Below are 61,727 nucleotides of genomic sequence, written 5' to 3'. Positions count from 1 at the left end.
AAAAAAAAAAAAAAAAAAAAGGACTTTTCTCCGGCTTTCGATTTGACACAACCTCAATATGGCAGATGAAGCCAGTATGAGGGTAAAGGTGAGTATCACTATTGAAATTCCCGTATAGACATGCATCCGGAAATTAATAGAGCATATGAACATCAATGTTTAGGTCCATGATCTACTAAACTATACCATGTCTCAAATTGATCAACTTGTTAGTTATTAAAAAAACTTATTTAAATTTGCTCCCTAGAATAAAGTGGACAAACCCCTTATGGCACCCTTAAAATAATTTTTTTCTTTTTTTTATATATAAAGAAGAATATAATTATAAATTAGATAAATTAGATAAATAAGGGGTTAATAATTTTTTTAAATAAAATTAGATTTTAAAAACAAAAATTTTTATTTTAAGTTAACTGGTGCCAAGTCTTTTAAGAGACTCAAATAAAGTACATACTTTATCTTAATCAGGATATTAATAAGGAACTAGCAGATCATGTAGCTTTTGGAATAATCCACCAATTTTTAAAAATTAAACAATGTCTAAAGATTTGCATCGAAGCGTCTTTTTTTATAGTGATTTTAATCACTTTCAGATATCATTATACTTGATCCAACTATGCCACGTCACCACTGTGCCGCGACCCCCTTGTGCTGGGTTTATTTAATTTTATACTAAACGCAAAATAGCTATTAAATATTTATGAGATATAATTTTATAAAGTTTAAATTGATTCTTAATTTAAAATAATTATTATTTTAAGTGTTATTTTATTGAAAAAAAAAACTTTCAATATCGAGTCTTATCTACATTGATATGTATTTCGTGAGTAGTGCTGCATTTACTTTAAAACTAAATNGATGAAAATTCGTAGTAAACTACTTTCATGAATATTATATAATTTAATTGATATAGAATAAAGTTCATAAGACATAAGAAATTAAACTTATTTAAATTTTTTTGCTTTTTTAAAGTCGAAAAGTAACTTTAAAATTTGAATCAGCTTTCGACGAAAGCGACGGATACTGAATCGGTAACATTTGAGTCTTAGACTCAAAAATCAATTTTTGTATACAAGTTAAGCTTTTTCAATGTAATTTTTGAAAATGTTCCGGAAATATAAATACATTAAAGCTTACATATCTATGAAAAAAAAAAAAAAAAAATTTAAAATATAGAATATAGAATTTCTTCTTGGTGAAAATGGCTACTGTATTCAAAAATATACTATTTTTGTGTTAAAATTCTGTGTTTTGTATTTTATTTTATTTAAAAATATCTTACAAGGAGAATACACTGACTTTCATGAATATTATATAATTTAATTGACATAGTATAAAGTTCATAAGACATAAAAAGTTAAACATAATAAAATTTTTTTTTGCTTTTTAAAAGTCGAAAAAGTAACTTTAAAATTTGAATTAGCTTAAATTGCCAATTTTATGAATTGGAAAAAGTGAATAAGTAATACTTGTGTCTATCACGGTTAGGGTACCAAGTTCGAATCCGCCTGTGGTAGTGAATATTTTATATATTTTTTAAGTTAGAAAAAGTGTTCAAATCATTTGATTTTTACCTCATTTAGATTTATTAATTTCAATAAATATCAAGAATCTCATCACTGTCTTCTTTCCTCGTGAGAAGATATTTCTTATTCATATTAATATTATTTTACTGTGTCTTTTTTTTGTGGCTGCGATTTATACTTTTCAACCCTCACTTATCCAACTTTTTTATTTATTATTGGCTCACTTAATTATAATAGTAACAATTGCATAATTAGGTATAACTATAAATTAATTCTTTGAGTACATAATCTTCTATATACGTTTATATGCCTCTCTATAATCATTATTTAAAACGCACTTCAATATTTATTGAATTTTCTAAAAGTTTTGCTTTTAGAAAATAAACCAGTTAAATTAATAACTACTATGGCTAGCTCAATTCTACCATAACAGTTCTCGGGTAAATTATCGGAGGATATTATTAGATTTTTTTCAAATTTCGAACGGGTTGCGAAAGCTAACTGTTGGGATGATAATATTAAACTCGATATGTTACTACTTTCTCTAAAAGGCCAGGCACAGACAGAGTTTGAAAATAAAGAGGCAGAAGTGGACGTGCCTACTTGGCAGGCAATGAAAAATGTGCTGATTAGATATTACAATTCAGAAGCCCAGAGAAGAATGAGACTTAAGAAATTGTGAGAGAGGAAAAAAGAGGACCATGAAAGCATTTTAGATTACTTTTCTAATGTCAAAGCCAAATGCAGGAGAGCAAACGAGGATATGTCAGAAAGTGAAATAATAGACACAATTTTAAATGGTTTGCCCGACCAATATTTCGAAAGAGTGGGTTGGATTGACGTTTGTTCATTATCGGTATTAGAAGAAAACATTATAAAAATAGCGAGCTTAGGCATAGACAAGAAAATAGACGATAATAAAAAAATACAATAACAGCTTGACATTTTGACAGAAACCCTTCAGAAGAATCTGAGTATGAATTCGGGTAAAAATGAGTACAGTGGGAATAATAATAGGAATAATTACAGGAATTTTAATAATAATAATAGGAACCTTAATAATAACAGTAGAAATTTCGATAATAATTATAATAATTTTGGCAACAACAATGGCAATAATTTTAACAATAACACTAGATATAATAATAAATATCAAAATTACAATAATTCAAATCGAAATAGGCTAGGTTCACATGGACGCGCGTAACACTGCGAATTGAATTATTGTTATTACGATACGGACCGTTCAGTTGACAGGCGCGTTTACAACGAAACATCGATTCATTGTGCAATTACTTGTTATAAAAATATTTTAATTATGTGTTATTAATTTATTATATTATTTATATATAATTATATTATTAATGTATACCGAAAAATGGAAATCGAAACTGATTTACTCAGTTAATTTTTCGTCATGATCCCTAAGTTTCGGGTATAAGGTAATATAATGATTGGATGGACCCAATATTTTTTTTCTTCTTTTTGTCTTCGTCTTCTCATTCTTCGATATACGATCCACAAACACACAGTATCTAACACGTCCATTTCCGTTGAATGTATAACACAAACTGTATGTAACAAGAATATTTCGAGTTTAACGCACGTATACGCGCGTCCATGTGAACCTAGCCATACAGACGGTCATTTTTACAGTTCTAATAATAATAATAATAATAATGGTAACTACAGAATAAGAAACCTCAGTACCTAAGGTAGATATAGCCTAGCCAGCTATCCCCCGTTGGTCCCTTAGAATACTGTTGACGGGCATTTAGGCTCAACCCCTAAATAGCGACGTAACAAAACCTACACCAAATTAAAGCTAATACAGTGTACTTCAAAATATTAAAGAAAAATTATTTAAAAATTTTATTTCTAAGAGATACCTATAATCATATATATTAGATAATATAAATAACAAAAAACTGATGTTCATTTGTTAATTTTTAAGAAAAAAATGTCGAAATTTACTATTTTTAAAAGTCGTATTGTTTTGGAAGATTTTTCCATTTACGGAGAACGAGGGAATTTTACGCAATTTTTAAGAATAATATCTTCGACTTTATACGAGTTGTAATATTTTGACGATTCGTTGAAAGAAATCGGTCTGAGAAAATTTGGCAATAAACACAAAAAAACACATCATAATAAAATTAATACCTTCTCAGGTTCGCATCGAAGCTAAAAATATTATTCCACCTTTAAACAAAATAAATTGTATCTTTAGAATAATATATTTTTATTCTAATACCCACTTCAACTTTTATTAATTACACTTACAATTAAATTGCTTTTTAATTAAATATGCTAAATAAATTCACTAAAAAAATTAAGTATATTTGGCTAAAAACATAATAAATTTAACTTAATACAACTATTCATTAATATAAAAAAAACATTTTTTTATGGTTATATATGATTTGAGCTTCAGAAAACAATAGTAGGCTATTTTTGAATTTAAATGTAACCTTACCAAAAATTTTTTTATTTGGATATTAATATTTTAGTTAAAGATTTATTAAAATTAAGGTTAATTAATAACATTATTTTTAATTTAGAATACCTTTTTAGATTATTACTTATATATATTTACCATGAGATTTTTAGAAAGAAATATTTTGAAATAATTGTAAGTTGTTTTTTATTAATTTAAATAAGAAAGGTTATAGAATACATTGTTCTTGCTACTGTTAATGTCAGACATTTATTTACATTAATTTAAATAATAAATTAAAAATATGTGAATTGTAAACTTATTATTAGTTTTACAATAAAGTAATAAATTTAATATATGTGATTTTAAATATGTATAATTAAAATTGTTATTATTTTTACATTACAATACTGTGGAAATTTCTGTATAATAGATTAATTTTTTTTTCTAAATCATATTATGATTTAATGAAGAAATTATCTAGTTAGAAATATTAAAATATATAATTATTATGATCTAAAAAATTATACTTAAATTTTTTAATTATATATAATAGTAAACTAATTGCAAATGTATATGTAACTTTTTTTTAAATCATTAATTTTTTTTTTTTTTCATAATACCTTTATATATATATATATTGTTAATTTAATATTTTATTGAAATCAAAACTAAATTTTACTTAATACGAGTTTTTATTAAATGCTGGTGAAATGAAGTATAATAGTTTTATTCCTTTTGGTCGTTGGTTAGAAGTTTTAGCCGCTGCGACGGGCGTTTATATGTCTATGTTTTCCGGTATATTAGAATCAGTGGTACTCTTGTATTACACATGTTACTATAATCCGCGTTTGTATTGGATAAGTCTTCTTTATATTTGTTGGATGTTTTACGATAGAAAATCGTCAACTTCAGAAAAAAGAAGGTAAAAAATTATTTAAATTAAAAAACATTTTTTTAATTTCATACGATTTATCTTTTTTCCTTTTTGGGTAATATTTAATAATGTATTACATTTAAAGGTACTAGGGAGATTTCACTACTGAGACACTAATTTCTTAGTTGTTATAAAAATTCAATAAAAATATATTACCTTCTGAATGATATATAATGGAATAAGGAGCTAATGATGTAATTTGATCAAAATTATACAGAACGTAAATTTTTTAATTGATTTCGAAGTTTTTTTTAAGGTTAGATATTTTTTTATGTATTACCACGCATTCTACGTAATACAGTAATATTCCACTGACCGCACAATATCATTTGATATTTTAGGATATGAAAAATATACTTTTGTGATCCATAAATTTTGTCAGGAGTTGTTAGCACTACCCTAGGGAATATGACAATAAATTGATTGTTTCGATCTTTTGGTCTTAAAGACCGAAATTCAATAAAAAAGAAAAGAAACTTACTTTTACTCCAAAAATAGAAATCAATATTTTGAAACCTTATTTTTGGAATTACAATTTTCATAACTCTGTCAATAATATTAGAAAAAGTTTGAGTGTCACTTAAAAATTGGGATTAATACAGTACTTTTATTTTAAAAATAGGTTTATATGTGTTAGACATTTTCTTGTTTGTAAATGAAAGTTTTACATAACATGAACAATGTCCCAGTTATAAAAACCTCTTTTAATTACACTACAGCCATAGACGTGAATTGGGTAGGCGTAGAGAGGTTTATCCTCCATATTTTGCTATAACCACACAAAATTTAAAAAAATTAGTATTTTTTTTTTTTTCGTATAATTAACCATTCCAAATTTTTTCATATATTTACGCCTTTGACTACAGTATATTGTTATGAGCACTTATTACAATTTTTGTGACTTTTTTCCAAAAGTTAATTTGTCACTTTAGCAATTTTTCACTAACTAATTTTAATGGTACCATATGAAAATTAATTTTTTTAAGTACAAAAAACAAACTTTTCCCGTAAAGTTAACTTGAGATTTTTTGGCATATGTTAGATATTATTTTATTCTACGACCCAAACGAATCATAAAAAATCTCAAAAACTCATTTTTGGTGACAAATTAGCTTTTGAATATACTTAATTAAAAAAAATTATATTATATAAATTGTAACTGTTACAATTTTTATTTATTTATTTTAATAACATTGGGTTTTTATGTTTAAAGTTTTAGCTTTATGAGAAATTTTACTATATGGTATTACTTCAGATGTTATTTTCCTGCTACTTTAGTAAAAACTCATGAAATACCTCCAGACAAAAACTATTTGTTCGTCGTACATCCACATGGTTTACTTGGTTGGGGATATTTTTGTAATTTAATAGTTGGTGCAAGTCCTTTTAAAAAATATTTCCCCGGCATAAAAACGTATCTCCATATATTGAAAATACACTTTTATATTCCATTTCATCGTGAATATGCAATCGCTATTGGTAAACATAATTCACTAAAAATATCCACAATTATGCTTCATTATATATTTTTGAAATCATAAAGGTTTTAGAGATCCTTCTGAAGAAGCTTTAATAAATGTATTGAATGGAGAAACAGGTAATGCGTCCATTTTACTTGTTGGTGGTGTTGAAGAAGCATTTAAATCTTATCCTGGACCTATTCCCATAGTTTTAAAAAAAAGAAAAGGGTTCATTCGGATAGCTCTAAAAACTGGGTTAGTCTATGATTTTATTTGAGTAATAAAAAATAATAGCTTTGCTTTAATCTGTTATGTTAATGATGTTCAGAGCGTCTCTGGTTCCAGTATTTTCATTTGGTGAGAACAACGTTTACAAGAAACAAGTTTTAGAGACAGATTCGATTTTATATAAATTTCTGAAGCTGTTTAGATGGAAAGGCGACAGAATAGTACCTGAAGGACGTCACATTTTTTGTTTTAAATATACTTTAATACCTCGTAGACATCCAATATTTACTGTTGGTACGTTATTCCCATCTTTCTATTATAATATTTTAGTTTGTTCCAATAGATATAAAAGTTTTAAATCATATATAATGCAATTTGGAATTTTATTATAATACATGTTTTGAATTATTTTTTAACCATCTTTTTAAATGAGAAAAATAAATAAATTATCCGTTATACATTTGCAGTGATACCTATAAATAAATTAAAATATCTCAGACTGTGTAACAGGACATTACAAAAACATAGAATGATACAAATCTAGTAAAACACTCATTTTCTCAAAAAACTACTAATAACTTTAAATTGTTGTAAAAATAAAAAAATTTGAGGTTTAATAAACTCTACATTAATATGTAGCTTAATAATTTTATTTCTTCACTTCAGAAATAAAAATTCTGATTTATAATTTTCTTAAATGAAATACCCTATTTATATCTAATATTATGATGTAAAAAACCCATCACAGTGGTGTCGCGGCATAGTAGGTACGATGAAACGAAAAAGTATTTTAGCCATATTTTATTGTAAAGTTTATTGAACCTAATATTTTTTCTTTCTACAAAAATTTAAAACTATTAATAGTTTTTAAAAAAATGAATGTTTTTTCAGATTTGAATTACTCTGTATAGATAACAGTCCTTAAGGCAAAAATATTTCGTAACAATTCCCTATATTATATTTTTGCCAGTATACATGGTGTTCAGTAAGTCAGGAAACGGGTTTCTATTGTTCTCATTGTTTGTAACAATGAGAACAATAGAAACCCGTTTCCTGACTTACTGAACACCCTGTATATTGGATAATGGTCTAACTATGTCACAGGTAATATTTTCATTACTCTCTATTCGATAACTACTTTTGAACCTTCAATTTAAAAGATATAAGGATTTTTAAATCGAAACCGGTAGAAAAGAGCAGTTTAAAAATGCTAAAAGATAAAAAACATATCCGTACTTCACCTACATCCATCAGTTTTAAGTGTCAATAATTTCCGAAATACTGAGTTAAAAGATGTTTTCGACCATTAAATTTTGTTGAATCATTTTCTTATTTTTTAGCCACTTTTTTCACTAACACTTGTTTCCACTTAAAAAAAATTTTAAATTATACAATTTTAAAGAGATAATAGTAGGGATAGAAATATTTGTTTGTGTTAATTAAAGTGTAAAAGATTCCTCTAAATACTTAATAGAAAATAATATTTTTAATGATATTACCTGATAGTTAGTAGATTAGCCAATACAAACTTTTCCTTGCGAACAAAAATATATCAGACTAATTCGTGACTCATTAGTGGTTTGTACAATATATTTAGAGAATAATAAAATTTATAAATTTATAAAAATATAAACGAATAATATCTAGATTTATAAGTTAGTATTTTAAAAGTTGGGATTAGGTCGATACCATTAAAAGTGCTTATAAACATCGAAAACGTTAATCTGTTTCATAATATAGTGTAACTTGTTATTTTAGTGGGTAAACCGATTAATTTACCGAAAATTCAGAATCCTTCAGAAGAAGATATCAAAAAATATCATGAAATTTATACTCAGGAGCTAATTAAGCTGTTTGAAGAAAATAAACATAAGTACACTAAAAATCCTGAAGATTTATATCTTATGTTAGAATGAAAATAAAAATCAATTTATATTAATCATGAGTTTTGATTAACCATGCATGTTTACTTAGTAGGAATTTTAAAATAAATTCTATGTAAAGCTATTTCACCAAAAAATATTATGACCATTTATAAAAGTTCCTTATAGTCATCTCGAGGTTGGTATATTTTAATTGTTCAAAACTAAATTTCAAAATATCGTCTTTTTTTGTTTTTAATTTTTCTAAAATAACAGTATCTTTTATTCCATTTAAGTAATTTGTTTTAATTATATTTTACCAAGACTTTTGGAATTTATTGAAAAAAGGAACATCTGGTTCAGATGACGTATTAAATTTTACTTTAAAAACACTTTCAATATAATTTCATAATGTGATGTCTGCATGGTCAGTATAAAATATCACGCCCTAACATTTGCATGGAATTTATTTTAAAATTCCTGACCCAATCCATCATGCTCGTTGGATGGCCAAGGCCATTTATTGTTTGAAAATTTTTTTGTTCTGGGCCAATTTGAATTGTCAATCAAAGAGTTAAATATTCGTTCATTATGTATTTTTATTACAAGTTTATATATTAAACAATGGTTTAGTGCACCAATGCTGCATTAGCACCAAATTTATATTTACAATTTATTAAAAATATAATTGATTATGAACCAATAGATAAAGATATTTCTAAAGTAGTTTTAAAAAAAAATTTCGGGTCACTTATGGTAATTAGTATCCGAATCGGCAGCATTGGCTTTTTTTGATGATGATTTATGTGAAGATACTAATATTAAAATAGTAAACTCATTAAATAATCGGGAAGAAGATCTATGTACAAACAAACGTATAGTAGTAGGAGTAAATGAAATATATGATTTTAAAAATAAAAGTGTAGATGATTTTATTTCAACCGAGTCAAAAAAGTTGTTTGAAAGATATGACATTGAAGCAGATTTTTTAAATATCAATCCTTTGTTGTGGAAAGACAACAGTCGATATATCGGAGGAAAAATAATAGTTAATATTTTAAAAGTTATAAATGATTTGGCAGAGAGGGGCGTGAAACTCATAGAAGAGTATAATAATATTTTAACAAAAGTCGAAGCACAAAAATAATACCTATTACAGATTGTTACAGAATACTGGCTTTGTTTTCCTAATTGCAATAAATGCACATTATGCCAAGAATTTTAAAAAAGATAAAATATTTAAAATATGTAGTAAATTTTTTAGTACGTTTTTTCTTTGTAAATAGTTTCTGGTTGTATATAAATTTGTAAGTGAACATTATTTTAGCTTCAATGTGAAACTGAGACGGTATTAATTTTACTTTGATGTATTTTTTTTAATTAAAATTAAAAAAAATTGTAGGTTTTGAATAGTAAATAATAGAAAAAATGCCGAATTAAAAATGTATAGAAAATTCAATTTAAAACAACGGTTAAATGAATTTTTTTTATGTTTTTATAATGAACGATTTATAAATTAATAGTTTTAACGGTAAGAATAAAACATATACGTTTTTATTTTTTTAGGGCTAAATAAGAACTTTTCGAACATTTTTGTATATATACTTTTTATAGAAAAATTGTATACCTACAAAAAGGGTCGAATAAACTTTTTCGCAAAAGCTAAAGTTTTTGAGATAGACATACAAAACTAAAAAATCACCCTTGGGGGGTTATTTTTAACCCCCTTGGGGCACGTCTTAAAGTTGACCAATCGTCTCCAAATTTCGTACAATTTATTATAAAATGTATTCGAATAATTCTAGGGGGTGGCACTAACATATATTAAAAAAAAAATACCTCTCATGTAGCTAAGGGTCACCCTAATATTTATATATGACTAAATGATTATGAATACTCGACTGCTACTGGACCAATTTTTCTTAATAATGTACCACAAGATCGCATTACTATATTTCAAAAAACCTGTGTCTTCAGATGTGTGCCAATAAATATACTAATGGTGATAAAAAATATATATTCAAAACTATCACAGTGTTTATCATTATATTTATTCTGTTATAGATTGAATATTTTATCTAAAACGAAAATTTTACTAGAATTTAAAATATGTCATTATTTATTTATAATTATGTCATTTTTTGGCGTAACTGTTAAAAAAAAAATAATAATAATTACAAAAATGTATAAGTAAAAAATACGACAAAAATACAATGTTCGTAAAAATAACAAAATAATAAATCAATAATTATGATGACAAAAATATAAATGTAACATAAAAAACACGACTGAAATATGTGCAATTTTTAAAAACTGCATAAAGATACTGAATTATATTTAATCCACATAAAAAAATCAAACATTTTTTGCTTAATATGGTTTTGAGACTAATTTTTGAAGTCTCCCTCAGTGGCATAAGCAAATTTTTTCCAAGAAGAACGTCACATCCCATATATATATATGTTGGAAATAGATAACCAAAATGTCACTTATATTAGATATAAAATTTATCATATATTTATGTATTAAATATAATTATATAGAAGAAGAAGGAAAGATGATATGAGACATTATCATAATAATTATTTTTTTATAATAACTTATTCAATTAAAATTAAGAGTATTTCATATTTTTACGATATTAACAATAAATCACACTGTGATGGTATCACGTTACCATTATTATGAGAATTATTTTAATAAAATACAGACAGCACATCCGCTTCCTGAGACTGATGAATTAACAAATAATATTTATTGCCAAATTGGCAATAGTTCTAATTATTATAAAAACCCAAAAGACCTGACCATCGTGGTCAGTCGACTCTAGTGCCTTGTGTCATTTATCAGCCTCAGTACTCGGTTGTTGCTGTCCGGCTTACTGCTTAAAGTAAAGTCTTTGTTCATTCCTTTTTAATCCTATCTACTCTCTTCCACAACATTTCAGAGTACTTGTGTCTTGCACTTCGTCTGCACCTCATACCTAGGTGTTACCCTTATTCCCTTCCTATAACAACAGCCTTTCGACACCCACAGCTAACCCGGAGTATCAGGCGAGCGCGGTGACAGCTGTACGACAACACGCACGTGAATACCTAGACAGCAGGCACCACATCCTCATCTTCATCTTCGTACACATTACATTTACTCCCGTTTCAATTTTCTGTGTTACGACAACACTAAGAGTGGACAATGATTTTTCGTTGTTTATAAATATGTAATTAGACCTATTAAAAAATATTTAATAATAAAAGATTCATAAATAAAATAGAAATATAAAACTCATTGGTTATAAAAATTAAATGAACTTATATAAAAAAAAAATTCAACACTTTACTTTTATTTAAGTAGAACATTTAATATTTTACTGAAACAATTATATATTTTATAATTATTTATAAAGAAAAAATTACTAAACATTGTTACTTAAAAAGAAAAGTTATAAAAATAAAAAATAAATCATAAAATTAACGTGTCAAAAAAAAAAGTAGAATGAGGAATTATAATTTTCTGCCTTTAATCGCTGGGCTGTGTGTCAAAACCAATCTTTAGCATATCTTTGAAAGTATATCTCACTGCCATTAAAAAATTTTAAAGATACGCCTAGTAATTTGATACGAAAAAATAAAAAGTAATAATTAAAATCAATTAATTATTTTTGATAATTTAGAATATTTTCGGACAATCCATCTATGATTTTTACGAGTGCCGGTCCAAGTGTATTTTTATTTTGTTTTATTTGTTAATATATTAGAGAAATCACATTTGCCAATATTTTATATGTCTGATCTAACAATTTTAAATACATAATTATTCTAGAAAATATGCAAAATATTAACTAGAAAATATTATAGGTAAGTTACACTATTAAAAATTAATAGTTAAGACAAGTATAGATGATATCTGACAGTGATTAAAGTCACTATCATTAGAAACGTTTCAAAGCAAATCTGTAGATAATGTTTGATTTTGAGGATTATTCCAAAAAAAAAACTCCTATTTCCTTATTTATATCCCGATTACAAGTTTTATGTTATATATGTATAAATATATGAACAAATATATAATAAAACTAAAATTATTTATTATTAAATGCTTAATAAATTTGTTCAACTTCGACGGCTATTTGTACATAGAAGAAAGGATTTAGGAACAAATTTATAGTACGTAATATAAACTTTAATTTGCTATATGTATAAAGAACGTTGTATTTTCATATATAACGTTTTTAAAAGTTGAAAAAATTATATTTTTTATACGTATGTTTCAAGTTATGAACGCTCTCTGTATAATAGGAAATTGTCCAATTTAAATAAAAAGTATGTCAAATGAAAGAATTATATATATAATGTATTTAGAAAAAAAAAAATGTGTGTTTATACATACATTTTTTAAAAAATTATAACAATTTATAGTTGAAAATATAAAATCGGAAATTTTAACACAAAAATAACATGTTATATATGGGGTAAGGGAAGGCGTGGTCTCGTGATGGTGGTGGTAAGGAGTGTTAAGGTCATTAAAATGGCGGGGGTTTAAACTATGGAGATATAGTGCGCATGGGCACTATAAATCCATGACAGGGGTGGGGGAGGTAGTTCAATAAAAATTACTATTCTCCTTCTAGGGTGCCACCTACTGGAGGATAGGGTAAACTAAAAGCCTCTGTTAACTGATAACGTTAATTAATAAACGTACCTTTAATATTGAACGTACGCATTACGTTGAATACTTCACGTTATATAGGGCCCGCCCCCACCACTGTTGGGTAAAGTGTGGCATTCGTGTATGACCAGTTCGAACTAGTGATGGGAATTTCGGGTCAATCGAACGATCCGGATCGTTTGGATCGGATCGTTCAAATGACCCGTTCATATAACTCGTTCTTTCGTTCATTTCTTACGATCGGTCACGGTTCTTATCAATTACTCCTTACTATGGTTTTCCTGAACGAGTCGTTCAAATTCGCATTTTCACCATGTAACATTACCGTGATATCAGAATTTTTTCTGATAATACACTTGTATAATCGGGTTATATATTATTTTTTCAAATACAAATTACTTGAAATAACATAATATGCTGTTATACACGAATATTTTTGTATAGAATAAAAACAAATAATTTATACTAGCGGATGAGTTGCGGTACATAAATCCATAGAATTTGTTTCTATAATAAGCGAAATCATTTAAATTATTTGTTTTCATAAAAGGAGTTTTATAGAGAAATTAATTCACCTAAATCAGATATTACAATTTACAGCAGCTATGACCAGATTATAAAAGAGTGAGGTGGTTTAATACCTCTCACAACAATTATATTAGTCTAATAGTCAATTTTTGTCCTAGTTGCTAAATTCACTAATTCATAGACCTATTTTCGCTTATAAATAATTATATGAATGTAATATTTATGAAATAAATAGCTATATATTGATAATCAAAATTGTTCTTCAAATGAACAATATAGTAGGATACTTGAAATAATCTAACTGTATTAAACCTGCATGATTATGTTAGTAGAAACATGTCACAACTTTGAAAATTTAGTCTGCAGACCTACAATAAAAATGTTTTTATCACAAACCAAATAGTGTTGCTTTTAAACTCTCATTGGCAATAAGTATTTTTTTATTTAATTTTTTAAGAAAACATTATAAGTATATACTTTTAAAGAATATATTCTTCGTTTTTTTTTAAATTTTTATATTATAAGAATATAAGGTTAGGCATAGGTTTTAACCGAAGTGCAAGTAAACGTTCAGTAAATGAACGAATCATGAAACAGTGTGTCCGATATATTGCGTGAAACGAACGAACGAATGAACGAATGAACGTATGAATGAATGAACGTATGAACGAATGAACGATATCTATTTTTTTTGCAATCCGGATCAACTCGTTCACTGATATGACCCGTTCAAAAAGACCCGTTCGTTTGTGAACGACCCATCACTAGTTCGAACGTGTTCGTATCCTTTTTTGTACGTTTACAGTACAGTCGTTTTGTGCCTCTAAGATTTGATAGTCGTTACTCAACAAATACATAGTGTTTTTTCTTGTCTCGTATACACAGCAAATGCCTCCATGTGTTTGTGTTATTGATCGGCCATAGCTCACCATATCTTTATTGTTTTGCTCATTCGGTTGCGTCTTTGCTGAACTTGTAAACTCCGGACGTATGAGGATATTTGTGTACATGCTTTGTACCTTTATATCCGTGTGAAACGACCTTTCTCGCATATTACGGACTAGTGGCATTGTTCATGTCGTCATTATTTCAACGTTCACATAGTCCACACTCATCGCCATTAATCATCATCTTAAATTATACAATTAAGTTTTTAATTGTTTGTTTTATTTATTTCATATATTTTCTATTTTGTTCATAGCCGCTTTGTCGTTCATTCTAGTATGTAAGTTATCCCCCCCCTTTCCCTTTATTTTTTAAGAATTTTATTTTCAGAACAGTAAATATACATTCATATTTTGTATATACATAAACAAGTGTACCTATTTTCTAAACCCCTCATATTTTCCGTATTTTGTTTTTTACAAATAAACAACACCACCGCACAGTTACAGACAATCCCCTTTCAATATTAAGGGGCTTCTTGTTACAACCACACTTGTCCTTGACTATTCCTTTAAAATATTTACTTAATATTATCGCTACAGGGTTCTCCTCCTCTTTCAACATATCCTAAAGAAGGAGGGGTAATGAAACTTAACATAAACGAACTTGTAATAGATGGGGATGAAACCCGACGTAAACTAACTTGCCGCACTTCTATAGATTGTATACAATAAATCATTTTCTAAAAATTTTATCATCGACTACCAGACGATAAAGTAAGCGTATTTTCAATATCAAAGGTATTACTTAGTAATTAGAAATGATTATTATGATTTTTATTTAAGTGATCTATTACGGTAAAAATGTAAAAAAAAATCGAACTTTTCTGATAAATTTACTGTAAATAGTTATTATAAAATTTGCTGACTGCATATTAATCTTACACAATTTATATTTTTTTTATTTAATAATGTCAATTTTAAACTTGCAAGTTGAGCTAAAAGTTATGTTAATAAATTAATTTTTTTTTTTTTTATTAGAAACTTTTACTTTAAAGGACGAAATAAAGTAGGTTAAAAATTATTACTTTTAACATATTAAAAATGAAAATCAATAGTAATTTGAAAACAATTCAATATAACAATTATATAATATAAAATTTTATATTAAATATTTAAATCTAAGAATTACTAATCTGGATATAATTAAGGAAATAGTTGATGTTGCTTTTGGAATAATCCACCAATTTCTCTAAATGAAACATTATCTACAGATTTGCATCGAAGCGTTTCTTATGATAGTGATTTTAATCACTTTCAGATTAAATCTATACTGGACCCAACTATGCCACGTCCCCACTGTGCCACGATCGCACTGTGCTGGGTTTTTATTATTATTTTTTTTTTATTATTAATAGACGATCAAATAATCAAAAGTATTGTATTTTGTAAGAATTTATACATTGATTGTATCACTCACAAATTCGTTTGAAGTAAATAGTAAGTAAATAAAACTGATGAGGACGAAATTAAATGTATACTTGGCTTACTCATTCTATCAGTAGTAAATAGGTCAGGTCATAAAAATTTAAAAGATCTTTGGAGAACAAATGGTTTAGGAATAGATATTTTTTATTCAATAATGACGTTGAAACGATTTTTTTACTAATTACGTTGTATTCGTTTTGACGATTACAGAAATAAAGAAATTGATAACTTCGCAGTTTTTAGAGATATTTTTGAACTTTTTTGGCTAATTGTGAAAACAATTACACTGTATACGAATATACTACAATCGATGAACAGCTTGATGCATTCAGGGGTAGATGTCCATTTCGTATTTATAAAGGTTCAATTAAATGTGTTTAAATAATTAAACAGTGTTACCTCAATTATATTTTCAATATTTATTGACACTGAAACTATCCGTATCAAAATTGGCTCCCCAAAGTAGTATTTGAGGGGACTATTTTAGGATTTATTTCATTTGAAATGTTCGACAATGTGGATTTTTCAGGGGGTGTAGTTGTATTTTTTTTTTTCCAGAGAGTGCTCTCTTGAACTTAGTTCAATAGTGTGTGCAACTCCTTGGCATTGTTGCACACCGATCTCTTTTCCCCGAGAAAGTATATGCCGCGTCATTGGATTAGCTATCAGCTCTTTGTCAGTCGCAGACATTACTTCCTCGAGGTTGAGGTAGGGAAAATCCGTTAACGGTAAGGCAGCCCTTATATGCCGCAATGTTTGGTGACTGGTGAAAATTTTTTTCCGCGTTCGATAGAAGATGTGCTTTATAGTAGACGGTGCTCGACTGGATTAGCATGGGGGTGGTATACAGAGGTCATCCAACTTTCTGCTCCCCACGTGTTAAGGGCGTCGATCATTTCGTTTAAAAACAAGTTGGAGACCATTATCGCTGAGACATACTCATGGGTACCTAAAACGGGAGAAAAACTCGCGTTCTAACGTTTCAGTTACAGTTTTAATTGTTGGCGCACTTATAAGATAAGCTTCGACCCAACGGCTAAAACAGTCAGTAGCAACCAGTAGATATGTATTACCCCTACTTATTCTTAAATAGGGGCCCATTAAATCTATACTGATTACCTCTCACGGAATGCGTTACGGAATACTGTCGGACAATGCGTCTTCGGGACGCACATTCAGTGTTTTAGTACACGCACAAATATGACATGATTTCACGTACATACGGATCGTGTGCTTTAACCCCAGCTAATAAAACCGTTGTTTAATCGCCCTGTATGTTTCTTTCCAACCAGAGTGACAAGGAAGAGGGGTGTCATGATATTCCCATATCACGCGGTCTGCTTTAATGGGGGATATCACTACTAGCATGTCATTCTCTATACGTTTTCTAATCAACCCGTTAAGTAAAACGAATTCATTTTTCTTAATGTCGGCCTGTCTAGTATTACACCCTGGGTAATCTGAAGACAATTGTTCGATCAGTACTGTTAATTTAGAGTCCGCTGATTGCCATTCTTTTATTTCAGTCTCCGTAAACGGTAAGCTGTTTGGCTTATCTACTGCTTGGGTAGTAAAAGCTGAACAATCGAGGCGCTTTGATGGATTTCATCAAAAGTGTCTTCATTTACGGTAGGACCGGCGGCGGGGTGGCGTGACAACATGTTAAGTGAGCAGGAATATGTGTAGTGGTAAAATCTAAATTACCTAAATAGAGTGACCATCGGGTCAAATTAGAATTGTTGTCCTTGGCTTTGTGTAGCCAGGCAAGGGCTGAATTGTCTGTGAGCAATTCAAAGGGGTGGTATTCTAGATAAGGACAGAATTCGTCTGTCGCCTATATAATAGCGAGACACTCCATCTCCACCACTGCGTAGCGCTTTTGCGTCTCTGATAACTTTTTGCTAGCGTAAGCGATTATTCAACGAAGGTTGATCGCCCTTTTGAAATCACTCCGACACCTATCTCGCTAGCACCAGTTTGGAGGCAAAAAGGTTTTGAGTAGTCAAGAGGAGATAGTTTTGGCGAGTTGCACAGGGAAGTTTTTACTTTTTCGAAAAAAATCTATGCGGCTGTCGACCAAGACCATTTATTTCCTTGTTTTAGTAAATCATTTAAGGGGGATACGGTGTCAGCGTAGAGGTTGGTTGAGAACGAAAAGCACATTCGCGAATTAACTTGCTCTTCGTCATGTCAAAACTAGTTTTGCTGGTCATGTTAAGAGCGTAATTTAGTCGTACGAGTATATATATAGTTAGAACTAACTGAATATTTTTATTGTCGTTAATAAAATTTATTTTCTTCTAAGTTATAACGTCTATCGACAATATTATATTTCACTCAGATAAAATATTACTAAAATAGAGGGTTTTGGTTTACAGGAACAAACACATTATTTTATAAATATATTATTTACAAAAAAAATATTTAATTCTTAAGACTAAATTAAGAGAAATAATACATTAAACACATATTCCAGCTATTATCGTAATTCAAATGTGAAAGGTTACAAATATAAAAAAAAATCGAATTAATTGGCCGCAACGAAAAATTTGTAACTTTCATGGCGCATCGAAAAATTACAAGAAAAGGGTTCCCAACCTACTGGGCGAGACAGTGTATTGTCACACAGTAGGATTTAAAAAAAATTAACTTTTGTATATTAAAACAATTAAACAAAAATATAAAATTAATAAACATTAAAGTTGATGTCCGTTGAGTCGTTGATAGTAGATGTACACCAAAACCTCGTGACAGTTCTCACATAACCATATTGATCAGGAATGACCTTATACAAGGCCGTTGCCCGTACCTTATAAACTAGGGGAGTTGATTTTTGAAAGGAAAAAAAAATACACGAGTCTATTGAAGATGGAACACGTAAAAAAAAGAAAAATATGATGGTTCAGTTAAATTAAGGGGAATTTATTAAGAAAAAAAAAACAAAAAAATTAAGTTAACACGAGGCAAAAAACCGAACGGTCAAAAAACCTCGTCTACAATTAACGGGGATAAAGAGAGAAAAAGAAACAGGTATTAATAAAAAAAATAGTTGCACCTACACTTTTATTATTAGAGAATACGATGAACGTCTTCGGGTACCCATCGGCTATTAATCGCGGCATTGCCGCTAAGCACGGCGGGTATACGTCCCCAGTAAGCGACTGGTTTTAGGCAGTTAGACTTAGCTTGCAAGACGTTGGGACACCTCGGAATAAAATGCACTACGTCACCACATTGTACTAATAACCTATTCATCACCCAATATTGGATATTTTCCGACCAAACAGAAATTACACGGTATTAATAAATTAATAATCTCTAGTATTTACTTTAATGCAATCTATATGATGAGGTTGATAATTTCAATTTATGTGTTTTTCCCTAACTATTTTTTTCAATTTTAGTTTTATCGCTTTTAAATAGTTTTACTACATTTGAAATTCGTAAAAATTATTTTTTTTTTTTAATTATAAGAAAGGTGGATTGTTAAAGTACATTTTCTAATTGAAATATTGATGATTATTGATGAATACTAATTGATATCTGTAAATTAATTACCATTAATTAAATAAATAGTATTATTTAATTGTAATATTGAAATTAATATTAAACATAATAAAATCGTATTTTTATCGTTCAAAAAAAGAAAAAACTGTTATTTTTTGTTTCTTATATCATTCAAAATTTAAAGTTAATTCCTCTTGGTTTTTGGTGTATTTGTGTTTATGCTGTTCAAATAATTTGGTGAGTTCCTCTTTATATATTTTGTGATACTTATCTGTTTCTTCATTAGATGGATTTTCAATTTTTGGTAAATCAATTGGTTTTCCCACTGAAAATTAAAAAAATATTTAGTTTTATAATGAATAATCTAAAATAATCTAAAATTAGTTATTATCTTAACAATTTTAAACAAATTTGCCTTTAAGTCGAAAGCAATTTTTTCGTTAATCCACAGTTGTAGAAAAAGAAAACTATAGTATAATTTATATGATAATTGAAAAAATATGTTTTATTGGCTAAGTTCTAAACTTATTATCATATTTATAGAAATGGGGCACAATGAAATATTAAATCTTCAAAGTAATTTATTTCAAATAGTTTTTAAAACATCTAAATAATTTTTTTTTAACTAATGAAAATTGCAAAAATTGTTATTTTTTAATTTTTAGCTTTGGTGTGAAACTAAAAATGTATTATTTATAATACCAAATTCGTTTAATAAATTCGTTTGGGTCGAATTTTGCATTGTCAGATCATTAAATGACTTATATATTGACACCACAACAAAACAATGTAATATAGAAAGAAAATTATTAACGCAAAAGTTATCATTAGCTTCATATAATTTAACAGAATTCGCTTATGCCATGTATGAAACTCATGGTTGTATGACAATTTCTAATGGAGAAATATTCTACCGGATGAAATACAAACCAGTATTAGTTGAAATGGCTAAACTAGACACTTGTTTTAATGAATTAACAATGATTTATCAGAATCAAACTTTCTATATGGCATTAAAATCACACATTTTACAAAAATAATGAACTGAAATTACATGCAACAATAGATTACCTTCAGCATACTATTTCGATGAAGACTGGTTTTGGCCTAAATTCTCACTTAATTGACGTAAAAACACCTCAAATGTTCAAACCAGAAATAAAGTTCACATGGAATTACAAATCACTAGAATACCTCATGTCAGCCGGTATTTACAATAAAGATGTAATGCGAGCATTACAAAAATATCTAATGTTTGCTCAAGAAATTACAGCCATCCAAAGCAACATTGTGCGTCAAACATGCGGTTATGAAGTAACCAACCAATTAGATCTTCACACACTTATACTAGTATATCCTACACTTATAAGTACAATTATAGAAGATAAGTTATACAAAATGTGGTTTTGGCTTACATATTTTGATTCATTAATGTCCGGAATATTGGTCATTATATTCATAATCAAAATTTGTACACTTATTATAAACTCTTGCATGTACATTCATTTATTGTATAACACTCTATCCAATCTTCTCGCTTTTTGCTCTTCTGCTATACTTTAAATTTCTTTTTCTTACTTTCTATTATTTTTTGATCGTCCTCATCCCACCTTCAGGTTTCCTTGTTTCCTGGCATTCTACTCCTACTATCATCAACAATCTTCTTTGCAGTAGTCTTTACACAACTAACAAATCTACTTCACATATCATTTAAGTCACCCTCGACATTCTACACCGTCCTCTCTTTTACTGTCTTTACAAACTCTTTTTCATTTTCCCCTTTCAATTTTTACCACCGGATCTTCGATTTTTCCCTCCTGTTTCTTCTATTTTTGTAAATTCTCTTTCCAGTACACCACAACTCCATTACCATCAGTCCATTTTGTGTAGTTACACCTCGTCTGGTATAACTTTACAATGTTTTACTCGCTTAACTCTCTCTCTCTCTTCCACATAAAATAATCAATCTGTGATCTATTTTTCTCACTTTTATAAGTTATATAATGTTCTTCCATCTTCATAAAATAAGTAATAACCACAGCAAGGTCATACGATACTGCGAAATCCAGGATTCTTTCTTCAGCCTCATTCTTCCCATTAAAACCATACCCTCTATGTACTCTTTCATATCCTCTTGTCTCATTACCTACTTGTATTGTATAGGCACTTATTACATTCAGCACTTTTTCCTAGAATATCAATTTCACGAATTTTTTCTCATTTTCTCATCCATTATTATCCTTGCACCATTCTTTGTACTAGACTTCCATGAGTATATTATTTTATAATCCTCATTTTATTTCCCTTGATTTCTTTCAGTTCCACTTAGTTTCCTGTACACAACAAATGTTAACTTTTCTCCTCTTCAATACTTCTACTGATTCTCTACTCCTACCAGTTAATGTTCCAACATTCCTAGTACTTATTCTTTGTAACTATCTTTCTCTCTTATACACAAGTCCAGCCTAGAGTTAAGTGGTGATGTCCTTACACCATTCATACGACAAGCGTTGGGTAGACCTGTACACATGACCGGTGAAACATCTACCGCATAAGTTGTCCAACTGGTATTAAAGACTTCTTTTTATAGGTTTTCTCCATTTTTAACTACTTTATTCCTTCTCACATTGTTGTCCCCGCGTATATACGAGATGAAACAATTTGCCTAAGTTTTGTTCAGGACACCTCATACTATTTGACAAAAATTTTAATAAGACAATCTTTTCACACTAAATATGATATGTGTATAGAATTTTTCATGAAAATTGTTAATGTTCTAATGATCAGCTTTAATTAAAATAAAAACACAAACTATACATATTACTTATACTAATTAGAAAATTAGAATTTATTTATCATGAGTCCAGATTTATATTATACCAAGTATAAGGTCTATTATATTTACAAACTTGGTATTAATACCACGATAAGAAATTTGATAAAGCAATTATTACTAATCACTCTCATTCAAATGCGTAAGTAATTTTTCAAGGAAAAAATTACACACCTCCAAATTATAGTAACCATGAAAAGATGTTGTTTTCTTTTATTCTTTTCTCAACACGTATTTCAATTTTTAATATCTTAAATAATGCATGATAATTCAAATTTTCACAAACTTTAAAATTCTACAGAATATATACTACTGAATATTAATAAGATATTTTTTTACAAACGTTTTTCTTAAAATCTACTCTATAAAATAGATTTTTTTTTATATTTTATTTAAAATTTAAATATAATTTATATTTTTAATAAAATATCAAAAAATAAATTATTTAGATATTTAGTCTAATTATAGACCTAACTTATATCTATTATTAACTATTACAAAAAAATCAGCTTAAAATATTAACTGGATCAAAAGTTATTTAAGTTGTCAGTAAGTGCTGGTCATTTGTACATAATGTAAAGTACAATTAAAAACAATAAACTAATAAAGTTTTCTAAAAGCGCTGACAACAATACCCCTAGATTGGGGGCACTATTTTATTCTATAAAAGCACTGAAATCCTTTCAGAAGCCAGTTCGTCTCTGTCGAATTTCAATCTGGAACTACTTTCAGTCTATTTTGAACTAATTTGTTTATATATACAAAAATAATTCGTTTTATTTTATTATTTTAATTTTATGATAAGAAAAAAATTAGAATAAAGGCTTTATCTTATTGAAACATTTGTGAACAATTTAATTATACATTGAAAAGTTTGTCAAATTGTCTCTGATTTACAATTTATTGATGCAAAATTTTAAGTAATTACATTTATACTATCCCAATTATTAAGAATAAATAATCTGAGTGAAGAACGATAAAGCAATAGATCAATTCTATTTTTAGTAATTTTACTAATTTGTTCGTATTTTATACATATATACATTACAGGGTCTCGTGGGTCGTATTACCGCCTCGTTGCCTAAGTGTCCTATTAAAGGTGCTTACTAATTAATTAGTGTTTATTCCTCAACAAAAAATGTTATATCTACTTGTCTTTATTGTTCTAAACCCTAGGACTCATCAACTCCGATAGAACCTCGTTGTTTATGAATTAACCAAATCCCCAAATATCCATATATTGGTCAACACATACTCAATATAGTAGCTTAATTTTGAGTTACTACAAAATACTAAGCGTTGGTCATTGAGTTATTTCTATGGCATGCTTGACCAAGCCAATGTTAATTATTCTATATTCTTTGAAAGCTAATAATGTTTTGACAAAAAGGAACGAATTTATTTTCGATTTAGTTAGGGCATTAATAGGCGATCATTTGCGAAGTCGATTAACTACATTAGGTATACATACCAGTGTGAAAAAGGTAATTAAAGAATTTTTGATGAATAAACATCTTAAAAATACAAAATCCCAAAATAAACTATTGAACAACAAATTAGTTAATAGAGCACGCTGCTCATATTGTCCACGTAATTCAGAATAAAAAACATGGTTAAATTTAAAAAATGTCAACAACCAACGTGCGAAGATCATACAGCAAAAAAACTGCGTTGATTATAATAATTAAATGACAAGACTTTTGAACTTCTTAATTTGTATACTGTTTGATCAGTGACATACTTATATTGTAATACTATAAATTTGGTGATAACAAATCCTGTTATTGCATATCTTTGTTATACTTATCCCTTCTTCTTCTATTGGAATAAATACTCATTGTTGTAAAAAATTGTATACTACCATCTATTAACTTTATTCGTTTATATTTTCTTTAATATTGATCCTATATTGCGTCTTTTACCATTATTTTAAAATAAAACTTAAATTGTAGACATCATCTGAGTTTTTCCCGAAATTCACGAATTTAAAATTGCAAAACAATTATATTTTTTGAAAGAATATTCAATGAAACAATTTTTATTATTCAGTACAGGTATTATACTTTAACGTTTGGAGGAATTAGTTTTTAATTTAACCTTTGCATTGTAGTAATGATCCAAAGAAAAAAATCGGTTCTATGAGAGCTGAGAAAAAGTGCTAACAGACACAAAAAAAAACACATCATAGTAAAACCAATACCTTCTCAGCTTCGCATCAAAGCTAAAAATCATAAATAAGTATTAACACATATAAAAATAAAGGTTATTGGGTTTTCTTATTAGTAGAATGTCATATCGTCTAAGTTTAGACTCTAAACAACGAACCCGAATTTTGAGTCCTTCTAATGTGTTAGGCTACGCTGTAATGTGAGTTATTGTGCTGACGCGGGTCATCCTAACGTAATGCATAACGGCAGTCCTAGGATTGTCCACAACCATGCCGGTCGCGGAAAAAAAATTACATGTCGTATCATCAAGATGTGTAATTAATATGTCAAAAATTAATTATATAATTACTGTAGAATTTTATTTACCCAAATGTTTCAATTCAAATATTATTAATTTTCAATATTTTTTGAGACAATGATAATTTACCTAAATTCAAGTATGTAGAAGACGGGATTAATTATTATAATTTATATTGAATTTATATAATACGATTTTATCTACATTTTTTCCTTTAACATTAATAATAAATATTTTTACAACAAGTGTGGGTTTTGTTGAATTTTCAGGGCGATATTTAGTTTTCTTCTTACTTTAGAAATATTTAAAAGCAGTAATACACATTGTTTTTATGAATTTTCAATAGGGCTAATTCCTTATTACCGTATAAAAATAACACAAATTTAAAAAGTACCAGAAGTGTAATGAAGTATAAACTCAATTAATTAAAAAATATTAGAATACATTTCAAAGAAGGTTACAGATTTTAAAAGTCTGGTTAGCTGTATTATTCAATACATCAAATTAAAGTTAAGAATAACATCTACATTTCTAAAATGTATCATCTCTCAATGGCTAACATGTCTTTGATAATCTATATTTTTCCAAAACTTTTTTTGACGTGAAAAAATAAGTACTTATACGTAAAGTGTTCCCGCTTATCTTCGGCAAATTGTTATCTTTGTTAAAATTAAACAAATATTTTATTTTTATTTTTATCCTTAAAGGGACGAAAACAAATTTCTTTCTTTCTATACATTGTAATTTTTTGAACCTTTTACTTTTTTCTTTACAAAAATTTAAAATTCTCAATGGTTTCTGAGAAAATGAGTTTCTTATTAGATTTTAATCATACTATGAATAAATATTTATAAAAATTATTTCATAACATACCAACTGATATAATTGGATGTCTATGTGGCATGAAACTTAATCTGATACCAAAAAGTGAACGTCCTTGTGGTATAACTCTGTCGCCTTTCCATCCGATCAGTTTCAGAAATTTATATAAAAATGAATCGGTCTCTAAAACTTGTTTCTTGTAAACATTGTTCTCACCAAATGAAAACACTGGAACTAGAGATGCTCTGTATTTAATAAAATAAATACATTTTATCAAATTTAAAAATTATGTAGAATTTAAAATGATTGTAAAATCATAGGTTAGAGTAATAAAAAATAACAAATATGAGTATGTATATATTAATTTTAGAGAATTTTTACATTTTGGTTGGGATAAAACTATATTATTGTTTGGTATGCCTTAGCCATAAACTCACCCAGTTTTTAAAGCTATTCGAACAAATCCTTTCCTATTATTTATAACTATGGTTATAGGTCCAGGATAAGATTTGAATGCTTCAACAACTCCTCCTACTAGTAAAACTGATGCGTTACCTTTTTTTCCATTTAGAATTTTGGATATAGTTCGTTCGGAGGAATCTCGCAATCCTTAACGTACAAAATAAGGAGATCAAGTTAGATATTATTTGTTATTATAAACTTACTTACCATGACTCATTAAAACTTCTCGATGGAAAGGAATACAAAAATGCACTCCTAATACATGTAAGTAAGTATTTATACCTGGAAATATCTTACGAAAAGGTCCCACACAAGTTATTAAATTAGAAAATTGCCCCCAACCAAGTAAACCATGAGGATGTACTACAAATAAATATGTCTTGTCAGCTGGCAAGTCGTAAGTTTTAACTAACATCATTGGAAAGTAATCTTTAAAATGTTTCCATATTAAGCAATATCGAACAAAGTTAAATCTGTGAAAAAGTACAATTATAAGTGGAATTGATTTTTACCAAACGTACATCTAAGATGGTTATTCTGTAGTGTGGCTGAGGCATGCGACATTCCCTATTGAAAAATGTCAAGTTCCAATCGATATTTTTTTTGTTTTTAAAAGTGAAGTGGTGATTATAAAATGAAAATTATAAATATTAAAATCTTAAAAACTATGATTACAGGTTTATATTTTATAACTCCTAACGTATACGTATGAACAAAACACTTCAAACAATATCTAAAATAAATAAATATAACACAACATTCAAACCAACAACAAATATTTCAATTAGTTTGGGACTTATGAGCATTATAATAGGTCGATAAGAAGAGGAACGTGGCAGAGTTATGTGTAATGATAAAAATAACATAACCCGCTCCTCAAACGATACTAAAATATTTTAGCAACTTTTGAAATACTGGTTCAAAATAATTATATAAAATAATTAACTTTCATCAGAAGCAAAAATATTTAACCTATATCGTGCCTAGAGGCATAAAGCTTATGAGTCATAGTATGAAAATATGGGAAAAGGTAATAGATAAGTGAGTAAGAAATGAGACATCGGTATTTAAAAACCAGTTTGGATTTATGCATGGTAAGTCAACAATGGAGCCAGTATTTTGTGTGAGACAACTAATAAAATACATTAGGGATATGAAGAAAAAGCTGTGTATGGTATTTATTGATTGGTAGAAAGTGTATGATAGAGTACCGAGAGAGGTTTTAAGGTGGGCATTAATGAGAAAAGTAGTCCCTAAAAAGTACATTAATATAATAGAAGATATGTAAGATGGCACTTGTACCAGGGTAAAAAGCGAAGGAGGAATATCAGAAGGTTTTCGGGTAAGAGTAGGAGTGCACCAAAGTTCTGCTTTAAGCCCTTACTTATTTTCTATAGTGAGGAATGAAATTACTAGAGAAATGATAAACTGGTTTTCCTCGTACCTTAATGATAGAAAACAAATAGTTAAAATAGAAGAATCATCGTCCTCTATTATTCTTGCAACATCTGGAGTTCCACAAGGTGGGCATTTATCTCCTCTTCTATTTATAATTTTTATTAATAATCTTTGTAACGTATTTAATCATTGTAAGTATTTATTATTTGCAGATGACTTAAATATATATGCTCAAATTCAATCACTAAGTGATTATTATAAATTACAATCTGAATTAGATAAATTTTATGAATGGTCAATAAAAAATAAATTACAGATAAATGTTAATAAATGCTAACAAATAACATTCACAAGATCTAAATCTTTTATTCATAACCCATATGTAATTGATGGTTGCTATCTTAGTGTAGTTAACCATGTGAAAGACTTAGGTGTTTTCTTATCTAGCGACTTATCAATCTCAAAACACATTACATATATTTGTAATAAAGCATCTAAGACAATAGGATTTTTAAAACGTAATTGCAGTGAATTTCAAAATATAACAAGTTTGAAAACCTTATATATTTCACTAGTACGGTCTATTTTGGAATATGGGTCTATTATATGATCACCATATGTGCAGAATGATATAAATAAGATTGAGTCCATTAAGCATCGTTTTTTAAACTTAATCTCTTATAAAATTAAAAATAATGAAATTAAACATAAAAAGTTACTTGAAAATCTAAAAATGCATCCTCTTTTGTGTAGAAGAAATTGTCTAGATTTTATATGGATTTATAATCTACTAAATAATCAAATCAATTGTCCAGAAATTTTAAATTTAATACCGATAAACATTCCTCAAGTATCTTTCCGTTTCTCATACACAAAATTATAGTAGAAACGCTCTGGTAAATTGAATGTTGAATTTATGTAATAAAATAAATAATTTTGATTTTTATCACGATTCTTCAACATCATTATAGTCTATTTGTTCTAAAAGTTTTAATTCAACAATACCATAATTACATACACTTTTTTAGCCAACTTGTTGGCTAAAAATTGTAACTTATTTTATTGTAAATTGTAACTTATTTAGTATTATTGAATTTTTATAATCATTTAATTATTAAGTTAATTTCACTATGTACTATTTTATATTGTATTTGTTTTTTGTCTATGTTATTATCTGTACTATTTGCCTCACAGGCGTAACCATCCATTATGATGAAATAAATAAATAAATACATGGTGAGGTGCCCTGGTGCATGTTGTTTGCTGACGATATAGTATTAATAGGAGAAAATTAATCAAAGGCTAGAATTGTGGAGATCATGAGAACATGAGGTTGGTGAAATGAGGAGATCAGTGATAATAGGCGAGGACGTCATTGGAGAGGTGGAAAGTTTTAAGTATTTAGGGTCAGTTGTGCAAAAGAGCGGTGGTATTGACGAGGATGTAAAACACATGATTAAGTGCAGGTGGTTGAAGTGGAGAGAAGCGTCTGGCGTCTTATGCGATAAAAGAATTCCAATGAGGCTCTACGGCAAATTCTACAAGACTGTAGACTGTAAACTAGTCTGCAATTAATATTACAATCANCGATGCCAACTATGACATATGGTTCAGAGTGTTGGACGGTTGATAAGAAAGTAGAGCAGAGATGAGAATGCTTAGATGGATGTGTGGAGTAACTAGAAAAGATAGAATGAAGAACGAGCATATAAGAAAGAGTATAGGTGTAGAGTTAATCGTAGATAAGATGAGAGAATATAGACTTTGATGGTTTGGTTATGTTACGAGGAGAGAAGTTTCACGGTTCATAACGCGTTGTTACGAACACCGTTGCAAAAGATTAAGGGGGCTTTTACTAGGAGACAGTTATCTTGATCACGTTTGATAACACGATGGTTATTGATCACCGTTGAAGATTAAACTAACTTTTTAAGTAAAGAATTTTAATACATACAATTTTGATCACGAATGGTTATGCGTTGTTACAAACACCGTTGAAAATCCTATATATTAAATATTAAGATATAAGGAGAGAAATAAAGAAACTTACTTGGTGAAGCGGTGTATGCACGTAAACTAGTCTGCAATTAATATTACAATCACTAGCATTACATAAAGCTACACTACAGCTACAAAAAGTTAATTTTTGTAAAAAAGTAATAATTTTGAAACCCTTCCTGTGGGCTGGTAAAGGGTCAAATGTTCACAAAAATAAAAAAATGATAGGTAAATACTTTATGTAACTAAAAAAATATATATAATATATATAATTATTCGGTTATTTTTAAAAAAGTTATGGCAATTTTAAGTAAAAAAAATTGAAAAAATGTCGAAAATTAGCGATTTTTAAATTTATAATTTTTTGGGGGATTTGCCCTGTTTACGGGAAACGAGGGAGTTTTTTTTCAAATTTTGAGGGCATTGTCTTCAACTAGATACAATTTATAATTTTTTGACATATTTTTCATCAAAATCGGTCCAGCGAGAGCTGAGATTGAGTGTATACAGACACAAAAAAAAAAAATAAATAAAAAAAAAAACACATTAAAGTAAAATTAATACCTTCTCAGCTTCACATCGAAGCTAAAAATTAAGTCGATAATATTATAAGAGATGAACCTAAATAAAATGTACACCACTGATAACCTCAAAAGTAAGGAACAAATGCATTTTACCACCCCATCGAGTTTTTTCATTTTTTTTTTTTTTAACGTGTATTTTTCAATGCTTTTTTCAGAAGTGTTTGAAAAAATTGTCGGAAAAAATTGGTTCAAAAGTTATAGCTTTTTAAAGTTGAAACGTCAAAAACTAAAAATAGCTCAAAAATTGTTTTTTTTTTTGTTAATTTTTGGGATTTTTTCTCATTATACTATTGTGAAACTATAATGACGTAATTATTACATAATATCCTCATTCTAAAAATCCTAAAACCAAAATTATCTTTAAAAATAAGGATTTTCCAAATTTTTTTTTCAAAACTACGCACATCAAATTTACGCAATACGAAATAAAAATAACAAGAAACTCAATTAATTCAATTTGAGCAAAAAAAAAAAAAAAGACCACGATGTGGTGTTTTACATAGAATTGTTAATTCAATAAAATAAAAGTTTTTACTGTTTATTATGTACACCAATTAACACTTGTTGTAAACAAAAAAAAAATACTATTACATTAGATATTGTTGATATTAGTTAAGTTGTTGAGGTATCAAAATATACTTACTAATATCTTAATGTTATAATGTTGAGTTATACAAACCCATTTAAATATAAGTTGTGGTCACCTACGCCTGCCGGCTCCGGTGACCGATTCGAGCCCCTTCGGGACTCTCATGGGATGGGGGCTCACGCCCCCAAACCCCCAGAGGATAGAAGTCAAGCCCAAACCCAACCTATTTAAACCCATTCGACTGAAATTCTCAGTGACCCAACAAGTATAAAACCTTGATGTTAAAATGGTGATATAATATTGAAAAAATAGATAAAAAAAAATTAAATTTATTTACTTCAACACTACCTTAACACGTTTAATGTACTCATAAATACTCTTAAATTTACTATTCCTCGGTAACTACATCATCGAGAATACTTTTTATAGTTAATTAATGAAAATTATCAAAAAAAAACAGCAGTATATAACAAAATTTGTATATGATTATTGAAATCTTTGAAAGCTCATAACTTTTAAACTAGACTTCGCCGACAAAAAATTTTTATATATTCTTAGTCGGTATAAAAAACTAAATTGATTAAAAAAAAAAAAATTGAAAAATCTCGATGGGGTGGTAAAATGCATTTAAGCCAAAAGTAAATAGTACTTTAATAAGCCAAAAAAAATTCCTTAGAGTTATAATTATTTTAGAAAAAAAATTAGTAATCAAAGATAAATCAATCACTCCGTGTTATTATAATTATGGTTATAACAAACTATAAAAACAACGAATTAAAAAAAGTATAATAAAATAATTAGATATGATTACCTCAACTTTTCAGGACACGTATATTTGTTTTCATACAGAATCCATCCAATGTACAATGGACTAACCCAGAAAAATTGTGGCGCATAATAGCAAGTAAAAAATACTACGAGTGCAGTTTCTAAAAATCCACAAAATAGAAATAAGTATACAGCTATTGCTGCTGATATGTTTTCGATTCCTCGTTTGAAAATTGAAGTTAGAAATAATGAATTCATTCTGTTAAAAAATGTATATTATTTTTAATAATGATAAAATATAAATAATCAATTTATTATCTATACACTACTAAAACACTTTATTTATAATATTACATTAATGTATACTGTACTATTTTAAAAGTGATACTTTAAAACTTCAAAACATGTACATTAATTTGAACAAACTAAATAAATTTTAATTGTTCATGTGACTTTCCGTACTCAATATTAAATAACTATAGTATGTTTTTAAATAAATAATTAAGTATTATGACACTATGAGTAGACTAAAGAATAAAAATTTAATCATATATTCACTCAGTATAAATAATCAATTTCCATGTTTTATATCTTTCAGTACTTGTTTATTTTTTAATTGAAATTGTAATAAATGAATGTTAATAAATAAATAAATGTTCAATGAATATATTACACAAATAATCAGCATGAAGTATTTATAATTTTCAATATTTATGACACTGTCACGTAGATTAATAACAATGATCAACAAACACTTGGTTGTCGGTTATTTAACCAATTTTGAATCTGGCCTTAGATTTTTCACACTAGCTGTAGTTTGTGAGATAGTTACTAATTTTTTAAAAATATTTTAAGGATATTGTAAAAAACTTAAAGTTAATAATACCTAAAATATATGGCGCTGACTAGGTATATTGGCACTGACAATAATAGAATTAAAATGAAAGGATTTTGGGGTATGCGTACGTACAGAAATACGTCTGATTATGTCAGTATAGGATAATAGAGCAACGTAAAGGTTACTATTTGGCTTTTACATAATTTATATAGGAGTTATGTAAGTAAGGAAACGAGTTGCTATTGTTCTCATTGTTTGTAACAATTACCTGTTTCCTTGCATACTGAACATTGTGTATACACGAATATGTATATATCGTATTGAATATAACTTTTTTTATACAACTATTTATTTATTTTAAACAACTATTTAGTCACTTAATTTCTGACAACCTGCCTTACTTGAATCGTTTATTAAGCCGGTCCCATACGGCTCGTGTACTTGGCGAGCATTGTAATTGTGAATGCTCATTGAGTAATTTTACTTGACGATTAGTCGTTTCCATATGAATCATGTATTCACCGATTATTTGGTAATCGTGTGTACTTTCCATTAAAATATACCTAACTTCTTAAGTTACGGGTTATTCAGAAAAGAACAATAAAATGGACAGAACTTATTAATTCAACATGATATTGACGACGAGAAGACTGTGGTAAGTACCACAATTACGGTAATGTATGTTGCATACAATATAAGAATTAAACATTTTTGATGGATTTGAATTTGGAGTTGGTTGATTTGTATATAAATTTTCTGATCAAAACGAAGAGAACGATGCTGGTAATTTGCATAAAGATGATGGCGATACAATCGAATACAATCGAGACAAAGCATTATTAAAATTAAAAGGTAACATGTTATGAACTGATGGATAGATTTGTCGAATCTGTATCGGTGATAAATATGCTTATATAGTTCGGTATAATGTTCCACATTTTGAAAAATAAATTAGTCGATATCATGCATTAATATTACGCGAATAGAATTATCGTAACTCATACTATCCTTAACTTTATGTGATAAAGATCTATAAGTCGCCATAAGAGATCCTTTTTTTTTTTTTTGATATCAGATACAAAACACTCGACGCTCATTTGTTCTCTAATTCTATTTATATAAAAAATTACGAAGAACTTTTTTTTACAATATTTTTTTTCCAATATTTTTTTTCCGATCAAACGTCTAACGATTTGGATGTTAAGTAAAAATTCACCATTGATTTGGTTTTATTATAACGGTGGCATTGTAACCGGTATTATTGATGCTACATCGTGGCTGCAATAATCTGTTATGATAGCTTATAAATTATTTATTATATGGTAGTTACCAAGAAAAATTTTCTACATAAGCGTATCGTTAATAATATATATTTTATACTTTTTTTTGCGACAGTAAAGAAATATAATGACTTCTATATCAAAACAGTAAAATATTAATAGAAAATATGACATTAAATTGCTTAATTTTAACATGCTTTAAAAGACAAACGGTTGATTGAAAAAAAATTTATAGCAACAAATTTGTTTGTAATTTTTTTTCCATGAAATATTATTAAGATAAAAATGAGGGCTCGCATTTAAAAAAATCATAAATAAAGATTTTTATTTCTGAAGGGACGAAAAATAATGATTAAACTACATATTATTGTAGATATTTTAAACCTGATATTGTTTCTCTTTAAACAATTTTTAATTCTCAATAGTTTCTGAGAAAATGAGTGTCATACCAGATTTCGAACATATATATATATACTTTAATAAAAGATTATTACAGTCAAATTCAATACATTAAATATAAATTGGTTATATATATATAACATGCTGTTTTTATGTTAAATTTTTCGATTTTATATTTTCATCTTTAAATTGCTTTAATTTTTTGAAAAATGAATGGATCAACACAAAATTTTGTTTCTAAATACCTTTTCATTTGACATACCTTTTTTATAAATTGGGCAATTTCCCTTTATATAGGGAGCGTTAAAAACTTGAAACATACGTATAAAAATTAGAATTTTTTCAAATTAACTTTTGAAAATGGTTCCGAAATATCGCGTTCTTTAAACACATGTTAAATTAAAGCATATTATTACTTTTATATTATATTATTAATTATTACTTTTTATTTTATTATATCAAATTGCTAGGTGCAACCTTAATAACTTTTAATAGCAGTGAGATAGACTTTGAAAGATATGCCAAAGATTGGTTTCGACACACAGCCCAGCGATCAAATGAGGAAAAATTATAATTCCTCATTCTACTTTTTTTTGACACGTCAATTTTATGATTTATTTAAAGCAATCAATTAATTTTATGTTTTTATTTTTATAACTTTTCATTATAAGTATAAATATTTAGTAATTTTTTCTTTATAAGCAATTATAATATATATAATTATTTCAGTAAAATATTAAATGTTCTACTTAAATAATAGTGTAGTTCTTTAATTTTTTTTTTTTTAAGTTCACTTGATTTTTATAACCAATGAGTTTTATATTTCTATTTTATTTATTAATCTTTTAATATTAAAAACTTTTTAATAGGTCTAATTACATATTTATAAACAATGAAAAATCATTGTCCACTCTTAGTATGATATATTGTTAATATTGTAAAAACAAAGGAATAACCCTTAATTTTAATTGAATTAGTTATTATAAAAAAATTATTATAATGGTAGTCATATCATCTTTCCTTCTTCTTCTATATAAGTTTATTTAATAAATATGCTACATTTTTAATTGGTCATATCACAGAAACTTATTCGGTGATATGTGTAAGAAGTATTATGCATTCTTTTACTCTCACTCTCAACGTAACGTAACATAGAGCTCATTTATAATCATCTTATACCAAAATTACACAGGATGGAATATTAACGGTTTCCAGTGATCTCTGCGTTAGGTTGGGTTGGGTAGGATAAATTTACAACTTCACGTTTCTCATAGTAATGTTTATATTACTTCTCTAAGTTTTTCATATTGGGAATATTTGTATCTAATATGAGTGACATTATCTATTTCCAACATTGGTTGTAAGGCTTTCCTTAAAAAAAATTTGCATATGCCACTGAGGAAGACCTCAAATATTAACCTCAAAACCTTATTAAGCAAAAAATGTTAGATTTTTTCACGTGAATAAAAAATAATTCAGTATCTTTATGCAATTTTTAAAATTTACGTACATTTTAGTCATGTTATTTTATGTTGTCATTTATATTTTTGTCATCATAATAATTTATTATTGTATTATTAGGACTATTCTATTTTTGTTACGTGTTTTACTTATTCAGTTTTGTAATTATTATTATTATTTTTATTATTTGTTTATCTGTTAAACAAAAAAATGAGTATTCATAAACATTTAGTTATATATAAAAAAAAAGTAAAGAAATAATAAATCGAAAGTTTTATTTACAAATTTCTTTTTGTAATCTTGAAATACAATACTTTTTTTTTTTTTATAAATTTAACATTTGTTATATACGTTAATGTGTATGTATTAATTAACTAAATTGTTCTACGAAGATTAATAATGAATACAATCATAATGATTATTGATAACAGTTTCATTTATGATATGTTTTACGTAAAATATAAAAATATCGGTTACACATTTTCTAATCTAGTGTTAGTTTTATTTAACAGAGTAAACATGTGTGATTAATTAAACTCGTGATTATTATGAATTGAATTTTATTTTCATTCTAACATGAGATATAAATCTTCAGGATTTTTAGTGTACTTATGTTTATTTTCTTCAAACAGCTTAATTAGTTCCTGAATATAAATTTCATGATATTTTTCTATATCTTCTTCTGAAGGATTCTGAATTTTCGGTAAATTAATCGGTTTACCAACTAAAAATAACAAATTACATTATATAATGAAACAAATTAACACTTCTGACGTTTGCTTTTTAACTTTTTATAATATCGACTCAATTTCAAATTTTATAATACTAACTTATATATCTTGATAATATTCGTTTATATTTTTATAAAAATCTGTACATTTATTCATTTTATTATTCGATAAATGTATTATTTGTACAAACCACTAATGAGTCACAAAGTAGTCTGATATATTTTTGTTCCCAAGTTTGTATTGGATAATCCTTCAACTATCAGGTGATATCTTTAAAAGTATAAAATAAAACTATTTTTTTCTATTAAGTATTTAGAGGAATCTTTTACACAAAAAAATATTTCTACCGCACTATTATCTCTTCAAAATTGTATAATTTTTAATTTTTTATAAGTGGAAATAAGTGTTAGTGAAAAAAGTGGTTAAAAAATAAGAAAATGATTCAACAAAAAACTAATGGTCGAAACATCTTTTAACTCAGTATTTCGGAAGTTATTGACACTTAAAACTAATGGATGTAGGTGAAGTACATATTATATTCATATATAAAACACTCATTTTTTTTTTAAATATTGGTAGTTTTATATTTTTGTAAAAAGAAAAAATATTAGGTTCAATAAACTTTACAATAATATATGGTTAAAATACTTTTTTCATTTCACAGTGTATAAAGAAACATCAAATTTAATTTTCTTAACTTGCAACCACTATTGTAATATAATATTACAATAAAACAAAATTACAAACAATTTTATTTATCTAATAGACCAGCACTAATCTGATACAAGCATTTTAATACTTAGTATAGGTAATTGTAACAACATAGTTGTTTCTCATTTTTAGCATCGATGCAAAGTTAAGAATTAATTTTACTATGATGTGTTTCTTTTTTTTTTTTGTGTCTATTACCACATTTTCTCAGCTATCACCGAACGGATTTCTTTCAACGATACGTCAAAAGATCACAAATCGTATCTAGTCGAAGACTTTACCCTCAAAATTTTAAAAATTTCCATCGTTCCTCTTAAATGGGGGAAATCTCCAAAAAAATTACAAATTTAAAAATCGCTAAATTTTGAAATTTTTTCAATTTTTTTACTAAAAACTGCCATAACTTTTTCAAAAATGAACATATCAATATAATTTTTTTTTTATAGATGTTTGATGTCTTTATATATCATTTGATATATTTTTTTTGTAAATGTGACCCTTTATCTGCCCACAGGAGAGGATTTAAAAAGACAACTTTTTCACAAAAAATTAACTTTTTCAACTAAACTTTTGAAAAATGTTCCGGAAGGTATGACAGTTTTATATATATCTTAAATTAAAGTTAATGTAATATACTTAAATTTGAAAAAAAAAAATTTGATTTCTGGGTTTGTCTTCATGGTGAAAATGGCTACCGAATGTTATTTTTGTTTGAAAATTCTGGATTTTATTTTTTACATTTTTAACTTTATAATACTATAACTTATTGAAAAGTGTATAGATCAACACAATTTTTTTATGGGAAATAATATTTTTTAATAATCCCTCTTTCATTTGACATACTTTATCTTAATCAGGATATTAATAAGGAACTAGGAGATCATGTAGCTTTTGGAATAATCCATTAATTTTTTAAAATTAAACACCGTCTAAAGATTTGCATCGAAGCGTTTTTTTTTATAGTGATTTGAATCACAGTCAGATATCATTATACTTGATCCAACTATGTCATGTCACCACTGTGCCGCGACACCCCTGTGCTGGTTTTTTTTTTAAAAATTTATTTTTTTGTTTATGTCTGTGATTTGTGACTCAGCTCTCACCGAACCGATTTCTTTCAACAGTACGTCAAAAGAACATAAATCAATTCTAGTCAAAGACAGTACCCTCATAAAATGAAAAAATTTCCTTCATTTTCTGTAAATGTGGGAAATCACCAAAAAAATTACAAATTTAAAAACCACTATTTTTCGACAATTTTTCAATTTTTTTCTCTTAAAACTGCTATAACTCTTTGAAAAATGCTACCTTGCATACCATTTAGCTACCTATTATTGTAGAGTTTACTGAACCTCAAACTTTTTTATTTTGACAAAGATTAAAAGTTATTAGTAGTGTTTTGAGAAAATGAGTGTCTTGCTAGACTAAAATCACTCTGTATTACTGTCAATATCCAGCTACACAACCTGAGCTATTTGAGTTTATTTATAGGTATCACTGCAAATGTATAATGGATAATCAATTAATTCTTCTCTTTTAAAAAGAGAGTTAAAAAACAATACAAAACATGTATAATAATAAAATTCTAAATTGCATTATATGTAATTTAAAATTTGTATGTCTATTGGAACATAATAAAATAAGATAATAGAAGGATGGGAAAAACGTACCGACAGTAAATATTGGATGTCTACGAGGTATTAAAGTATATTTAAAACAAAAAATGTGACGTCCTTCAGGTACTATTCTGTCGCCTTTCCATCTAAACAGCTTCAGAAATTTATATAAAATCGAATCTGTCTCTAAAACTTGTTTCTTGTAAACGTTGTTCTCACCAAATGAAAATACTGGAACCAGAGACGCTCTGAACATCATTAACATAACAGATTAAAGCAAAGCTATTATTTTTTATTACTCAAATAAAATCATAGACTAACCCAGTTTTTAGAGCTATCCGAATGAACCCTTTTCTTTTTTTTAAAACTATGGGAATAGGTCCAGGATAAGATTTAAATGCTTCTTCAACACCACCAACAAGTAAAATGGATGCATTACCTGTTTCTTCGCTCAATACATTTATTAAAGCTTCTTCGGAAGAATCTCTAATACCTTTACGATTTAAAAAATATATAATCAAGCCTGATTGTGGATATTTTTAGTTTAATTATGTTTACCAATAGCAATTGCAATATCACGATGAAATGGAATATAAAAGTGTATTTTCAATATATGGAGATACGTTTTTATGCCGGGGAAATATTTTTTAAAAGGACTTGCACCAACTATTAAATTACAAAAATATCCCCAACCAAGTAAACCATGTGGATGTACGACGAACAAATAGTTTTTGTCTGGAGGTATTTCATGAGTTTTTACTAAAGTAGCAGGAAAATAACATCTGAAGTAATACCATATAGTAAAATTTCTCATAAAGCTAAAACTTTAAACATAAAAACCCAATGTTATTAAAATAAATAAATAAAAATTGTAACAGTTACAATTTATATAATATAATTTTTTTAAATTAAGTATATTCAAAAGCTAATTTGTCACCAAAAATGGTTTTTAGAAATTTTTTATGATTAAAGTAGAAGAGGATATAATCTGTTATGTGCCAAAAAATTTCGAGTTAACATTACGGGGAGAGTTTGCTTTTTGTACTACAATTTTGATTTCCTGAAAAATTACTAATATGACAAATTAACTCTTGGAAAATAGTCACAGAAATTGTAATATGTGCTTATAACAACATAATGTTTAGGATGGCTAAATATATTTTTTCTTTTACCCTAAATTTTTTTCGTATAAAAATATATACAATTTTTTATAATTTTCTGGGGTCTAAGGCAAATTATGGAGGATAAAGTCCTCCCAATTCACATCTATGGCTGTAATATTATTAAAAGAGTTTTTATAGCATGTTATGTAAAACTTTTATTGGCAAATAAGAAAATATCTAGCATATATAAACCTAATTTTGAGATAGAAACTATTTTATTAACCCCTATTTTTAAGTGACAATCAAACTTTTTCTTATATTTTTGACAGAGTTATGAACATTTTAATTCCAAAATATTGATTTCTATTTTTGGAGTAAAAACAAGTTTCTCATTTTTTTTTTTTGAATTTCTATTTGTAAGACCAGAAGATCAAAACAATTAAATTTATTGTCATATTTCCGAGGGTAGCGTTAACAACTCCTGACAAAATTTATGGATCACAAATGTATAGTTTTTCGATCCTGCAATATTAAATGATATTGTGCGGTCGGTGAAATATTATTGTTTTACGTAGAATGAATGGTAATACATATAACAATTTTTAACCATTTATGTTTTTTACATATAATTTTTTCAAGAATTATTTTATAAATAATATTGTACATTTTTGAAGCGATTCAATAGTAATCAGTGAAAATTTGATTCCAACTTCATTATATTTTTGACCTTTTCCTTACTGTCTGGGTGACTACATTTATTTAAAAAATCAAACTACAACTAGCTATTTATGTTGAGGAAAAATAATATTTTTGTTAAAAATTCTTTGAATAATACAGAGTGGCCCAGCACTCACTGACAAGTTAAATAACTTTTGATCCAGTTAATATTTTTAGCTGATTTTTTTTTTAAATAATAGTTATACGTTAGGTCTATAGTATAGACCTAACGTATAACTATTATTACCTAACGTATAACAAGCCTTGATGCTTGTTTGAAGTTGAAAACTACAGATTACTCATCAGAATTGAATAAGCTGTCTGGAGAAATTCAGTGTCAAAAATCCCACTAATATTAAATAGATACGTTATTTTGTGTTTTATTGTGTTTAATTAAATAATATTATATTTGTATAAACAATAATAATAATAATAATGAATTAATGAAATAAAGTTTTTCTATATTTTCTAAATTTAAGACGTATTATTATGTTTTTATTGCCTACTAAAAAAAGGTTGTTCACACCTGTGCGGCTCCTTGGAATGGCTCTTTCCTACGAAAAGGTTCCCGACCCCTGGTCTATAGCTATATCTCAATAATAATTTTTTTACATTTTATTAAAAATATTAATTATTTTTAAATTTTAAATAAAATGAAAAAAAAAATCTAAGATAGCTATTTTGTAGAGTAGAATTTAAGAAAAAATTTTAGTAGAAAAATATCTTATTAATATTCAGTAGTAAATATTCTGTAACATTTTAAATTTTGTAAAAATTCAAATTTTTCTGTATTTATTCTACGCCGTAGAATCTACGGTATCAAACGCTGGCTATGTTTTATAAAAAAAGACAGAAGTAAACACAATCTTTTCACACTAAATATGATAATAAAATGATAAATAAAACTACTTATTCTAACTAAAATTAGAATTTATTTATGATGAGTCAACATTTTTATTATACTAAGTATAAGGTCTATTATATTTACAAACTTGGCATTAATACCATGATAAGAAATTTGATAAGGCAATTATTACTTATCACTCTCATTCAAAAGTATAAGTCGTTTTCATGGAAAAAGTTACACCCCTCCAAATTATAGTAATCATGAAAAGATAGTGTTTTCTTCTGTCATTTTCTCAATACGTATTTCAATGTTTAATACCGTAAAATAATACATGAAAATTCAAATTTTCACAAACTTTAAAATGCTATAGAGTATTTACTACTGAATATTAATAAGATATATTTTACTAAAATTTTTCTTTAATTCTACCTACAAAATAGCAATCTTAGATTTTTTTTTTACATTTTATTTAAAATTTAAAAATAAATAATATTTTTAATAAAATGTAAAAAAATTATTATTGAGTTATAGCTATAGGCCTAACGTATAACTATTATTTAAAAAAAATATCAGCTAAAAAAATTTACTGGATCAAAAGTTATTTAACTTGTCAGTGAGTGTTGGGCCACCTGTATAGTGCTCTATAATACGTATGAAATTAAAAAAATGTTTTTTAATTTAAATAATTTTTTACCTTCTTTTTTCTGAAGTTGATGATTTTCTATCGTAAAACATCCAACAAATATAAAGAAGACTTATCCAATACAAACGCGGATTATAGTAACATGTGTAATACAAAAGTATCACTGATTCTAATATACCGAAAAACATAAACAAATAAACGCATGTCGCGGCGACTAAAACTTCTAACCAACGACCAAAAGGAATAAAACTATTACATTTCATTTCACCAGCATTTAATAAAACTCGTATTAAGTAAAATTTAGTTTTGACTTCAATAAAATATTAAATTAACAATATATATATAAAGGCATTATGAAAATTTAAGTATAATTTTTTAGATCATAATAATTATATATTTTAATATTTCTAACTAGATTATTTCTTCATTAAATCATTCATTCTTAAATCATAATATGATTTAGAAAAAAAATTGTTCTATTATACAGAAATTTCCACAATATAGCCAACAACATAGGAAGGTTATTATATCTTATAATATTGTAATGTAAAAATAATAACAATTTTAATTATACATATTCTAATTCACATATATTAAATTTATTACTTTATTGTATAACTAATTATAATAAGTAAATAATAAGTGTAATTATACATATTCCAATTCACATATTTTTAATTTATTATTTTAATTAATGTAAATAAATATCTGACATAAACAATAGCGAGAACAATGTATTGTATAACCTTTATTATTTAAATTATTATAAAAGAACTTATAATGATTTCAAAATATTTCTTTCTAAAAATTGTAAATAATAATCTACAAAGTTATACTAGATTAAAAATAATGTTATTAATTAACATAATTAAAAATATTAATATCTAAATAACAGCAATGATATTTGGCAAGGTATATATTTGAATTGAAAAAAAACGTACTATTATTTTCTCAAGCTCAAATCATATTGTACCATATAAAAAAAATAGTATTTTATATTAATGAATAATTGCATTAAGTTACTTTTTTCATGCTTAAAGCCAAATATACTTAAATTTTTTAGTGAATTTATTTAACATATTTAATTGAAAAGCAATCTTATTGTAAGTATAATTAATATAGATTGAGGTGTATATTAGAATAAAAAAAAATTCATTATGAAGATACAATTTATTTTGTTCAAAAGTGGAATAACATTTTTAGCTTCGATATTAAGCTGAGAAGATATTAATTTTACTATGACGTGTTTTTTTTTTTGTGTTTGTTGCGAATTTTTCTCAACTCTCATCGGTTTGATTTCTTTCAACAATACGTCAAAATATTACAAATCGTATCTAGTCGAAGACATTATCTTCAAAAATTGAGAAAAATTCCTTCGTTTCCCTTAAATAAGGTAAATCTCCCAAAAAATTACAATTTTTCAAATCGGTAAATTTCGACATTTTTTTCTTAAAGCTGCCATCATTTTTTTTTTTTAATGAACAAATAAATATAATTTATTTGTTTATAGATACCATTTGGTAGGTAAATATTTATATTATTAAATAGGTATGATTTTTGGCTTTTTGGTAACTCCTAAAAATTAAGTTTTTAAAGAATTTTTCTTTTACTATTTTAAAGCATGCTGTATTAACTTTAATTGGATGTAGGTTTAAAGAAGACAATTTTTTCGAAACATTTTAAACATGACATACTTACAGGTTGCTATATGATATACGGCGATACATGTTTATGGTAGTTTGACTGACCGACATTGTGACCCAAACGACACAGTAAAATGTTCAGTAAATGCGGCGTACGGCCAACGACGACCCGTACCGTTTGAATCGACGTTTTTAGACGTCTTATCTGGAAAGTTCGCCCCGACAAAACGGCAACGCGCAATTTAACTATCTGTATTTTCTGGTGTTATTATTTTGTGTTATTTATTTTTAACATTTAAGCATACTCACGTGTTATTTACAACTTAATAAACGGCTCACATCAATTATTGAACTTTAAATAGTCTGTATCATCTACAATGTAGATTCTACATCGTTGTGTTTTGATACACCACCATTTCCCTCTATATATTGTATTAAAAAATTGAAAATAAAAAATGTTGATATGATTTTAAAGCGTTTCAATACTTAGGTTAAATTTGTATTTACTAAAAAAGTATGTTGTCGGAAATTTAAATGTCTTAAGTATTGTAAACAAAAATTTCATAATGATCCATCTAGTTTTCAAAAAGTTATTTCAATATAACATGAAATATTAATAAAAAAACACTTTTAATTCGTCCAGAAATTAGGAACAATTAAGAAAAACGAGATTAGTTTAACCGTCATCATGTATATTGAATTATTCATTTATTTCACTTTATTTTTGTTTCTACTATGTTTATAGACTAATATTTATTTGCACTTGGAGAGTTTAATACTTACATGTCTAGGATAATAATGTCTTATGGTATAATTGATTTTATATAACCAGTACTACGCTAATAAGAGTTAACTAATGATCAATTGCCATAAGCGTAGATTGGTCAATTTTGAAAAATAAAATGAATAAAATAAAATTTTAAATTATATTATCTAAAATAAAATTTTTCCACTCCATAAAATAATTTGTACATAACAATGCATACATAATGTTTAATTTTGCTAAATTTCTGAGTAGACTAAGCCCCTTACTCATCACTCTTATTAAACAAAAATTTAACAATAAATATGTAGATTACACAGATTGTTTCCAGATTTGTAATACAATAAATTTACATTTATAAATCGTACAAATAAATGTCAGCTTACAGTGTTAGCTTTTCTTTTAGTAGGCACTATTCCCGTGTTTCTCTAATCCAGTGTTTATTAAAATCAACCATAGCTTTACAATAACTTCATGTGCGCTTTCTATCTGATAATTTTTCTATCCGCCATTTATCATTTAGATTATTTTTAACACATACCATACTTAAAATATTGTTGCAATTGATTTTTTTGTTTTGTGAAATAAATTTGATTTTTGGCATATATCACAATATAAATATAGAACCTCTAACTGAAAATATAAATACTAAAGAGATAATTTTGTCAATAAGTGAACTTATCTGTACATAGTTTACTATAAAAAATATACTTCTTGAGAGTAAAATTTGGGTTAGAACACTTGTTAAATTTTTTTTTTGGTAATATTTCCCAATAAAACTAGAGCAATATTGTTTTAAAATATATTTTTTGAGTGTTCCGATTCAGTTTTTATAAATTCATATTATAAGTCATCCTATTAAACATATTTCTGCTGGATAAACTAATTTTTTTAGCTTTAACACAAAGTATTAAAGATATTGACTTTACTAAGATGTATTAATTTTTATAATGAAAACTAAGTAAGCCAGGGCTAAATTAAAGAAGGGCAAAAAAGTCTCCAAAAAAAGTTAATTTTTGAAATGTTTTATTTTTATGTAAACAATCATTAAAATTGAAAAAAATTATACAATTTCTTAGACACTATACACGAGGTATTTCATCTAGTCCTACTATAAAAAATATTACAGTTTTTCTCCCTCGTGAAGATGAAAAAATTAAACTCGTACATACGATATTTTATATTATAGCCATATAATAACATTTGAATTAGATCAATAAAATGTATGTGTAGTTTTTGTGGTAACATCAATAATAATTTGAATTTTAAAAAATGCAGCAGACACCGTAAATTCCATTTTACAACCTCATCGGTATATATTTTTTAAATTTTATATGGGTTAATACTACGAATTAGGATATTTATTTAAGATCCTATTTAAGAATAGTAATTTTTACTATTTAAATTTTTCCTAAAGTCGGACTTAACGAAGTCTGCGGGAGTGACAATCCCGCGGTAACTTAGTTATGTTAGGCTAAATAGGACCAAAGATTTGTAAAAAAGGTAAATAGTTACAATGAGATTTTAAAAAGAGAGAACAGTTTCTTAAAATGAAGATGGAAAGTTAATAACTTCAGAAAAGGAAATAGCTGAAAGATGAAAAAAATATTTTGAATAACTGCTAAACTGCAAGGAAACATCTGACAAATTACCCTTTAATATAGTGAAAATACTCCAGAATGTCTAAACAGGACATTGGAAGACATAAAAGCGCAGTTACAGAGATTAAAAAATCATAAATCCCCACGAGGATGGTGTACAAATAAAACTTTAAAAAAAAGAAAGGGAAGAGGTTATACAATAGATTTAGTAAGTGATTGGCAAGATATGGACAACAGAGAAACTTCTAGATTATTGGAAAGTGACAGTGTGTATGTCCAATACACAAAAAGGGTGACAAACAAGATTGCAATAACTACCGTAATATATCCTTGTTAAATGTAGCGTACAGAGTTATTTCAAACTGTGTCCTAGATCGGAAAAAAGAAAAGGCAGAGCAAAATTACGACATTTTAAAATTGGTAGATCTGCAATAGACAAAATGTTCATAGTTAGATAACTGTTTCAAAAATCAGGGATATTTGATAGAGAAGTACATACAGATTTTGTGGACTTCAGGAAAGCATACGATAGTATTTATAGGGATAGACTACTGAATATTATAAAGGAATTTCATTTTTCACATAAACTGGTTAATCTAATATTAATTAGTATTATGGAAACTTCGGTGAGAGTAAATGTGGGAAATACAATAGCTGACCTGATTACAGTAAACTCAGGATTAAGACAAGACGATTCATTATCACCAAATCAGTTTAATATGGTGTTGGGAAAGGTGATTAGAGAGATGAATATTGGACCTCAAGAAAATATAAGATTGCAAGATACAGCGATTGGTGTATGAGCTTATACAGATAATAAAATTTTGATAGAAAATTGTCCAATTTATTTTGAAGAAATATAAAATGTATTATAGTGCCTGATACGCACTATTATGATTTTAAAGCTCGATTACGGATAGCTGTTTTTTCTGAGCAAGATATCAACAGAGCTATTAGAATTGTCTGCCTTGTTTGGCGTTTGTCTAACCATTAATCTCTAGTCATTAAAAGTTGAAAAAATTCTCTTAATTTTCATAAAATTTTCAATTGAAAGATATAAATTCCAAACATGTAAGTCAAGTTAAAATAATGTTTAAAAGTTTTTCTTTTTAATAATATTTTTTCATTTGTTAATACTCGCTTTCTAATTAGTAATAATCTCAAAAATGAGGTAGTAAAAAAAATTTAATTTCAGACTTGAAATTCAATTGAAAAATTTGGTATAGTAAAGTATATATAATAATTATACTAGGTCTATGATCGTTAAAAAATATTTCATTTTAGTGAAATGGTTTTACTGTGTAATTCAATATAAAAAAATATCATATTTTTGAAATATTTGTTTAAATTCCTTGAATTAAAGGATTTTTTGCAATATTTGGTGGTTATAAGTTCAACATGATTAAAATCGTGTTCTTCTGACGTATTGGTCATTAAAATTGGTCAAGTGAGAGCTGAAAACAATGAATAACAGACACAAAATAACATAATAGTACAATTAATACTTTCTCAGCTTCACATCGAAGCTAAAAAATAAGATTTACAATTAAGCGATTAATAAGAGCGCTAATATATATTCAATACAAAACATTTTAAAAATTAATTTAGGTGTTTTAGAAAAATAGTGTCAGGAAAAGAAAATTTAACTGAAAACTACAGAAAGAAATGGAATCTGTATCAGTTCTTTGGCTTGGACACATTATACAGAGGGAATAAGATGATATAAGTAAAGTGGTTATGAATTGGAAACCTATAAGAATAAAATCTCATGGACTTTTTAAGAAAAGATGACTGAATGTTGTGGATAGTCATCTTGGAAAAATGGGAGTAAGAGATTGGAATTCATTCGTTTAGGACTATGAGAATTGGAGGCTAATTTCGCAATAACCTTGGATATTGTTATAGCGGCAAAAACTCTTAGAGAGTATTAAGAGCTAACAAAGAAAAATAATTCAGGTGTTTTATTGGTAACTTCAGTCTGATTCATTGTATTTCTTGAAATTTTAGTCTAATATTAAGTTCATTTCTTCAGGATATGTTGAATATTTGGCTTTATGTTTTTCAAATACATTTATCAATTCCGCTACATATAATTTGTGATATTTTTCAATGTCATAATTTGTTGGATTGGTTATTTTCGGAACATCAATTGGCTTACCAACTAAAAAAACAAATTCTATATTAAAATAAGAAGTAATTTATTCTTTATTATATATAAAATTAATATTGACATAAAATGTTTCACAAATATCTTTAAATATTCAACTTACAAGGGGAGGTCACGGTGATGGGGTCACTGGTTTTCATAAAATTTATATAGATTTAATCTAAGCAAGATATAAGCGCGTCTACTAAACCCTTTTTTTTTTTTATGTGTGAAGTATTGATTTGGCTGACTTATTTGCTCACAAAAAAATGTGATTATTATTATTGTAGATTTCAACGCAAAAATTGGTATACATATCAACTATTGGAAATAATAGACTGCATAGAAAGTTCAATGAAAATGAAAATAAATTGATTAAGTTTTTAGCAGCAAGAAACATTGTTAAATGCAATACGATATTTTCAGACAATAACATTCATAAACAAACTTGAATATCACCTTATGGGAGGATAAATCACTAAATAGATTACATAATAGTAGACTGTCGAATAAGATAAAGTGTAAAAAATGTTTGAAGTATAAAGGATTATAGTATGATTTCTGATATTCTTGCTAAAGACAAAGATGAAACTTATGATTTCAATAAGATAGGAAAATAAACAGAATGTCAAGAAAAAATTAACAGAGAAAGTCAACTATTGAAAGAAAATCAATCTAAGGTTATCAGGAAAAATTTTATGTATATATTTCGAATTTTTAATATGAAACAAATATAGACTCGTTATGGGAGAAAGTAGAAAATGACCGTATAAGAAGTACTGGAACATGAACTGCAGAGAAGGAAAAATCCTGTTTTTATAATTAGCATAAAAGGACATGAAAATACAGGATAAATAAAGGTTAAAAATGTTATAGGATCTAAGGAAAAAAATAAAGAAATATTAACCATAAAACAATGAATTGTTAAAACCAATAGCTATATGAATAAACAAAATAGCATAGTAAAAGAAAAAATACGTCAATAAGAAAATAGTACAAAAAATAATTTTGCTATTGCATACATCATATAAGGTATTATCAAATATTCTACTTCTTAGAATGAAACTTGATTTACACAAAAGTTATTAGAGATTAATAGCCAGGATTTATGACACAGAAGTCAACTTAGATACACTTGATTAAGCAAATAAATGAAAAAAATCACAAATATTTAAAGGGTATAAAAAATCTCCTTTTTATAAATTTTAGCGTCGATTACAATTCATTGAATAGAGTAAATTATGGAGCACAATTTGTTAATGATACTTACCTGAAAATCTTCTAAGCCTAATCCATGAATGTTTATAGGAATCAAAGTGAAAGGTGAAGTTTGAAGATGCAGTAGTGAAAGATTTCGAAGTAATGACGGAGCTAAGGCAGATGATGCTTTGTCCCCGCTTTATCTATTATAGTTTTGATATCAGTTATAAGAAAAGCCTAATAACACTTAGTGGCGTTAAAGCTGGTGAACTATAGGTAGTAGATGCATATGCAGATGGCTTATTTATAATGGCAAAAAATTTAGTTAATATAAAAAGTACTACAAAAACCTTAATGGAAAATAGAAAGAAAATTGGTTTGATAATAAACAAGAATAAAACAAAATAAATTATCGTAATTAGGAAATAGCATAGAGGGATATCTGGATATTTTGACCTAGGAGTGAACATCAACAAGGACGCAATTACCACGAAGAATTTCGGCATACATAAAGACAAGTAGCCCGGACTGGTTGACTAGCTACCTAGCATGAAGTTGAAGGTAATCGATGCTACCTGTTAAGCAAAATAGCGCATTTTTAATTGCATTAATTCACAAGAATCAAGTCAATGAAAAAGAACACATAATAATAACTTTTTTTCTAATTTCATTTTGTAAAAATTATTTTCCTAAAATAAAGTTCCTTAGTTTAGTTTTGGTTATTTACAATAGGTATGTTTGTTTTTGTTGTACAAAATAAATATAGTTTAAAAAAACTATATTTATTTTTTACTTTTTAGTTTTTTATGACATTGCTGTCACAGTCACGGAGTGTTTATTGACAATTATGACTATTAATAAGTATAATTTCTATATTGCCAGTTAGTGTGTTTATAAACTCATAACAATGTGTCTTATTACCATTGATAATAAAGGCCATATACCTGTGAATATCATCATAAAAACCAATTAGCTACTTGTATTTGTAATCCCTTATATTTTACATGTATATTAATTTTAAAAAATTTGAATCTTTAATTGTTTATATATATATATATATATTTTAATTATATATATATATATTATATACAGAGTGATTTTTTTATCATAACCCACTCAATTACTTGCAGAATAATAATAATTTAAACATTTTTTTTTTTCATTATCTTTAGTTACACATTATTCTTGAATTTTTAACTATGTAATACTTTTTAAGTTCATCCCTTATGCCTTGGAGGGGGGTCAACTTTGTTTTTTTAAATGGTAACACATATTTTTAATTTAATAAAATGTTTGAGTTTTTAATTTAATAGTAAATGGCATTTGAATTTTTAATATAACTTTATTAGCTTATTAGATATAAACATTTAAAGTTTCAAAATTTTGAGTTAATATACATGTATAATACACATGGGATTGTAAATACAGGTAGCTAATTGGATTTTTATGACATTGCTGTCTCAGTCACGGATTGTTTATTATCAATTATGATTATCAATAGATATACTTTCTGTATTGTCAGTTAGTGTATTTATAAACTCATAACAATGTGCCTTACTACAATTGATAATAACAATGCTGTGTACCTGCTAATATCGATGTTATAAAAAACCAATTAGCTACCTGTATTTGTAATCCCTTGTGTATTATACCTGTATATTAATTCAAAAATTTGAAACTTTAAATGATTATATCTAATAAACGAATTAAGTTATATTAAAAATTCAAATGCCATTTACTATTAAATTAAAAACTCAAACATTTTATTAAATTAAAAATATGTGTTACCATTTAAAAAAACAAAGTTTACCCCCCTCCAAGGCATAAGGGATGAACTTAAAAAGTATTACATAGTTAAAAATTCAAGAATAATGTGTAACTAAAGATAATAAAAAAAATAAATGTTTAAATTATTATTATTCTGCAAGTAATTGAGTGGGTTATGATAAAAAAATCACCCTGTATATATATAATTAATGACAAGCACGCGTGTATGGGTACGAAAACCAAAAATAAAATTATACAGGAAAGTATTGTTGTCGGTGAGTGGTGAGTGATGAGCGGGGTGGGATGAAGTCTTATGACCATAGACGACGGGATACGCGACAATAATAACACGTTGTATGTGGAGTGTTTTAAACAAACAACAAACAACAAGCATACATGTGAAACTAATATAAGCGTGTTAATAAATTTTGTCTTCAATAGAAAATGTATAAATGACACAAAAGTAATGATTGAAGGTCAATACGAATAAGATTTAGAGTAATTCTAAATAAAAATTAACTGCATGAGTCCGCCTGTACGCTGCTGTGATAGTCATAATTCATGTAACTGGAAATAAGTGATTAAGTATTGGTATCATCGACCCACGGGATGCCATAACCGTATTTTAACCTATATTTCCATATTCTAGTAGGCGTTGTCGGTGCACTGCAGTGATCGATACACGTCTAAGGTACTCGTGCGAGGTAAGTACCCTAGTGTTAAGTGTTGTCGGTACTTTAAGGATACAATGACGATTTGAGGGCTATCGCGCAATATTCACAGATTAAGCTACATGACATAACGCATATAGAATTACTTGTTTAACTAGCTTAGGTAGTTTATGCAGTTAGGTTATAACGAAATCTGATATATTTTACTCGAGGTAGAGCATCACATTCTGTTTATGATATTTTAAGATTACAGTACATTTACGAGTTTAATAAGGAAATATAACTTAGATTAACAGCGATAAACAGTTTTTTTTTGGATTGGTTCTGTTACGGATAGATTACTCGTCCTTCACCTAGTTCCTCTATTTAAAACAGATATATTATCTTGGAAGAAAGAAATAACATTATACAAAGTGCTATGAGTTCGGTAGCACTACATACTTGAGAAGATTGGACAACAACAAAAAACAGATAAAAATAAACTAGGTACTTATGATCAAAAGGTTCTTATTAGGATATTTGGTTCTATAAGTAATGCTCAAGAGAAATTAGAATTAAGAACAAACCATGAAATAGAAGAACTTTAAGGTGAAACAAATAGGGATATAAACCAAACACAATAAGATCAAGAAAAAGGCCTAGACAGTAATGGAAGAGAAGAATCATCAAGACGATTTGAATTTGAGATTACTTGCACTGCTTAATTTAACACACACTTACCAACTGTAACAATTGGGCATCTACGTGGCATCAGACCAAATGAATATTGTAGAAGACCTCGACCATTTGGTATAGATCTATCGTTCTTCCATTTTAATAGTCGTAAAATTTTATACCATATTGAATTCGTTGGAACATCATACTTATGATACGTATTGTTTTCTCCAAAAGAAAATACTGGTACAATTGATGCTCTACACAAAAAAAATTGTTTTTGATCCATTAAAACTAACATAGAGACGTATTTTCAAAAAAAAAAAAATCGAGGAATTTGAGAATTATCCTGCCTTATTATTCACCATTAACAAAAGGAGATCATGATGGTGGTATCACCGATTTTAATAAATGTAATATGAATCAAATTTACATTGAATACATTTAAATACTCATTATGAATTTTTTGTCAAAACAGAGAAAAATAACTGAAAATTTTAACTAGCTTAAATAACTCATTTTTATCTTGCCAAAGGTGCAACGAACTATTGACGGGTTGGTAACGCGTATGTCTTATTAGGTTTGATTTCCATTGGATAGGTTAAACTTTTTGCACTTTTTTCTTAATTTTTTTAAAAGAATTTAATATTATTATTAATATAAATACACTTTTTATAAAAATTAGTATTTCATGATTTTTTCAAAACAATTTATAACGAATATTAGTTTTTGTATATATTTTTTAGTGGTTGATTAATTATGCAAACGAAAAATTGGTGAAATCGAATATTCTTTAAAGAAATATGGGTAATCGAACTCAGTATCTTAAGCGCCTGAGGAATACGCGTTACTGATCCATCAATAGGTCACTACGCTAGAAAACGAAAAATGGGTTATTTAAGCTAGTTTAAAATATCAAAGTAGTTTTTTTCTGTTTTGAGGAATTGGCATAAATTTAAAATAAGTGTAACTTTATATTTACTGTATATTAGATTCATATAACTTTTATAAAAATGATGATCTCACCAATGCTACCTCACTTTGTAAACGTATGTAAGATTTCCATTTTTATAGGAAATAAAATTTGTACACTTTTACCCGGTTTTTAACGCTACTCGAACAAATCCTTTTCTTTTATTAACTACCAGATGTACGGGCCCTGGAAATGATTGAAAAGCTTCACTAACTCCACCGACCATTAATACTGCTACATTTCCTTTCTTTCCATCTAATATATTTATAAGGCTTTCTTCAGTAGGTTCTCTAAAACCTTTAATGAAAGTAGCATAAAATTGTACTTCACACAATAAAATTAAAGAAAAATCATGTTACCCATGCTTATGTAGAGTTCACGATGGAAAGGCATATAGAAATGCACATTTAGAATCATCATAAATGTTTGTAGTCCCGGAAAAAATTTTCGAAAAGGACTTGCATTAGTCAGAATATTGTTGAAAGCTCCAATGCAGAATGTACCATGAGGGTGTGTAGCAAATATATACGACTTATTAGCAGGGAGATCATGAGTTTTTACTAACTGTATTTTAAAATACCTTCTTACTAATACCCACAATGTCCAATTACGGATGTTTCTTATTCTGTAATAATAACTGAAACCAAAATAGAAATTTTATTACATTTTTGATGTACTATATCCAACGCTTTTACATTAAATATGAAAAACTGTTTTTTTTACATTGTTAAGAATAATCAGTTTTTGAGATTTATATATGTTTATAAAATAAAATTTTAAAATAATTAATTTATAATGTCCTATCTCAGATGTATGCGGGGACAACAGTTGAGAATGCCTGACCCAAATATTTGGGATTAAGGCGAGGAAGAAGAAGAATGTGTAAATTGAAAAAATATTTTGTTTTATTTTATAAATTTCATCAAAATATTCAGTATTTTTTCCGATATCTGAAGAATATTAATTTGATTAATGAGACCCAAGCCGTACAATTATATGCTAGTAAAACGGTTTTTTTCAATTGATATAATACTAGATTAATAAGTCAATTTAGTCACTTTTAGCATTAGGGAAACGATGTGTCGACCAGCCGCTGTCTATTTTTGAATGAGTAATCAAAATGGGAATTATAACGTTAGAAATAATAGGACAGACTCTTTAATCATTTATACTTAGGGAAAACATATAGGTGGTAATATATAACTTGTGCAATGCGAGTGACCTATCGTTTTACTAATAGTCGTTGTCGGTTCAGTGACTCATTTATACTTAGAAAAGTAGCTAGGATATAATGGTATCCATATTATTTCCTACATAAATCAATGAAAATCAATCAATCAAATGGTATTAGCTTACAAATTTTATATCAACATTTTTGAATGTTACAAATTTTTTCATCTTAGGCGTGTTTAAGCCATTTTCATAGATTATGCTTAAATGATTCAACGGAAGGTTGGAAGGAGATGCTATAGTCCTTTATCCCTTTTCATTCTTTCCCTCCCACTAAAAAAAAATATATTCATTGTTATGTAATTTTTTTTTTAAGAAAGGAGAGTACATTTTCTCCTTCTAACCATCTCGTCAATTTTTACTTAATTTTAATGATTTTGGAAATTTCGCAGTTAATACCAGAAAGAATGGGAAAACCTTTTATAGTCTAGCGCTATATATATAATTATTGCTATCTTTATTCTTCCATCAGGTACTAAATTTATTCTGATTAGATAATTCTTGACTACTAATTTACAATTAAATTTAGTATTTTTTACAACCATAGATCAATGGAAAAATGTATAATTTGTTACAAATATAAATTAGATAGTGTATAAATTATTTTTAATAAAATCATTTGAAAATCATAAATTATGGACATTTTATAGAATGTTTAACAAGTGTCTATTTAAAAAATATTCCTTGAATAAATATATAAAGCGTTAAAAATTGTATAATTTCCTGTAATAGGAAACTATTTATAATTTCTCTAATTTTTATTGTCGCTTTTATCTTAATTACATAGATTTTTTATTAAATAGATCACCTAGTGATTCATCGTGGAATAGATAAAATACCATTTAAGTGAGTTGCTAGTTTCTACTATTTCATATTAAAATGACATTACAATACAACTTAAAGAAAATATTGACAACCAAATACATTGTTAAATATTATTTATTCGTATAAAATATTGAAAAAACAAAATAACACATTATATAAATAATAATGCATCTAACATCGTATATATTAGTAAATTTATATAATCAGGTTTTTATTTTAAGTTTAACATTATTTAAATATTATTAGTAGCATGCTTATCTAGAATAAAATTATCAATAAAAGTGCAACTATATAAATTGATCTCATAACTAATTAATTAATTCTTGAACTTATTTTCAATAATAAACTCTTATTTCATAATTAAGAAAATAACTCGTTGTTAAGTACTTTTGAACCAGTATTTCAGAAGTTGTTAACAATTTAAAGTAATGATAAGGCGCGGGTGCTAATATTTTTATCACAAATTATTTTCCTGTCGGACTTTTTCTCCTATCTAGGTATATAAATGTCAATATCTTCCGAAATGCTAATCCAAAATTTGTGTGTTTGACCAGTCATTTTTTTAATTATATCATTATTTATTTAATTAGCTAGTTAATTATGTATCTTACCACGAGGAAAAATAAAGATTACACTCTTATAAGCTATAAAAATAAACATAAAAAATACTTTATGACTGATAATTTCTAAAAATAACGTGTGTCTATAAGAAATAAATAAAAAATTATAAATACTATTGTAATTTTTTTTTATTAATAAATCATGATAAAATAATTACTTTGTAACCATATCTGATTGTTATAAATTCAATACTAAAATCAGAAAATTTTCAACTTTCCAAACAACGTTATGGAATTTGAACTTTAAATAAAACTTATAAATCTATTTTTCACATAGTTTTTAACAGAACCTTTGAATTAAAACAGTCGGGAAATATAATTATATTAATAAAAAACATTTTCTTTCTTTCTTTCTTTATAATTATTAATTTTTGGATTTATTCATTCATATTTAAAGCTTTAATATGTACCTAAAATTTTATCAATAACTCCTACTTTCTACTTTCTACTTTTCCTCATACGATCATAATAAATTATTACACTATCTATATCCATGAATATAGTGTACTATATTATAGATAAACTTAATTGTCTATTTTCCATTGAAAATGTAAAACATTCAATACACAAAGAAAATATAGATTATAGTGCATTAGCCTAGGTTATTTATTACCTACAATTTGATCATAGAATTTAAGTTTATAATCGTAATATAAGTTTGTATACGCTTGTATTATCATTGCTTGCGTATGTGCTTATCATTCAAGCGTTAATGTCGATTTACTTAATGTTACTAGGTTTCATATCATGTGAAAAGGATATAATATATCATATATATATGACCATATAAAATTACATTTTTAATTGGTAAGTATTAAATAATACATACTCCAGTATATGCTAAAATACATATTGACGTTATTAAATAGTAACATTGATCCCAAAATACGTATTCCAGATTTCTTTAATGGTTTTTGCATTAAATATTTTTAATTACTTTTATTTAAAAATTAATATTTTTAATATAATTTTAACTTTAAATAATATTAACCAAAAAAGATCAATTTTTGTTATATTTAAAAATTCACAGTTATTTTTTACTATGTTTGTTAAATATTTATTTGAAAAATAAAATTAGTAAAAAAAAAAATTTCAATATTGTTACTCTTATGACATAAGTTAAGACAGCTGTCTTAACTTATGTTTGTATTAACTATTTTTATAATAAATTGTCAACAAAATATTGATATATTTAATTGTATTACCTAGGATTTCCTGAAGAAGCAATATTTCTATCAATTATCATCCAGGAAATATAAGCTAATCCAAACCACCAAAATCGAGTACACAGTATAATATATACTAAAATAATAGTTCCTGATATGCCAGTGAACAAGAACAAAGAAGTCATAATAGCTACTGAAAGGGTTTCGAGTCTTCGACTTAGTGGTATGCATAAAGGAGCAAATTCAATATCTTTTACTCCCATTTTGAAAGTAGGTTATTGGCGAAGAACTGTATACATAAACATAATAAAAATAAAAATTTAATACATTAAATTTCAAAGTATCAGAAACTTACCCTAATAATTTTTGTTCTATACTAAAAATGTAAACAATAAGCAAATATCAATAAATTATTTTGTTATTAATTTTTTATTATTTCATTCATTACTTTTTTCTGTATAATTAAATACTTCCTATATAGATACTTCAATTACCACATTGTTTAATTAAATATGAAATAGCTATAACTATAGATCATTACCAGTTATTGGTATAACAGTTGTTATAAACTGGTATCTATTAAAGAGTTTGCGCGAACTAGGTAATACTGTACTAATAAAAGCGTAAGTTTATTGTTTAAAGGTGGGAGTCATCAATTTATAGTCCCTACCTAACTTACCGTCACAAAATTAGACTTACTTAATTGCCCTTTAAATTATTAACTCATTTAATAATTTTGTGTTAATCTAATTACAAAAATGAAAAATATTTTACAAAATGATAACATCTTGATATTTTTTTAATGAATAAAATTACTTATTTATTATTAATTATACATAACTTAATTTTTCGTTAAATATGGTTGTATAATTTTTTGTATATAATCTGAGTAACATTTTTTAAGCCTTAAAAATAATAATAATAATAATAGTTTTAGAATATAGTTTATACAATTTTTCATATTTCTAGATTTATAGACTTCTAAGTCATAATTAATTTATTTTAAATTAAATGATTTTGGATTTCGTTTAAGTAGTAGAATAAATAAAAAATTTTTACTACCTCTTCCAAAACACATTTTTGCCATATATTTATTTTCATAAAAGTAGTTCTATATCCCATATCCCTCCATAAGAACGCCCATTACTTGAAGGTTACAGGGAAAAAATAAAATAATCGATCTTTTTTTAATATAAAAGTCATGTTTTTAGTTTAAAACATATTTTTTAAACATTATAAAAATTTTAATTAAGGTATAATGGTTAAGTTTGATACAGAAAAAACAAAGATACAATTTTATTTGTAGACTTTTAAACATTCTTTTTTCAAAAATCGAAAAATTGATTTTTTTGGCTTTTTTGTTTACGTATTACAAGTTTAACACTTGAATCAATTAAATATCCATATGAGATAAATTTTAACTCCTATGGATGGTCAAAACTTTTAAGTAGATTATCTCAAAGAAGCATTTTTAGAGGTACAGCCTAACAGTACTGGAAGTACGATAATTTGAAACTGAATACTAATGAAAAAATGTTTTTGTGTTCTTACTTAATAGAATATATTTACGAAAGTCAAATAACATTAAATATTGTAAATAAATAATGGAATTAAGCACACCACATATTTTTTTTTTTTAGTTTATATTTATGATTAGCGTCTTAACTTAAAAACTATTGATTGTCCCGGAAAAAACGTAACTCCAGCACAAATAATATAAGGTAGGCGACCTAACAATAAAATAAACACATTTATATCATACCACGTACTACTGACACTATTTTCTATATCTGCACCACATAGAGGTGTATGTGATAACACTGTAACCATTTGGGCTGTTATAATATTTTCTAATTGTTGCTAAATAAAAAAGTCAAAAAATGAACTAAAGTTAATTACAACTTAAATTGTCAGGAATGATAAATTTTAAGAAAAATATGTTGTTATACATCATAAATAACTCTAAGAATCAATAGTAGCATATATAAAAAAAATTAGAAAAATTCAATTTTTAAAATAGTTGAGGTTGGTCAATTTTTTATAACATTCATCATCAATCATTTCTAAATAAATTATTATCTATTTTTATTACTACTATCATTATTATTTTTAAATTATTTATTAAACAAGGTAAATAACACTTTAAATAATTATTAAAATACTCGAAAATATTGTAATAATACATACTTTTTTCTTTTACAGGACCGTCAAAGAAAATTACTGCAAAATTAAAATACTAGAATATCAGATAATTTATAATTTTCAACTAGGTTACATTAATTAATCATTATACAATCATATTTATTTATGCTTACAATTATTGCTGTGTAATTGATTTATTATGCGTAGTGATTTAACCTTGAGGATTTGTAATTAGATAAATAAATAAAAACGAAACTATAAAAAACACATATGCCAATTGCTTATGTTTATGTATTTATTATGTTATTTTATTGATTAATGTCTTTATCCAAATTTAATGTTTTATTAATAATTAATAATCTAAGTAAAATTAATGCAAATAAAATATTCTTAACAAGAATAAGATATTTAAAATATAGAATAGAAATGAAAATAGTAAAATTATTTATAGAATTGTATTTAAGTTGTAAATATTTTTTATTTTTTAACTTTTGTCGATTGATGTATAAAATTTCCTTGCTGACGAAGGTAGAATTTTCTGATTTCAATTAAAAAATATTCCAAACTGATAGGGTTAACATTTTTAAGTTTATTAAATATAATCGCTGATTTAATTAAATTCAAGATAAAATTTCTCATTATTCCTGATAACAAACTAGTTGTTAACATTAATTGTATATTAGCTTCGATGCGAAGCTGAGAAGGTATTGGTTTTACTATGATGTGTTTTTTTTTTTTTTTTGTCTGTTACCAATTTTTCTCAGCTCTCACCGAACGGATTTCTTTCAACGATACATCAAAAGATTACAAATCGTATTTAGTCGAAGACATTACCCTTAAAAATTGAAAAAATTTCCCTCGTTCCCCGTAAATGGGGGAAACCTCCAAAAAAATTACAAATTTAAAAATCGCTAATTTTCGAAATTTTTTCAATTTTTTTTACTAAAAACTGCCGTAACTTTTTCAAAAATGAACATATCAATATAATTTTTTTTTATATAGATGCTTGATGTCTTTACCTATCATTTTATATATTTTTTTTGTAAATTTAACCTTTTTTCTGCCCACAGGGGGGGATTTAAAATGACAACTTTTTCACAAAAAATTAACTTTTTCAACTTAACTTTTGAAAATGTTCCGGAAGGTCTGACACTTTTATATATATCTTAAATTAAAGCTAATGTAATGTACTTTAATTTGAAAAAAAAAAATTTGACCTCTGGACTTGTCTTCATGGTGAAAACGGCTACCGAATGCTATTTTTGTGTGAAAATTTTCGATTTTATAATTTACATTTTTTACTTTAAAGTGCTATAACTTTTTAAAAAATGTATGGATCAATACAATTTTTTCATGAGAAGTAGTATTTATATACATCTTTCATTGGATATACTTTTTTTTTAAATCAGACTATTTCCCTGTCCACAGAGGGAGATTTAAAATGACAATTTTTTCACAAAAAATTAACTTTTTCAACTTAACTTTTGAAAATGTTCCGGAAGGTCTGACACTTTTATATATATCTTAAATTAAAGCTTATGTAATATACTTTAATTTGAAAAAAAAAAATTTGACCTCTGGACTTGTCTTCGTGGTGAAAGTTGACATCAAAGTTAATAAAAAATTACGATTTTTGTAAAATAATTTTTTTTAATATTTTTAACTTAATAATGCTCTAACTTTTTCAAAAATGAATGTCGTAACACAGGAAAGAAAAAATGATAAAAGGAAAATGGGTAAATGTGAAACTATGTGTACGAAGATGAATATGAGGAGGTGGTGCCTGCTGTCTAGGTATTCACGTGCGTGTTGTCGTACAGCAGTCACCGTGCTCGGCTGACACTCCGGGTTAGCTGTGGGTGTCGAAAGGCTGTTGTTATAGGAAGGGAGAATAAGAGTAACACCTAGGTATGAGGTGCAGACGAAGTGCAAGACACAAATACCAGGTGTACGCAAAAGGAGCCCAAAGTATGAGGTGCAGACGAAGTGCAAGACACAAATACTTGGGGTATAGGAGAGGACAATGAAGTACGAGGTGCAGACGAAGTGCAAGACACAAGTACTCCAAAGAGAGAACGGGGTAGCCGAGTATAAGGTGCAGACGAAGTGCAAGACACAAATACTGGGCGTACCAGACAAGGAGTATAACAAAGCACGAGGTGCAGACGAAGTGCAAGACACAAGTACTTTAGTTATTAGGAGAGGATAATGAAGTACGAGGTGCAGACGAAGTGCAAGACACAAGTACTCTGAAATGTCGAGGAAAAGAGTATATAGGTTAGAAAAGGAATAAACAAAGACTTTACTTTAAACAGTAAGCCGGACAGCGACAACCGAGTACTGAGACTGATGAATGACACAAGGCACTGTAGTCGACTGACGCCGATGGTCAGGTCTATTGGGTTTTTATAATAATTACACCTATTGCCGATTTGGCAATAAATATTATTTGTTAATTCACCAATCTCAGGCAGCGGATGTGCTGTCTGTATTTTATTAAAATAATTCTCACGATTATGAAAACGTGACACCATCACA

General features: G+C 26.9%; 4 protein-coding genes across 9 annotated transcripts; 1 reads left to right on the top strand and 3 right to left on the bottom strand.

Annotated features, from left to right (window-relative positions):
- The first annotated feature begins 4,511 nt into the window (after positions 1-4,511).
- LOC126895792 (diacylglycerol O-acyltransferase 2-like) lies at positions 4,512-8,527 on the top strand. The gene is made up of 5 exons (XM_050668027.1): positions 4,512-4,888; positions 6,114-6,379; positions 6,444-6,615; positions 6,689-6,882; positions 8,347-8,527. Exons 1-5 carry the CDS (start codon positions 4,677-4,679, stop codon positions 8,502-8,504), a joined length of 1,002 nt encoding a protein of 333 aa, XP_050523984.1. The 5' UTR covers positions 4,512-4,676; the 3' UTR covers positions 8,505-8,527.
- Positions 8,528-19,517: 10,990 nt separating this feature from the next.
- On the bottom strand, positions 19,518-32,794 carry LOC126895785 (2-acylglycerol O-acyltransferase 2-A-like). Of its 3 annotated transcripts, none has more exons than XM_050668010.1 (6): positions 32,682-32,794; positions 31,486-31,701; positions 26,313-26,578; positions 26,081-26,252; positions 25,695-25,888; positions 19,518-19,847 (listed from the first exon to the last, which is right to left on the bottom strand). In XM_050668010.1, exons 1-6 carry the CDS (start codon positions 32,792-32,794, stop codon positions 19,690-19,692), a joined length of 1,119 nt encoding a protein of 372 aa, XP_050523967.1. In that variant the 3' UTR covers positions 19,518-19,689. The 3 variants fall into 3 exon arrangements, with proteins under 3 accessions (XP_050523967.1, XP_050523970.1, XP_050523969.1); XM_050668013.1 differs by lacking the exon at positions 32,682-32,794 and adding an exon at positions 31,814-31,939 and having other exon boundaries at positions 19,539-19,847; XM_050668012.1 differs by lacking the exon at positions 32,682-32,794 and adding an exon at positions 31,797-31,940 and having other exon boundaries at positions 19,541-19,847.
- Positions 32,795-35,763: 2,969 nt separating this feature from the next.
- Positions 35,764-42,215, bottom strand: LOC126895791 (diacylglycerol O-acyltransferase 2-like). The gene is made up of 5 exons (XM_050668026.1): positions 41,840-42,215; positions 39,037-39,302; positions 38,800-38,971; positions 38,533-38,726; positions 35,764-36,144 (listed from the first exon to the last, which is right to left on the bottom strand). The coding sequence occupies exons 1-5, from the start codon at positions 42,049-42,051 to the stop codon at positions 35,987-35,989; spliced, it is 1,002 nt and encodes a 333-aa protein (XP_050523983.1). The 5' UTR covers positions 42,052-42,215; the 3' UTR covers positions 35,764-35,986.
- A 5,523-nt stretch (positions 42,216-47,738) lies between these two features.
- On the bottom strand, positions 47,739-59,344 carry LOC126895790 (2-acylglycerol O-acyltransferase 2-like). Of its 4 annotated transcripts, XM_050668022.1 has the most exons (7): positions 57,496-57,657; positions 57,403-57,423; positions 57,087-57,336; positions 53,566-53,843; positions 53,332-53,503; positions 52,300-52,493; positions 47,739-47,956 (listed from the first exon to the last, which is right to left on the bottom strand). In XM_050668022.1, exons 3-7 carry the CDS (start codon positions 57,308-57,310, stop codon positions 47,799-47,801), a joined length of 1,026 nt encoding a protein of 341 aa, XP_050523979.1. In that variant the 5' UTR covers positions 57,311-57,336; positions 57,403-57,423; positions 57,496-57,657; the 3' UTR covers positions 47,739-47,798. The 4 variants fall into 4 exon arrangements, with proteins under 4 accessions (XP_050523979.1, XP_050523978.1, XP_050523980.1 ...); XM_050668021.1 differs by lacking the exons at positions 57,403-57,423; positions 57,496-57,657 and adding an exon at positions 59,235-59,344; XM_050668023.1 differs by lacking the exons at positions 57,403-57,423; positions 57,496-57,657 and adding an exon at positions 58,810-58,903.
- Between the last annotated feature and the right edge of the window lie 2,383 nt (positions 59,345-61,727).

Source organism: Daktulosphaira vitifoliae, unplaced genomic scaffold (assembly GCF_025091365.1).
Source record: "Daktulosphaira vitifoliae isolate Bord-2020 unplaced genomic scaffold, ASM2509136v1 Scaffold_1, whole genome shotgun sequence".
Taxonomy (NCBI): Eukaryota; Metazoa; Arthropoda; class Insecta; order Hemiptera; family Phylloxeridae; genus Daktulosphaira; species Daktulosphaira vitifoliae.
The sequence above is the reverse complement of the archived record's forward strand: the minus strand, read 5'-3'. Positions and strand labels throughout refer to the sequence as shown.

Excerpts from the sequence above, each read along its gene's own strand:
- LOC126895792 (XM_050668027.1), top strand. The coding sequence starts at position 4,677 with ATGAAGTATAATAGTTTTATTCCTTTTGGTCGTTGGTTAGAAGTTTTA. Across the intron at positions 6,616-6,688 it reads CGGATAGCTCTAAAAACTGG|AGCGTCTCTGGTTCCAGTAT; the intron begins GTTAGTCTATGA and ends AATGATGTTCAG. Across the intron at positions 6,883-8,346 it reads ACATCCAATATTTACTGTTG|TGGGTAAACCGATTAATTTA; the intron begins GTACGTTATTCC and ends TTGTTATTTTAG.
- LOC126895785 (XM_050668010.1), bottom strand. The coding sequence starts at position 32,794 with ATGATTCATATGGAAACGACTAATCGTCAAGTAAAATTACTCAATGAG. Across the intron at positions 26,579-31,485 it reads ACGTGTCCTGAAAAGTTGAG|ATTTAACTTTGTTCGATATT; the intron begins GTAATCATATCT and ends ACTTTTTCACAG. Across the intron at positions 25,889-26,080 it reads CGAATAGCTTTAAAAACTGG|AGCATCTCTAGTTCCAGTGT; the intron begins GTGAGTTTATGG and ends TATTAAATACAG.
- LOC126895791 (XM_050668026.1), bottom strand. The coding sequence starts at position 42,051 with ATGAAATGTAATAGTTTTATTCCTTTTGGTCGTTGGTTAGAAGTTTTA. Across the intron at positions 38,972-39,036 it reads TGATATTGCAATTGCTATTG|GTATTAGAGATTCTTCCGAA; the intron begins GTAAACATAATT and ends TAAATCGTAAAG. Across the intron at positions 38,727-38,799 it reads CGGATAGCTCTAAAAACTGG|AGCGTCTCTGGTTCCAGTAT; the intron begins GTTAGTCTATGA and ends AATGATGTTCAG.
- LOC126895790 (XM_050668021.1), bottom strand. The coding sequence starts at position 57,310 with ATGGGAGTAAAAGATATTGAATTTGCTCCTTTATGCATACCACTAAGT. Across the intron at positions 53,844-57,086 it reads GCTTCTTCAGGAAATCCTAG|TTATTATTACAGAATAAGAA; the intron begins GTAATACAATTA and ends TTTTGGTTTCAG. Across the intron at positions 53,504-53,565 it reads TGAACTCTACATAAGCATGG|GTTTTAGAGAACCTACTGAA; the intron begins GTAACATGATTT and ends CTTTCATTAAAG.